General features: G+C 47.0%; 1 protein-coding gene and 1 long non-coding RNA gene across 2 annotated transcripts; one reads left to right on the top strand and one right to left on the bottom strand.

The window, feature by feature from the left end:
• Window positions 1-18,768: 18,768 nt before the first annotated feature.
• LOC125945351 (uncharacterized) lies at window positions 18,769-30,779 on the top strand. Its single transcript, XM_049667114.1, has 2 exons — window positions 18,769-20,691; window positions 30,401-30,779. The coding sequence occupies exons 1-2, from the start codon at window positions 20,294-20,296 to the stop codon at window positions 30,705-30,707; spliced, it is 705 nt and encodes a 234-aa protein (XP_049523071.1). The 5' UTR covers window positions 18,769-20,293; the 3' UTR covers window positions 30,708-30,779.
• A 31,728-nt stretch (window positions 30,780-62,507) lies between these two features.
• Window positions 62,508-69,666, bottom strand: LOC119452387 (uncharacterized). Its single transcript, XR_005191895.2, has 4 exons — window positions 69,586-69,666; window positions 67,559-67,614; window positions 64,515-64,649; window positions 62,508-62,603 (listed from the first exon to the last, which is right to left on the bottom strand). It is a non-coding gene; the product is annotated as an uncharacterized LOC119452387 (long non-coding RNA).
• Between the last annotated feature and the right edge of the window lie 2,423 nt (window positions 69,667-72,089).

The following is a 72,089-nucleotide window of genomic DNA, read 5'->3' as shown; positions in this document are numbered from 1 at the left end:
AGGTATACTCATAATGTCCATCGTTACAGAGCCCGGTGACATGTCACGTGGTTCAAGTAGTGGCTATGGTATTTCTGACCGAGTGTATGTGCCTGAACAAAAAATGAAAGGAATATTTCGTGCAATACCTCCATCCTTGTCCGGTCGATCAACTTCAAAACGAAGGTGTTCAAAAGGAACAAAAGAGACACCAGCAGGAGGCGGAGGCGGAGGAGGGGGCGGCTGGCAGTAGTCGGGATGGTAGGGAGGGTAGTAGTAGTACACGAGCCATGTTCGTGGGGACGCGGGTTGGTCGAGGAAGCCCGTTTCGTCTGCAAGAAAACCGGCGAAAAAGGAAGCGAGCGTAAGAAGTTGCAAAACAACAAGCTTCTGTAGCCAATTGTTTTTCGCCTGAAGAAAAACATTCGAGTTGCTGCAAGAAACAGTTCTACGCTAACTTAGATCATCCAAAATTAATTTCACAAATTTTGGCACACTCCTGAGGAAGGGTGGCAAGGGTGGTGGGGGCTCGTTAAGAAAAACTGCAACTTGGGACCAGCATGAAAAAAAAAATCTCCTTATGTTACATTTTCACATTTTCGCAATGTACAAATTGTAGCTCGGCATCTCGCACCTTATTGCAGCCTCTAAAGCAATATTCCAGAGATGAATATGACTGCCATTTCAACACCGGAATATATGCATTCACGTGAGTTTCCTAAAATGTTCACCGCCGTTAGAATCACCATGTACAGAGCACTGTCTTCTGAGTCAGAGATGGCAACACGCCATCATATGTTTGCTTATTGAATAGCGTTAAGCTCGGGATTTTTCTCGCTTGAACATCCCGTTAATATTTAAGGGCGAACATTCGTAATGTCGCGAAATCGTAACAACAGGCTAGAGAGGTAAAGCAATACAGTTGAAACGTATGTTCGAAGTTATAGAAACGGTAGCACAACCTTGTTCTAAGCTTCACCGCTTGGCTAATTCGTTTATGTTCTACATACCACCACGAAAAATACATCTCTCACGAAAAAAATAATATAAAAAAGGGGGCAAGCATGCCGCTTGGAAAACAACTTCATACATTTTAATTTGGCGCACAAATTTGTCGCAGAACAGCGGAGCTGTCGTCACCAACATTGTCGCATCGTGGTGGCACACAGCAAAATTAGCTGACGAGCAATAGGCCTAACTGTGATGACGTTGCACACACAAAAAAATGAAGGACAGCGTTGGGACCGGTCCTTGTGGCTGAGCTGATGTACGGCAGCCACAGCGATCGAAACGAACGAAGAGTCGGTGCACCATGACGTCACATGAGCATCCACATACTGGCAGCCTGAGCACTTGTGAATTGTACATGTAAACGAGCAATGTTAGAAGTGGTGGAACGCTGACCTGGCAAGGGCTTGTTTGGGTCATGGGGACCTAGATGGAAGAAAAAGAAGACAAAAAAAAAAGAAGTCATTCCAATTTTGCCCTCTGGCACCGCTCCTTCTGGTGCTCTTGGTAGGACGTTTGCCATATGAGTTCTTTCATCGGTAGGTCCAACAACGGCTGGGGAAAGAAGACGTAGCATGGAATGAACGAAAGCCAATACTTACCGTTAACGAAGTAATACCTGGAGAGCACGCGTTCTGACGCTCTGCCAGTATGGAACAGCCGAGCTCAGCGTGAGTGGCCAGGTTACGCTTGTATAATGAATGAATGAATGAGTTTATTTATCCTGTTTACAACAGAAAGGAAGCAGAGGCTAAACGCCGTGTGACCTGACAAAGGGTTCTGCTCCTACAACAATTCGGCAGGCAGGCCGTACGCAGCAACATGAATCATACAGACATACCGAAATCTACTGAAGTGTCGCAAGAGAGAATATTTTTTTCGTGACAACAGAAGATGTCTGCAAGAAATATGAAAATCCGACAGAATACACAAAGTAAATTTTGTTTCAGACCAACTATAGCCTGAAAACAAAACAAAGGATCAGACTGACAATTTATACTACGGTTCTAATCAAACAAACTCAATATTCACAATGAGAAAAGTTTTGTATGATTTGTTCGAACTTTCCATAATTTCCAAAAGTAGTGAAGGTGCCTTGTAACTGACTAGTTGTTTTCCGTAATTGTTTCTTATTCTGGTGTTCTCATATTATGTTGTCAAAGGCTGTAGTTCAAATTGGTGGGTACATTCAGGATATACTGATTTCTTTTGTTTAATGTATTGCATCAACTTGTAGTAATACACCTGGTTTGCCTTTAACATAGAATGTTTTATAAAAAATGGTTGGGTTCTAAAATTTTGTACAAGGCCATCGAATGCACGATCTTACGTGCATTCGAGGCCATCAAGGCCCTCGAATGCACGTAAGACTCTTTTTTGCAGTACTATGAATTTATTATACTTTTTTGCGAAGTAGTGCCCCAAATTAATATGCAGTAGGTTAATCGAGAATAAAAGAGTGCGCAGTACAATGAACTTCTCAACCATGGAGGAACCAGAGTACTCAGTATGTATAAGCAACCAAAATTTCTTAGTTCCATAGCAAGTTTGTCGATGTGCATGTTCCGGGCCAAATCTTCTTGAAACCACACTCCGAGAAATTTTCGACATTTTACCTGCTCTATCAACCTATCTTCAGAAAGAATAGCTGCACTGCAGTTACGTGGTTTATTAATGGGAGCAAATATATATTTTGTTTTGGAAGAATTCATTTGTAGCTTAATCTGTTGTAACCAGCAAGAGACTTGGTTCAGGTAATTGTTAACTTTCAATTCGAACTCTGCAATAATAGCAGCGTTAAAGAATATGCCTGTATTGTCTGCATAGATAACTAATTCAGGAGACTCGGGGATGTCACACAGATCATTAATATAATTGATAAGCAAAAGAGGTCCAAGTATTGATCCTTGTGGAACACCCGTTATGATCTCCGGGTAAGATGAATCATTATTTATACTTACTTATCGATAACAAGTGCTTAAGTAATGTCCTAAAAATTCCAGTACGATACCTCTTACACTGTACTGTTCCAATTTGCTAATTAATAAACTGTGGCATACTGAATCAAAGGCTTTCCTAAAGTATACAAATAAACGTAATGTATACATTCTATTTTCAATATTTGTTATTATTTTATCCGTCGTATTAAGACTAGCTGCTTCAGAATGTTTATTTTTGTAAGCCACACTGCATGTCACTGATTACATTATATTTACTGAAAAATGTTTGTAGTCTAAACAATCAGGGCACTCTCGAACACCTTTGATAGAACAAGTAAGAAAGATATCGGCCGGAAATTTGTCATTAAATGTTTATCAGTTCCTTTGTAAATAGGGCATAAACGTGCTATTTTTACACAATCAGGAAAGATACCACTTTCAAACATTCTGTTTATGATATGAACAGTGACAGGTGCAACTGTATCCGCAATATATTTCATTGGTACTGGTTTCACATCATCACACCCAGCAGAGACCTTTTTTTTTTTTACTTTAAACACTAGTTGCACAACTTCAGCAGGTGTAACAGGTGTAAGTGTCACTGAGTTAGTAAGACTGAGTTTGTTGACTATAGGTGTGGCCATGAGTTCCCCCTGTCGAGAGGCTGGGTACTGCAAACGAAATATTAATTCAGATCAGCTGCTGCTTCTCTGCCTGTCAACACGCCAGTGGCTGTCTATATGTTTATCTCTCACTGAGCTGATTAACTGAGTGATAAGGTTTATGGTTCCAATGAACGTGGTTGGGAATAGAACCCTGACCTATTACTCACCAGTACAAAGCCATACATGTACTAAGACACATCGGCACAGCCACTAATGCAAACACGAGCCGTAATGAGCATGTTCTTCAATATATGCCGTAATCTGCATGTCGATTCTAACAACTTCAAAAGAAGATTTTAATTGATCGCGGCACCGATTTTGATCTATTATGAATCAAGATCGCATGTGTTGGTTAACACCATTCAAGTGTTCACTTGCCCTCCTATAGCTTGCCTGATTCGGGGTGTTGTCGGAAACTATACCCCATCAAAGCAGCTAAACCACGAATGTGAGATGTTTTAGTGAAAGACGCCAAAACCAAAAAGGAAACAAAGAAAGTGCAGTTTTGTTGCAAAACTTGAGCGAGATGTTTATAAGCATGTAGTTTTCGTTTATGTGCCCTAAGGGCTCAGAACCACTGCGATACATAGGGGGCAAAAATAAAGGATATACTGATTGATTTTAATTGCGGACTTTGGTGTCCCATAATTACTCTGCGGCTATGAAAGACGCCGTTGTGAAGTGCCCCGGAATGCTTTTGATAATCAGGCGTTATTTCACGTTCGTCTAAATCAATGTACATAGAAGTTTTTTGCTTTCCGCTCCCATCAAAATACGACCGCCATGGCCGGGAGTTTAACCCGAGACATTGCGCTCAGCAGTATGGGATATATATAAACAACAATAGTATGACGTCGTAATGTGTGGTGAGAAGTATGGGGTGAATATACAGCTCAGATGTTGAAAATTACACAATACAATAGACCTATAGTAGTGGAGTAGTACAAAGTAATGATAATGCAATTAGTACTTTGCGATTATACAAGGTAATATTACAGCTACTCTACTACAATATGACACAACAAAGTGATACAATGTAGTATAAAAGCACCAAATGCAGTACCCCAAAAAAATGGTAAGACGAGCGAAGCTCAAGATTTAAAAATGCGGGGATGCAATCGAAAGGCTTTCTTGGTGAAGGTGTTATATGAGCCGATTGCAAGAAGGTTGATTCCGTAACGTTGACGATGGCTGAGTGGATAACACTAAAGGTGAGGTCAGGTACGTTGTTGCTCGAGCCGAGAGGTGGGGTAAACCTTGGGCGCGTTGGTTATACGAACGTATATGTGAGGATCTGGATGAATGAGTGTTCGTGAAAACAAACCGTCACTACGAAAAAAGGCTGCCAAAAAAGGATAAGAGAAAAACGTTCGGTTTGAAGTTGTTTGAAAAGAAATGCATGAGACTGCAGCAGACGATGGAGAACGTGCCGGAGTTTTGTGCTTGCTTCTGAAGTACTTACGCAGAGAACCCTGGTAGATCTCGCTAAAAAGAGCTGCGAAGTAAAGGCGATAATATTTCGTGATTATTAATAATATGATTATATGATAATAATACGATTATAAGTAAAGAGAACGCCACAATTTCGTTAAATGTAGAAAGAAATTTCTGTACAGATCTTTCTTTGCAACCAGACTGATTGCATTTAACGCATTCTGTGGCGTAAACTTGCCAACGACAGCGTGCTTACAGGGATTTGCATTCGCAGCTTGGGATTTGCGAGATCGAGGAAGTACATTCTAGTTATTCAAAGCGTGATGCGAACGCTCGTTCGAGGATACACGGAACGATGGGAACATGAGGCGGGATTAACAGGGCGGATCGAATAGCTTATTCACTCCGCAGATGCAAGTGACGTGGCAGAATTTCAATGGATAGCAATTATGCGGGGCATTATACGGCGGCACTATAGGCGACGTCATTCTCATCACCGGAGATTAGTGCACCGTGCGAATATGCATCTTGAGGTAGCTGGGCATCAATAACTCTTTTCTTTCTAACGCTCCCGTCAGCGTTAAAAAAAGGATGCGCATAGGCCGCCTTTTGTGGCCTTTTCTTGTGTTACATTATTTCCGAGTTTAACGTGTGTTCGCGACGTGTACCTCTAGACGCCGTCTGCCACCGATGGGAGATTGCAAAAAGCTGAGTGTTCCAGTTAAAGAAACGGTGACGCTTCTTTTTCACGTTTACGCGGTGAACACAGCGCCCCAGGTCCTTTGGTAGAAAAAAAAATCTATCGTCTGGCATCGCCGCTGAGAGCGCGTACTTCCGATTCATTCTTAACGAAACAGACGAGTACCCTATTCCAACATGGCATTATGGGGGAAAGTTTGGGTGCGAACGATTCGTTCGTACCAGGAACCGTTACTTAAGCTACAATTGGTGTGACACCATCATCATGAGCCTACTTATGTCCACTGGAGGCAAACGCCTCTACAGACGATCTTCAATTATTCCTGTCTTGCGCCAGCAAATTCCATCCTAGACCTGCTAATTTCATAAGTGCGTAAAATGCCCAGAGGCGCCTTAAGGTGAAGTTATTGCCAATCTGTGTCTATTCTATTTACTGCTGCTAGCCCTCCGCGAGTGTTAAAGAATTTGCCAGGCCAACCGAAAAAAAAAAACGCAAAATCTTCCCAAGCGATATGACGAGTACACATTGATTATGCATGATCAGGCCGCACTAAGGAAAAAAAACATAATTTCTTTCCAATTTTGCCCTTTTTTTTCGCCATTGGCCCTCCGCTATTGATCAAAAGTTCTGGGGCTGCACCCACTTCGCCTGTCTGTGTGTCACAATGCCGCGAAAGCTCGCAACGTCGACGTGGCGTGCACGCACGAAACATGCATTTTAAGGAACAAAACAAAATATGTCGGAACAGCCGGAGACTGCCCCGTTCCGGAAGTGAAACATGCCTACAAAGCGATCGCTCTGGAGCTGGATGCTCGGAGTTGCCGGGAAGAATGGATTTGTCTGGGTAACTTAAAAAACCTTGTCTGGCAGTATATTGTTTTCAAGCCCTTTCGGCACGTACACGACATCGTTCTGCCCGGAACTCTTCTTCACTGAGCATCCGTACTAGAGGTACTTTTAATGTTCCGTTGCTCGTAACCACCATTTCTGACCAGCCACCGCAAGCTAAGCAAGGGGAAGCGGACCAATCGTATATGCCGGCACCACCCTCCTCATTCGGTTATCTACTCTCACTGCTTCAGCTCGGACCCACCGAAATACAATCCACTTGTGTGCGCTCCTCACCGCTTGTCAGCGAATTAGATAAGAAATACCTATCAAGTCAGGCGATGGTCTTTGATTTCAAAGCAAACAAACTCTCATAAATGAAGAGAGCATGTGATTGGGCTGTTCAAGACGACGCTGCGGATCACTGCTTCGGTCGGCGGTTACGTAAATAAGACATCAGGAGTTTGGAATCAAGTAAGAATGGAATGGTTTTACATTGTGTGGGACCCCAGTTCTTAACAGTTCTCGACTGCGTCTGCCTTCCTTTCGCTCTCATTTTGTAACTCTAACAAACCAAAGCTCATGTATTCCACAGCGACCACAGTTTGCCTTCTGGTCCATACCGCGCTATCTTCTGGTCTCACGGCGTTATGCCTAACATTACGGGTGTCTTCTACAAAACTACAAGTGAAGTTTGCCATTGAACTATACTTTCAACTCGAAGCTAAAGACACGAGCGAACGGCGAGATTGAACTGTCAGAAAAAATGTCGGACGCACAAAGGGATGCCATTTCGTGCCCCACCGACAAATTTGGGAATCTCTGGTTGCACGCTTCGGAAAAAAAACCTCGAATCATCACTCGGAGCGCCACATATAATTAAATAGCAGTAAAATACGCTGCCTTCAGAAGGCTGAAATTGCGGAGGCTATAGCTTACCCATCTAGCCGTTCCATTTCTTGATGGTGAAGATGATGATGCTTCTGCTGATGTTTTTCTTCAAAGATGGCGCAAATCCACTGCAGGAGATAGTCCTGAAATCGAGGGATATTAAGACAAATAATGCGAGTTAAATGTAAATACAGAAGCAGCGGATGATAAGTGATTCTTCTCAATATGGTAATTGATGTAGCAAGAATTAAGAGCCCATCATAATCCTATTCGGCATTCAACTCTTGCCAAATCCGAACAGTGGGAATGCGACGTCAGTAAAGGAAGATCAAGCGGAACGAAAGAAGAAGTAGTTTAATGATTTGAAAATGTAGAGAGGTCGGCCGGAATACGGAGCATCTGGCCTGCTACTCTACGTAAGGGAAGGGGAAGAGGGGAAGAAAGAAGGTCACAATGAGGGATGATAATGGGAGGAACTAGGTGAAAGAAGCAAGCAAGCAAGCAACTAGGTGAAAGGACACATTGCATAAATGTTATCACAAGCGTGAGTCCAGGCCCGCGTCGCCTAAGAAACGTGAAATAGCATGCATTGTCTCTATCGTCTGCCAACGCTGTGGCCTTGTGCCCAGCGAGAGGTCCTCCGACAGTGGTCCATTGTATATATAGCTCAAGGTAGCTGCTAGTGTGAGTCTTGCGCGCGCATACTCAGGGCACACCACGAGCACATGGTCTATAGTCTCTATAACACCACACACTGAACAGTCCGAGGAGTCTGTCCGTCCAATGATGTACAAGTATTTGCGCGTGAAAGCGACGCCTAATCGCAGTCTGTGTATCAAGCATGTATGAGGGCGTGGAATTCCACGCAGAACAGGAAATTGCATATCGGGATCCAGCCTTTAAGGTGGACGTGACGAGCGTCTGGCTGGGCCCAGTATGTTTTCGTCGCACTCCTCATTAATTTTGACAGGAGGCATGTGATGTCCGGTCTAGAGAACGACACTACAGTTCGCAGGCCATTGCTGAGGGCGCGCTTTGCTTCAGCATCGGCCATCTCATTACCATTGAGCCCACAGTGTCCCGGGATCCATTGGAACACTATGCGGTGGTGTCTTTCTTGAGCGCATGAAAGTAGCTCGGTGATCTGTAGTGCCAGAACTTGATATGCGGTGTGGCGCAGGTAGCATCCGCAAAATTTGCAGCGCGGGTTTTGAGTCCGTGAAAATGCACCATTCTTGAGGTCTTTAATTCCCTGCAGATGTGGCGCATCGCTTCCCGAATAGCCACACGCTCTGCAGAGAGAACGAAAGAGAATCTAATTCAAATCTAAGCCTTGCAAGAGAGAGATAAATGAGATGCGAAAGGGTAAGCCTTGCAAAAGTAAATATATATATATATATATGGCATTGCATTGCCAAATCTTGACTGGGAGCTTACCAATGTCGTTGAAAAGAAACGTGTACAATCATTGCATTCTACCGGTGCTAACATATGGGGCAGAAACTTGGAGGTTAACAAAGAAGCTCGAGAACAAGTTAAGGACCGCACAAAGAGCGATGGAACGAAAAAACTTAGGAGTAACGTTAAGAGACAGGAAGACAGCGGTGTGGATCAGAGAACAAACGGGGATAGCCGATATTCTAGTTGACATTAAGTGGAAGAAATGGAGCTGGGCAGGCTATGTAATGCGTAGGATGGATAACCGGTGGACCATTAGGGTTACAGAATGGATACCAAGAGAAGGGAAGCGCGGTCGAGAACGGCAGAAAACCAGGTTGGATGATGAAGTTAGGAAATTTGCAGGCGCAAGTTGGAATACGCTAGCGCAAGACAGGGGTAATTGGAGATCGCAGGGAGAGGCCTTCGTCCTGCAGTGGACTTACATATAGGCTGATGATGACATAAATAAATAAATAAATAAATATATATATATATATATATATATATATATATATATATATTGTAACGATGTTGAGGAACACAGGTTAACAAAAAAGTTGTCGCAGTTTCACCTTAAAGGCGAAGCATCAATTGCGATAGCAAATTTGTAGAGAGCTATACGGAGTAATGATAGAAGCTTTATCAGCTGTATAAACTTGGACATGCAGCAGCACCGGCAACACGCAGAACTGTCGTCGACGCCGTCGGCGTTTTGCCCGCGTTCGCACAAAATGCGTGCGGCGTTGGTGACTGTTGCCGGAGCCTCTGATATAAATAGGCACTTGGTGCCGCAACTAAACGTCGCCTACCCCATCCCCCCCCCCCCCCCCCCGGCCTTTCGCGCGTCTGAAGAAGGCGCGTTTGCTTTACATATATGGTGATTGTAAAGGAGGAAAGAGACAGAGACGCCTACTTCTGCAGCCCTTAAGGGAGCACCGCGCAGAACGCGCGTTTGTTCTCCGCCGTGCGTTCACTCCCCGTGAAAGCGCGCGTCCCTCGCGCCCTTTCACTCGCACATACAGCGTTCGGCGGCGCGCGGCAACGATTTCATCTCCATTGACGTCATACGGAACCTCACGGCGACGGCGACGGCAGAAATCTGCTTTGGAGTGTCCATATAATTGCTATCGCAATAAAACAACGATATTTATTAAGGGCGAACCTGTGCCCACGACTAAATGTCACTGCGTTCGTGAAGAATGCCCGGCCGTCGCGTCCTAAAACTGGCGTCCAACCGTCTTCCTTCTCGAGTGCTGCTTCGTGCGCGTGGCGCATGTGAGCCGGGTCCAACCGGGTGCTCGTGCCACGAACATCGCTGCCTGTTGTTGCTGAACAACACCACGGTACGGCGTGCACAGTGTCCAATACGAAGGGTGCGCAACTTGAATGTGGCCAAGTTGTCGCGGCAATATATATTGTCACGACCTCGCAGGAGACGTGGAAGCAGGCGTACAGCACGTATACAAGCACTTTATATGAGCAGCAAACGCAACGTCGTTGTCGTCTCTGTTTTTCTACCCGCGCGCTACTTCAGCGTCGTTTCCATGGCCGGACACATACCCGCGGCGACGATATAGCATGTGGCAATATATGAAGATCTGGCGCAAGATAGACTTATTGCGGCAAAGGGAACCCATAGTATTTGGAATGCAAGTCTGAGAATTGTGACTTTGGAATTCTAATTTATTGGGAGGACCAGAAGTGTCATACCATAGTCCCTTAAGTATTGAGGGACTATGACTCTACTTTCGAGGCATGTTTCCAGGTTCCAGTTACTTTAACATGAGCGCACGAGGTGCGCTACCTGGCCGAACTAGCGCATAACACATTCAAACGTGATTGCACTAGCTCCCCCAGAGGGCGACACTTACACCACAAGGTAAAGAGAAGAAAACACGGACAGTAAAAAGAATGAGGACATCAAGAGTGCTTACTTATGTCCTCAGTCTTTTCAGTGTCGCTGATTTTTGCGTTTTACCTGCCTTAAAATGTCGCTGTACCAACTAGCTCGCATACAGACCTTTGGTTCAGTACGTACGCATACCTAGAGTTACTGCATATTTTTTCTTCTTGTTTTGATACCGCCAGGCGTGGAAGACGAAGTCGAACGCAACGAGCTCCTCAGGTGAGTTACCACCTCAATCATTTGTTCTACTTTAATTAGTATTATTATTCAAGGTTTTATTGTTTCTGCAAGGCCGACTATATACATATATAACGTGCAATTTTATTTATGATACCACGGTTTCTTTCATATTTCCTTGTTCATCTCTGTTATTATAAGACCAACCGGTTTTTTACCTTATCGGCCTAGCTATCCCCATATGTAGTGGGTTTCTGCATTGTTGAAGGTATGATCATCATCATCATAATATAGCCTCTTCTTCAGCAGCAGAGGGCCGACGCGACAACGACGCGAGCAACTGCGTTTAGGTACGTGTTGCTGTCTCTACTCCGGGTTCTTATACTTGCCCATTAGCCGTGTCACGCGCTGAACACGCCCATTCTTGTCAGACCGGCGAAATTGATCAGCGCGAATTGTTCTTGGTCGGTACTTTGGAATGTCGTGGCGTTGAGCCGGCCGGTGGCTAGGCCTAGCGGTCCGGCGTGGACACCGAAGCTTTTTTTCATACCGACAGCAGCGTCAGATAACTTTTAGCGAGCGGAATTTTCATATCTTGTAGCAAGTCGCCATGCCTTCTATATAGCCAGCTATTATCTCGAGGCAATTAAGCGTTTCCACGTTCTGTATCTATCTGTGCATGCCGTAGACGTTCAAACTCTCGAGTATGAGCGAAAATAATGGGAGAGAATATAGGAAAGAGGGTATTAATAAAATAAGGGAACTATCTGCAGTTGAGAGCAAAAGTCTAGGGACCATGGCGTCAGCAAAATAAAATGTCGCAGTTTTACCCGAAAGGCGAAGCATCAATTGCGATAGCAAATTAGAAGCGAGCTATATACGGAGTAAGGATAGTAGTTTTATCAGAAGTATAAACTTGGACATGCAGCAGCACCAGCAACGCGCAGAACTGTTGTCGACGCCGTCGGCGTTTTGCTCGCGTTCGCACCGAACGCGCGGCGTTGGTGCCAGGACGATTTTGCTCTGGCTGCTCTCTGGAAGTTCTCGGGCTAGCAGCCGACAAAAAGAGGCGATGAGCCATTCCTCCATGCCATGAGCGCTCGCCGCCATCTTTGTGGGGACTTGACTGAATGCAGCGCGGGCGCTTGAGGACTTTTACCTCGCTCAGCCAACTGGCTTGCGTCGAACGCTAGCGCGCGCCGCCCCGGCTGTTGTGGTTTTGGACTTCGACTCGCGTACTCGTAGGCGCGGTGCGTGGATCGCTGATTGCGTTGCGTCTAGCGTTATCTTACTAGGGTTCTAACGCACCGTTCCGCTTTGCGAAGCGGTACCATACGAGCGGCGGCGAACCATTTAAGCTTTCTTGTGTGTGTGTGTGTGTGTGTGTGTGTGTGTGTGTGTGTGTGTGTGTGTGTGTGTGTGTGTGTGTGTGTGTGTGTGGTGTGTGTGTGTGGGTGTGTGTGTGTGTGTGTGTGTGTGTGTGTGTGTGTGTGTGTGTGTGTGTGTGTGTGTGTGTGTGTGTGTGTGTGTGTGTGTGTGTGTGTGTGTGTGTGTGTGTGTGTGTGTGTGTGTGTGTGTGTGTGTGTGTGTGTGTGTGTGTGTGTGTGTGTGTGTGTGTGTGTGTGTGTGTGTGTGTGTGTGTGTGTGTGTGTGTGTGTGTGTGTGTGTGTGTGTGTGTGTGTGTGTGTGTGTGTGTGTGTGTGTGTGTGTGTGTGTGTGTGTGTGTGTGTGTGTGTGTGTGTGTGTGTGTGCGTGCGTGTGTGTGTGTGTGTGTGTATATATTCGAGAGAGTGACTATTAACATATAGGTCAATAGTTCTATATACACAGTTCGCTTGTCGAATGCCTTCCTCGAGAGAGTTGGTCACCCTAGAGCCCCTCAAACTTCGTAAAGTGGCGACAAGTATTTAGAATGCCGCCTCCTCCTCGCGCGCCCTGTGCGAGGCCGACGCTGCGTATTGGCCTAATGCCATCACGTGGGCCCTCGCACCGGCTTCGTTTGTTTACAGTCGCACTCCATCGCCAGTTTCGCCTTCTACTGGCGTGGAGCGCATGTTGGCGCCGTCACTCTTCCGTGCTGTTAAATGCGAAGCATTTCTTGGCAAAAATTTGCTACTTTGACAGTATCCATCTATCTAGCCGCCTACGACTTTCTGCTCTCATGGTCGTTTCGTTAACTTGGTACCGTAAAAACCGGACTATAGGTCGAACCGGAATATAGGTCGACCCCCCAACTAACCAATTCTAAAAATGAAAAAAATCTTTTTCAATGGCAAGAGTACCGAAAGACATCCTTAATTTTAAACAAGTGCGATTTTGAAACAAAATGTGAAAAGGCAGCCTGAATGCGATGGCGAAGGCGGCTGTTTACTTCATCTGCCCATTGTTGCAAGACTTCCGTAATTTTTCCGCCAATGTCTGGTATATAAGACGAGGGACGACTTTTCGCGATGGTTTTTTGAAAAAAAGTTCGACCTATATTCTGGTTTTTACGGTATGTACCAAAATTGGCATACTATGACAAGAGTACATGATGAACATAAATGATATGTCATGTAGGTCATGAAACAGCCGCGTACGTCTTAGTGCTCCCATGGTCGTTTCGTTAACTTGGTAGGTAGCAAAATTGGTATAGTATGAAAGTATATACCGAACATATAGAACTGTTGAAACAGCATTTTCTTTCGTCTTATAATAAAATATAGTGATAATTTTATAACGAGTAGTTGAGTGCTAGAGACAGAATTTAAATGAGGAGTGCCTTCGTCATCGGACAAGTATTCTTGAATTTCCCGGGGGAGTCTCTAATCGTGCCCTGCCTTTACCTCAGTTTCTCGATCATTAAGGCTCTGTTCTCGATATTATTGGCGCCTTAGAGACACTCGAGCACTAATCCATCTCTTTGGATTGTCTTAGTATTTGCCTTTATTGTCCCTTTCATCGTTTTTTAGGCCAACTGGCGTGAGTTCGCGGGGAGGCGAGGCTGCCTGTGTAAACGTGATTACGAAACTTTTAAGATCCAGCGCAATCCTTTTGACAACATTTAGGCTCGAGCGTGAAAACTCTACTTAGGAAAGCAACTCTGACTTTTGTGGTTACTTACTAGCCTTCTTTAGAACGAATAGCTTTGTTAGCCTATTTTGTTAGTGTTCGTCGTTGGCGGTCGCCCGGTGGATTTGCCATACAAAGGCACCGATGAAAAGCGTGCGTGCTCTCCCGAAACCGAGTTGCGGTGTGCGTTCGTCGCCGAACGACAGCATCATAGGTCTTTGACGCGTACGTTCTAATTCGCGTGAGCTTTAAACTGTGCGAAGTTTACGATGCGGCGGTTGGGCACTCGCAAAGAAAACGTGCGGTCGCCCGCTCGTTCACTGGCTGGTTTAGTCGTCGTTCGTTTAGTCGTTTGCTCGTTCGTTTAGTCGTTCGCTTGCTAGTTCGTTCAACTATTAGTTCGTACGGCCACTATGTCTGAGACGCGCTTGCTATAGGGCACCAAGGCTGGTGCGTCCGTGCCCTCTGCCAGCCTTTGAGCGTCATAGCTGATACGCAACGCGAATTGAAGTGGTAGGGACGGCGTGGATTATTTCGGTTACTGGGCGTTTGCTTGAGGATGTTGACATTCGATCGTAAACGTGTTATATACAACCACCAAGGTAGATATACCTGGTAGCGAAGCTTCTATAGAAGCCCATACGTTCAAAACATGGCGGTTCTTCGGCAGTCCATGGGGCTTAGCGCCATATGTGTGAGGAGGGAACACTTCCGGCGGGAAAAAAATAATGTGACGTCATATCCGTTAAAGACAGAAGTGACGTCATTTTGTTCTCAAAGGCGCGATATTTGTTTTCGGAGGCCTGCCACTACAGCTGTATATTCAAATGCCCCGCCATACGACTTGATGGGCGTTGCGAGCTTTCAGCGCGGAAAGCGATGCAGGAAAAGGTCAGCCGTACGCGTGTCGAAACCGCACCCTTGCGCAGAACATACTTAGTTTGGAGGCCGACGAACGCTTTGGGCGTAGAGTGCTCGTCCTTTCGTCAGGCGCCAAGCCCGTCGGCCAGCGCTGTCGCACGAAAACAACTAAATTAAACAATTATCCGGCCGTCGCAACTTACTGCTTTTGACTGAATAGGTTAAGAAACAAGGAGACTACCCGCGTCACCAAATTCAGACAAACGTCGGCAAGCAAAGCAACACAACATGTGAGGGGGGCGTATTATAACAGGTTAACTTTACGAGCGCGCCTTTCTGCACACTTCAAGAGCTGCATTGCATTGCAAGTGATAGCGGCTTCAACGCCCGCCGCTATCGGTGGGCGCTCTTGTGGTGGGCGCTGAAAAAAGGTATTTATTGATTATGATCAAGTAAAATAGAGTTGTTCTTTTCTCTCCATGCGTATATAAAATTGATTAGGAATTGTATTTTCGTTGAATGAATCTAACTGTGTCTCTCTTTATTTATAAAACGCTTTTTTTCTTTTCCAGTGTTTGTTCCCTCCAAACATAGTCGCGCTTCAATCGCTGCTCCCATAACCACCCTTGCTGATGTCGGTGACAATTCGTTCTGAACCGCTTTTCGCCCGAAGCTTCGCGACCTATGTGAATCGACCTTGCAACCACTCGCAACAAGATCTTGCGGCACTCGCTTGCCAAATTTAGCGCACGCGATACATTCGGAGTCGTCACGGTACGGCGTTAGCGCTCGTTTAGATACTTAAAAAAAGTTGTTATCAGAACAGGAAAAAGAAGCTGCCGTCACTGCCGTTGCGTTGCGGCGATAGGTAACCCTTGGTACACCCGGGAACGCTTTTCTCAGACGTTTCTTACTTGGTAATATTGTGTGGTATTTTTTTAGGATGTTGTTTATGTTTGGGCGGGCATTAGAATATTTGTTATAAAGGCTGGCGGTCTATCAGATTCTGGTGTATGTTGTTTTTTTAGCTAATGCCGACTGCCTCTCTAATCTTGACGCGACGTCATAAGCCCCGTCGAGACGAATTTGTGGATGGTTTCGTTCCGCTTGCGTTACTTTAAGGTCATTTAGGTGGTGAATATAATTGTTGTCTTCGCCACAGATTATTCTTATTCGTTTCGATTGTCCGACAAAAATTCCTCGCTTGCAGTGTCGCAGGTGATGACTGGTTTAGTCTAAATACTGCTGGCTATCCGTAGGCTTCCGGTAAAGTGTTGTTCTCAGTTTTCTATTTTCTATGTAAACCGTTGTGTCGAGGAAGTTGATCCGACTAGCAGAGTGGTGAGCAGTAAGCCTGATACTCGGGTGAAAGCGGTTGAAATGGCTTATTAGGTCGGTTAGCGCGTTCCTGCCGTGTTCCCATATTATGAATTTGTCGTCAATGTAAAGCAGGTAGGTGTGGTGTTTAAAAGGGTATGATTTTATCAGGTTTGCTTCAAGCTGTCGCATGAAAATGTTGGCATATGTGCGAGCGAATGATGTTCCCATGCTTGTACCGAAAGTTTGTAATGTCGTGAATAGAATCGAATTCAAAATAGTTGAGCGTGCGAACTAACTCTAGAAGTGACTGGCCAACTTTAGGAGCGTGTGCTTGAGGATTGATGGCGAGGTACTTCAAAACGGCGTCAATTCCTTCACTCTGGGTATGTAACTGTAAAGGGCAGAAACATCTAAAGTTACTAGAATAGCGCGGTCAGAGAGGATTTTGTTAGCGTTAATCGAGTCGGTAATTCTAAGGAAGTAGGGCGTATCTTGAACAAAAGATGGTAGGGTGGTTGGGATGTTTGACAGATGGTGATTTAAGAATTTAGATAGTGACTCGGTAGGTGTGTTGTTATTTGCCTGGGATTTCTGCTATAAAAATTTCTTCTACGGGAACCTTATGTATTTTAGGAAGAAGGTAGAAGCGGCCGGCTTCTTTGTTATTGGCCATCATGAAGCGACATTCAGACTGGGTGATTAGTTCCTGGTGCAGCAGCTGCGCTATCGTACTTTGGACAATGTTGCTGTAAACCGTAGTTGGGTTACTAGTCGAGTTTTGTATAATGGCCGTGATTGCTCAGTTGTTTGAAGGCCTCATTTTTGTACTTTTCCGTGGGCCAGATTACGATACTGCCGCCTTTGTCTGCTGGCTTTATTACCAGATCCTTTCTTTCCACGAGTTCTTTAAGAATTTTGTGTTCAGCAGGAGACAAATATTTCCGTTTGCGGCAATGCCGCGAGGACTCTAGAATGTCCTGTGAGATTAGTTTTATGTATGGATCAAGGTCTGGGCACTGTTCGGCTTCCGGTGCCCACGTGCTAGGTGTTCTCACAGAGTCCTTCATCATGTTTTCCTGCAGCGGGCCTATTGAAAAAGAATTCCTTGATCCGCATGCGTCTTGAAAAATCTTTTATATCTTTATGGAGTTCATACTCATTTACTGCGTTGTTCGTGGGACAAAACGTTAGACCACGTTTGAGGAGATCAACTTTATCGGGATTTAAACTGTGATACGTCTGCTACGTTGCTGCAGTGCTCTCGATGCTCTCTCGTAGCACTATCGGTGGTGCTGTAGGGGTCATAGTAGTTTTCTTAGGTGGATCTGCCGCTCTAATGCCTTTGTTTTGGTATTTATCTAGTAGGTTTTCCTCCCCAGTTCCGACGAATTGTTCAAGTTCTCTTTTCTCGGGTTCAGATAAGTTTATGCTTTCGAGCTGATTAGTAATTATCGCAAGTTGTTCCCGGCAGTGTTCTTCGAGAATATCAATTAAAGAGAGCGACGCATTTTCTAGGGCAGCATTCCACTTCAATAATAGTCTCGAGGGTATAGAGCCAAGGGCACATCTAACCGTAATTCTAAGGCCTTTTGGGAGTTATTCGCTGAACATATAGTGCTGATTTAGTGCTGAACATTCATATTACAAAGGCTGTTTGAAATTTAAGATAATAGCCGTCCGTCATCAATTTAGCTTAGCTGAATTTGACCACCGATATTATTAAATTGAATTTATTTGCAGCAAAGGCAGTGCTGCGGGTGACCAGGGAAAAAGCTATTTACGACACCTTGGGGAGACCTGACACCACAACACTGAGCAGCAGAGGGACGATTGGCTAAGAGTGCAATACAGTACGACAACATCAAAAGCAATGCCACAACCACCTTTCATCATTCAGGTTCAAGGAATTAGATACGTGCTTAAAGATAGAGAAAAAAAGAACAAAGTAAAACAACTAAAAGTCTGACAAATCGTAACAGGGCCATAAAGCAGTACAATGTGATTGAATACCGAAAAACGTTCAACGTAGAACAAACAGGATTGTATCACAGGCTATCAAGAATTCACAGCCAGTGGGCTCCTATTTATAAATGTGCTTCTCATTTCGCGTAAGGAAGTAATAGTCAATTTTTTTTCATTGTAAACAGTGTTTAGTATTGTGGGCAACAAGAACTGCAGCCTTTGATTACCATAATTTGTACGGCATTTGAAAACGTTCCACTGTTCCGGTTTCTGCACATTATATGCGGTAACATTTTCCACTAGCTATTATATGCTATCGTTCGAGCTGCAACTGGAACATTTCCCATTAATGAAACGCATCCGCGGTTACAGCAATTTCATTATACACTTTGAATGGAGCGTAATACGACACACATGCTGCGTCTCCTTAAGTTAGCACTTGTGGACCTCATACTGGACTATAACTTAGCTCAATGTTAAAGCAACATTATTCGGTGCAGTGCAAATGTGGGCTTCCATTTCCTGCATTGCTTCTTGTGATTGTGTGGCACTGACCTGTTAATGTTTCTAAATTATACATATTCTTTCTTGCAGCCATAAACCACGCTGATGCTACAAAGCAGCCATTGGAATCACAAGTATAGTCAAGAATTCCGCACACGCGTTATGACAAGCTACGGAAGCTCTGCAGATGAAGTGCCAGACTTCGACTCGACGGAACCATCGGACGGCAAAAGTTTACAGGGTCTTTCCAGAGACTATGAGATGCCTTGCACAGCAACCGACCAAATAACGTGCCACATTGTCCAGCACCTGCCTGCTTTGAACAAGTGGCTGCTTTACAACCAATCTCAGCTCCGAGAGTCAACGGGAAAGTGTGGACAGTTTTCACTAGTGATCTGGCGTTGGCCCGTCCTGAGGACTTCAACGGATGACACACTCCGCAAGCGGCGTCAAGCAGACATTCTCCTGAACGGGCTACTAAAGACACATCGGTGCATCGGAGAAATTAACTTCCTTTCATGTGAATTAGCCACCGAACACTCACCGGACATTCGTTCGGACGCTCTTGCACAAAACTCATCCGTTAAAGTGCTAAAGCTGAACACTAACCACATAAACGACCGCCTTTGGGCTGCCATTTGCTCACTAGTACAGATTGAGGAATTCAAAATCGAGCCCGGCAAGTTCTGTAGCTCTCCAGTACCCTCTGCACTAGCGGCCCTTCTGCGGACAGCGCAGTCTCTGATCTCCCTCGGTGTTCCAGACTTGTGGTTCGATGAAGCTCAAGCTAACGAATTTCTGACAGCGCTCACTGCAAACGCAACTTTGAAGGAGCTTTCGATCCGGGAGTCCATGAGATATGGCCCTTTGCTGTTAAATCGCTCCGCGTTTGCCGAGTTTCTCAAGAGTACGCTCACCCTCACCACTCTGACCATCACGATCCCATTTTCTGCGTGTTACCAGCAAGCACAAAATCACTGGCTCTGGATCCTAGAGGGTCTCGTTAAGAACCGGACAATTCAGAATGTGAGCCTCGCATACGTGATAGTGGACGAAGAAAGCTCCGCGCTAATAACCAAGATTTTCGCAGAAAATAAGGTTATTCGCACATTCAGCATGATTTCAAAGAGAGAACGTTTGGATGCTCGATTTATGTCGATGTCTGAATGCTGGCTTCGGGCGCTCGCCGAGAACAATACTCTAGAAAATATACGATTACATATTGCCATATGGACGACGAAACAGTGGAAGCACTTCTTCAGTACAATTGCGAAGCAGAAAAATATGAAAAGAGCAACCATTCAAGTGACCCTTGGTGATCGCCATCTGCTGCCGGAGTTGTGTAAGATGTTGAAAGAAACCGGTGCTGAAGACAAGGTGTCTCTAGGACAGTTCAACGTTGGAGAGGAACGTGGAATAGTCGAATGCAAGGCAATCTCAGGTCTGCATGCTTTTAAGGGCCAATACGCTAAAGCTGAACTCTGCAGCATTTTGAAAATCTTGCCTTCACTCCACCACGTGAAATTCCTTTGTTTGGAAATCGCCGTTACAGGACGTAGACACTGCACTATGTTCATTCATCGGCGAGTACATCACCGCAACTCATGCACTGGAAAAGTTAGACTTGATGCTACGCAGCGATCAAATCGAAGACAATGCTGGAGATCCTTTCTTGACAACTTTCATAGAATCGCTTCCACGCAACAAAAGCATTAAGCACCTCAAAGTCTGTGTAAGCCACATGCAACTTGAACGAATCAAGCTTTTGGCTGATGTAATTCTACTGAGCAAATCAATTCGAACCGTCTCCTTTAACGTTGAAAGGTCCTGCAATGGGGGCATGTTTTTTCGGCGCTTGTCGGTCGGCATAGTGGACAATTACCAGCTCCTCGGCGTCGCTTCAGGTTACTCGTCGGCGGGAGATAAAGCTTTTGAGGATTGGTATGGTGTTCTGGAAGTTACACGCCGAAACAGTGATCTACTTACGAGAGCCGCTGCATTCGTGAACGGGGATCGACAAGACAGGTATGTGAGCATTTCTTACAATAACTGTGCTGATGAACGTGTTTTTTTTTCAAGTCTGTATTCTGTCTGAGACAACTGAATCCCCAGAATTCATTGTTAGTTCTCTTTTTAATTCATGCTATGTCACCCTCTACCACACTAGCCCCCAAAATTATCTGCCGTTTGTTTTGCTTCCCGTAACACTAAAGTAGGTGAAGAACTGCCGTATCAACACAATGAGTGAAATATAGCTTGTTATGAAAAATTCAGGTTAAGAAACGGACAGCGCTCCGAAAAACAAGTAGGAAACTCAAATACGCCGTAGAGCTTGTTCGAAACTATAGGAAAAGCAATACGGATTGATTTTCGAAAGTATATATTTAAGAATGCGATTGTTTTGTTCAAAAATTAACTGGGCACATATAGTTCTTTTACACACTTGGGTAGGTGGCTGAGCTTGTTCAAATGAAAGAGCAAGGCCATGATAAGTGCGGATGTAGTTATAACCATATACACTACTACGTAGCGCCAGAAAGTAGATACGTCAGTGCTGTGTGAACTTTTGCGTTGCCCTTCTTTTTGGCAATAAGATGAAGTTTCATACAATTTATTATTGCGCAAGCATTATATTACCGCAGAGATTGCTCCACGTGCCAGGTACGAGCACTCTCGCGAAGTATCCTTCGAGGGGTCTTCATCGCACCGCCGTACGAAGAGCGCCAGCAACGCCTCGCGCATGGCGAGACAGCGCGTGTCTCTCGTGCACACGGCTGCGCGTGTGCTCAACCTACGGACGTGGTTGACTGTAGAACGGGACTCCGTTAACTCTGCTTGCCACTTGTGTGAATGTGCTTTAGTTTCCGGGCAGAAGTTGGCCTACAATAAACCAGTTTGTTTAGTGTGCTTCATTGAAGTTTGCTACAATATGGCCAGTGAATCGGAAAATCTGGCGGCGTGACCGTAGATGCTGAAAGAAGTCACGTGGTCACAGCCAATCAACGGGGGGCGCGCGCGGCGTGGGCCGCTGGGTTTCTTGAAGCGCCATCAGTTGGCCCGCACCACCGCACATGCGGCAGCGCTGGCGCCGGCCGTGCGTGGGAAAGAAGTAATCAAGGGCACTTCGGTATCCCTACGTGGAGGGATGCCAAAGCATTGCGACGTCTTCCCGATGACGCCTCGGCCTCGTTCGCATGTTTGTGTGGACGTTCAAATCAGCCGATCAGAGCTACTGATTGAGACGTGGAAGTCGAAGGTTCGTCCATCGGAGCGCACGACAGAACTCAGCCGAAATCACTGCACCGACTGGCAGCGCCTTGAGGCGCGACGCTATATATAGACCGGCCACACAATTGCCGCTTCCCGGCAACAGCGGCTTATTTGCCTTTACCGGGCACAAAAAAGGCCACATAATTGCCTTTACCGGAAAACGCTTGTGGCAAATGCTATGCGCGATGGCGAGCTTTCCGGTTCTCTTTTTTCTTTTCCCCACATGGCTGGTGCCGCTAAAGTCCCTAGATATTTTTTGCTTTACATCTAAGGACTTTAGGCGCCGCCGCTTCCGCGGTGATAATGATGATGATTTAAGGACATGCCCTTTGAAACGCGGCGATGAAAAATAGTAGACTAGCCTGATTGATTTACTCAAATGTAAATGTATACATCTCCTTATATTTCTCCTTCAAAATCTACCTTGTACTGCTTGCCTATGACAGTAACATGTCCGGTTGTATCAATCTCTTCCCTGCTTTTGTAGCGTGAGCTACACTGGCCGAGGTTCAGCAGTTTCGCATGGCTCCTGGAGAGTCGTGCTGCGCATGCGCGAGGAGCAGTGACGTCACACGGCGCACAGCTGGCGCGCCGGGCGTTTGCGCGGCGTTTGCGCTGGGCCCGGCGTTAGCGGGGCGTTTGATCGTTTGCGCTGGGCGTTTGCCAGTGGGGTGTAGCCATGCAGGAGGAGAGCGAAATTGCTGCTCAGCGGCGCAGAAGAGCGGAGAAGCCGAACTCATCGGATCCCGAAGTAGTTGCCTCGCAATTAGCCGTTGAGCGAAGGAATAACGAACAGGAGGAGGCTAAACGTGCTGCGGAGACACCGGAGCAAAGGGAGGAACGCCTAGCAAAGCGGCGTCGCCAGAGGGCTGAGCGACGTGGCCGACCATCTCAGCAACAGCAACAACAAGACGCCGTCGATGACGCCAAGGCTCGCCGATTGACTGACTATACGGGGAAACTTAGCGAAAGCGCCAGTGCAACTCGGACCTTCGAGACGGACTTCGTAAACAGTCCGTTTGGATATGTGTGCGACGTGTGTGTAAGACTGTGGCACATGAAAGACTTGACGCCGGTAAGTAGTGCCATGCGTGAAACGTTGAGTTCAGCGGCGCCGCCGGGGTGAAACCGTGGCGCGGGTTTGCACAACGTGCAAGAACTTTCTCGTTATGCAGAAGATTCCACTCTTTAGCGTTAACAATGGGTATCGTTACTCGCCTATGCCACCAGGTCAACCGGTTCTGAACGATGTGGCCGACTTAGCTCACGCTACGTATATCCTGGCGTAGCCGAGCTAAGCCACTGCTAATTTATTCCACCAACACTCCAAGCGTGTCTTGCTTATCTCGACTTCTGACCGCTTGATGCTTCCGTCAACTTTAAATCCGAGCGCTTCTGGAAGGTGTACGTTACCTACTGTTTTCATTGAACTCCTTCGCATTCCATTAGGATGTGCCGAGTGTTCTCCGAATTTTTGCTGCAGCATACGCATGCCTGATCTAGCCGCGATTTTGTAGCGATTCCTTCCCCGATGATATTTCTTCTCGCACTTTTCGCGCTGTGTCAGTGGTCAGAGCGACGTCCCGCCCGCGTTATCAAAGCGATCAGCCGGCCGTGAATGGTGGATAATTAGAGTGGCATATAATCGAGCTGGAGGCATCGCTACAAAATCGCGGCGCTAGTTCCGAATATTTGTGCCTGTATCCTTTTGACCTGAGGCAACCGGCTCGAGCCTTAAATAGCAAGGCACTACTCTCTTAAATGTTGTTCTGGCGTAGCAAAACTGAGTGGAAAGGAGGGACGGAAAGTTACGCTGCGCCAGAATCACATTTGGAGCATGAATTAACTAGGCCAACATCGCACTCGGCTACTACCCTTCTTGTTATTATACAGGCTTTCCCTTCTAATTTCTTTGTTCTTGTAAATCTCCATGGTCCTTTTTGTTTCCATTCCTTGCATCCCGTTCACTGTCACCGTTTCTCTCAGATTCTTTCTGATGACTTCTGGTTGTCTATTTACACTTTCGTTTACGCTATACTTGGTTGCCAACTTTCTTGATCTCTTCCTCCATTCTGTGTCCACGCTTTTCAGGTACCGATACTTGTGCAGTTTAGCCGCCCACTTATTTTCCCCATGTTCCCGAGTTTCTTCAAAACTAATTTTGCTCGGCGCTTCTCCGACTTCAAAAGAGGCCAAACCCATTTCACCCTGCACTGCCTCATTTGTGGTTTTACCGTGCGCTCCCAAAGCCAACAGGTCAACCGATCTTTAGTTATCTTCCAACCCCGAGAAGATGTGCGATTTTAAGCACAGAATGGAATTTCCGAACGTTAGCGCTGGCACCATTACTCTTTTCCGGATTCCATGCACCACCTCATGCTTGTTGTGACCCCACATTGCTCTATTTCATTATTGCTGCATTCCGCTTCCCCGTTATTTTCAGATTATCTTGGTGGGTGCTTGACTAAGTCGTTCGTTCGTTTATGTATACGCCGAGGTACTTATATCGCCTGACTACGTTTATGACTTGCTGTTGAATTGACCCCACGTAATTACTCGTCTCTTCATTAGATACCATAATCCGCAATTTCTCTGTGCTAAACTTAAGGCCTAGATTTGTCGCTGTGTTGCCATAGATATTCGGAAGTGCCCGCAAATATCTTGTATTGTCCGCTAGTAGTACTATGTCGTCCGCGTACATCAGTCTAGGGACCTTCTGTTGCACCATTTGCCCTTTCCACATGCAGGATAAATAAAACCCTAGTTCGCTGTTTTACAGTCGTATTTCTATGCCCTTAACATAAAGCGTGGACAACAATGTAGACAGAGGACATCCTTGCTTCAATTCTAGGTGAATTCCCACCACCTCATTACTTTTTCGAACTTTCCATACCTCTTGTACTCGGTTGTTTCTATATGTATATCTCGCTCAGCATTTCCAGGAAAGGATTATCTATGCCTTCGTGCTTAAGAATATCCCATAACATTTTTTCTGTCTTGGTTGCTCTTTAATATCTAGAAATGCTCTCGATAAAGGCCTGAGCTACTTAAATGTCTATGCACTGAGTTAGTACAAACATCCTATCCTTTAATCGTCTGCCTGGCCTGAACCTAATCTGTAGTTCCCCCAGTGTCTCATTTTTAAAGCCTTAGGGGTCTATGTTAGCGGTTCCCTTGGCGGTGACATTCCAGTGACCTTGGCGAAACTGTGCCGTTACGAAAAATGGCCGACGCCGTAAAGAGTACAGAAACACGTCTAAAAATGCTCGTATTGACATCATTTCTCACTGAGGTTCGCGTAAACAAAGTAATTCAGTGTCTTTGAAAAGAAAATTCGGTAAATTTTGGTCTGGGCGGGAATCGAACCCGGGCCTCCGCGGTGCGAGATGAGCACACCTCCCTGAAGCCGCGGCTGCTCCACGGTTGTGACTTACTAAAGGTGTCCGTAGTGCGTGCCTGATTGCACACCTCACGTGGTCACAGAGTCGCACTTGTTCCACTGCTTGTACGTTCGTCGACGTCGTCTTCCACAGCTGGCTGCGATTGCGCTGAGCATATCAGCGTTCCCATACTGCCCCTTGCGCTCGTCCCAATGCTCGCGCGTTCGTCGTCTTGTTCCACAGCTGGCAGGATTTAGCCTTAACACTTGCTTACTTTTTTTCAACCCGACTTCGACAGCTCGAATTTTATGGCTTGCATTGCCATTCCATATATCACCGACGTTACTGTAACTGGCCTGTACGAGTTTGTCTTATCCTTATCGCCTTTGCATTTGTAGATGAGGTTCATCTTGCTTTCACGCCATCCAACCGGAATTGTCTTCGTTTTATTCACTTGTTCTATGGAATTAGTCAGCAGTCTCTTGCTCTTACGACGAAAGTTTTTGATTGGCTGTATTGGGATTTGATCGGGTCCAGCTTCCGTGTTTAATATTAGAGACATTTTGTTCGGCTTTTTTTCCAGTAAAAGCTTTCACAGCTACATTTCGATCTATCAGGCTTCTCTGTTGTTGGTGGATCAGTTTGAGTCTGAACTACCCTTTCTATCGTGCCGAAGTTATCTCTAATAACGTCTGTGATGTACCGCAGCGCATCGTCTCCTTCGTAGATGTCACTGTCTTCATCCCTTATAGTTTTTTGGGAATATTTAGTTGTAGCTCCGTGTGCTCTTATATGGTTCCAGAATTTTTTTGGGGTGCCCGTGTCTCCTTTATTTAATTTTCTCTTGCATGCACGAGCTCACTCGCCACACATTTATTGGTATTTTTTCCATCTAAGCAGCACCTTTTCTTCGTGTAATTCCAACTTTTTGGCTTCTAGATTATCCCTAGACGCCTGTTTACGCTCTTGTATATATTGCTTTATTTCTTGTTCAACAACTTACGTGGTTTCCTGTTTGCAATCCAACAATGTTTTTGCCGTGTCTGTCTTATTTCCTGCTGCATAACGTCTACCAGTTCCTTATATTTCTAGACTGCTGCAGGGAAATGCCTCCATTTTCTTCTCTATGTCTTTTGCGATATATGGTAATTGCTTTTCATTCATTTTTAAAAATGCTGATGCTATTGGTTCCTGTTTTGCATTAGTATTTCTCCCAAACGTTAATGTTAAACGTCTATGATCGCTGCCTTGGCTATTTTTTTCTTTTTCGTATGTTACCATTTGGTCTAGCTGTTTGTAGACTATTTCTGAGACAAAGGCAATTAGTCGATACATGACTGCCTGTTGCCGCATTTCCGCGTTACCTGTACATGACACTAATTCTCCCTGTTAACTACTATAAGGTTCTGTTCATCACACAGATCCAGCACTAGAGAACCGTTGTAATCAGTATATTTGTCTAAATCCTCCATGAGCGCATTTATATCTCCTACTAATACCACCTGGCCTGATTCCTTGAAATCATTAATATCGCTTCTAATGCAATCAATCAATCCTTTATTTTTTTATCTGTGCTGTCACTACTTGTCCACAGGTAAGCTACTCCAAGCCACGCCTTTTTGCCTCCCCATGTGCCGCTAATATATAGGTGCTCTTCATATGTCTCTTTAACCCTTTACCATTTCATACCTCACCTAATTAGCATGCCTTCACCTTTCCTTGACCCACTCATTCTGCTGCAGACTTCCCATATGAAATTGTCAGTAACAGGCGGCTGCTACAAATCTCGTAGATTCGTTTCGGTCAAGGCGTACACGCAAATAGCTTCGTTATTTAGCTGCGTTTGAATTTTCAGCCACTTTCCTTGCTTGCGACCACCCTGCATATTTATGTAACAAATTTTTACCGTCTCTATACCTAATCTCTGCGCTCCTTGTCTTTATTCGTTTTGGCCTAATTCTTCTCCTTGCTGGTGTGCCGCCACATCCAATACTTAATCTTCCTTCCGTGATTTCATGAGGCCCGCCTAAAGAAGCTACTGCCCGGGCCGCGAATTGGCGTCCAATCGGTGCTGATACACTCTCGCTAAAATGTATCCCGTCACGCACAAAAGCGCGCACGCGGCCTTCTCGGTGCACTTCTCGGTTGATCTAAATGACCGTAAAATTGATTGCCTTAGCTAGCGTCAAAATTTCTCTGTTTACTCCAAGCACTGCCCTTTCAATTGCATACCCCTGCCATTCAACCTCTGGCACCGTGGAGACTGCCGATTTGTACTTCGTTTGAAACATTCCGGAGGTCGTTGACCCTGGCACTCGTCGCGATCCCTGCCCCTCGTAGTGATCCCTGCCCCTCGTCGCGATCCCTGCCCCTCGTCGTTGCAGTACGTCAGAAACTCCGCATATTATCACGACTAGGTGCCTCTCCTCCATTGTGTGTTTGAATCGCCAACAAAAACAATTCGACGCTTTTCCTCCTCCTCGTCGCCAACAGCTGCACTTGAGGCCGCGATGCCCTCCCCCCTGTCTTATTCCCACCTTCCGCTTTGTTGTCTTACGCGGCCGGCGCATCAGTGGTAGCCCCTTCGTGACCATCACTCCGCCGCTGCTTTTCGGCGGGGTGGTTCCGGCTTCCTTATATGTACTCGCTTCGCTGTCAGCGCCGTTAGCGGTGCTCGCATCAAGACATTCACCATTGCTTTGCGAAATGGTGTCCCTCAGCTTCATTTCAGCTTAACTTCTACCGCCTTCGTTACCTTCTGCTCACTTTTGAGTTCCTTTTCTAGCTTTCCAGCCCGCTTGGCTACCTTATCCTCCTCCCCGCTTCTCCTTTTTATCCGCTCACCTTCGCGGATGCGCTGAGGTGAGCGCCACCTGGGGGTGCGTCAAAGAACCCAGTGGCCCCCGCGGTGTGCGCCTCCCTGTTGACCGGCTGTGAGCCACGTGACTTTTTGTACAAACGCAGGCTAGAGTGTACTAGAATGGGGGAGTGGGTTCAGCGGACGCGTTAGCAAGCGCCGAGGGTGAAGCAAAAAACGCGGAAAATGTGGCGGCGCTGCCATCGCCTTTTTCTGTATCTCCGGCCAATAAACGTTCGCTCCGGCTATTTCGGCAGCGCTCATTGGCTGAGGCGAGCTCGCGGGCTGAGCGGCTGTCGTCTGCTCGACGCACCGTCGTTGTTGCGTCGTTTGCGTTCTTTCCGCCGCTCTTTTTCTATTTTATTTACAATAGGTCGGTGGGGAATAATCTCAGTGTTACCGCCACCTAGTATCCGCCTGTCAAAGCTCCATGCAGCTGCGGTAGGGTCTCCGACGTGACAAGCGTCCGGCCGGCGAGCGGGGCCGCTCATTCGGAAGAAAGTGATGGTGGCGCCACCTGGATTTTCAATAAAAAATGCCTCGGCGCAGAGCCTTCCTTGCTCCCACTCCCCCAATCTAGTACACTCTACTCCGGAGACGTCGCCGGATGTTCCTTCATGGGCCATTTAATGCTTTCGCATTAAGAAAGAACCAGAAAGCTCGCCTTCGCGCATAGCGTTCGCCGCAAGCGTTTCCCGGTAAAAATTACGGTGCATAGGCGCCAGTTGCCGGGAAGCGGTAATCTTGTGGCCAGTCTATATATAGCGCCGCGCATCGCAGCGCTGCCAGCCGGTGCGGTGATTTCGGGGAGTTCCGTCGTGCGCTCCGATGGACGAACCATCGACTTCTATTCAGTAGCTGCGTGTGGACGTCCACATAAACATGCAAACGAGGCCGAGGCGTCATCGGATAGACGTCGCAATGCTTTCGCATTCATCCACGTATGGATACTGAAGTGCCTGTGAATATTTTAGTAGAAGCCAGGTAGGGGAATCAATTCGCATGATCAAACACGTCGTCTCGCTTTTAAGCATGAAATGCTTTTAGCTCCCGTTGTCGGCGACCTTCAAGTGACCTTGAGCCAAAAGACAGAGCCGTCATCCGTGCACTAAAACGAACTCAAACGAGAAAATCCTGGCATCGTTGCCAGAACAAAATGAGATCATCCCTTCAAGTAGTCAAAACTTAAGGAAAGGGGGTATCTGGGCGCCAACCCTTTGTACCGGAACATATTACATACGCTAGTTACTGTCAAAACAAGTTCCAAAATATTGCTTCCTATTTCTTCCTAATGTTTGTTCACAATATTCCTCAAGCTGTAACTTCTAGTACGCGGAAGTGCTATTTGCCATTTCCAATAGCGACGCTGAAAATGCAGATATAGGGCAGCATACACTTGACTGTCATCTTTTGGCACTTAGACAAGGCTGTCTGTGCTCATTTCAACGTCACCGGTCCGTGAGTTGGCCGCACATTTGCAGCCGACCACTTCGACGCGACAAGAAGAAAAAGTAGTGACAGACGCATAGCGCGCTGCAATGTTGGAAGAAGACCCGACGCGGTGGCTCAGTTCGCTAAGGCGTTGCGCTGCTGAGCACGAGGTCGCGGGATCGAATCCCGGCCGCGGCGGCCGCATTTCGATGGAGGCGAAATGCAAGAACGCCCGTGTGCTGGCGTTGTAGTGCACGTTAAAGAACACCAGGTGGTCAAAATTAGTCCGGAGCCCTCCACTGCGGCGTGCCTCATTATCAGAACTGGTTTTGGCACGTGAAAACCCCCAAAAGTAGAAAGAATGTTGGAAGAACAAGAGTGGTTGAAGGCGGCGGCACCATAAGCAGCAAAAGACGCCATATGGCAGCCATTTCATGCTTTACATCTACTCTCGATTATGCGAGAGCCGTCTTTTATTGGTTTAAAGTAGGAATGCGATCGCAGATCAATCATTAATGTCGAATAATTTTACTAGGAAGGCAACGGCAAGTACAAGGCCCTTATTTAAATATAATCAGATCGACAGACGCCACGCTCAAGGCGCACTACCATTTCGTGTGTCTGCCGTCATTTCTCGTATCAAAAATCCCCGCGTCATGTGTCTCGTTTACTTCATTCAAAGCTGTCGCGCTAAACACACTAGCTTCACGCATGAGACGTGGACGTGCACATGTGGTAAGCTATAGCGTACTTCCGTCTAGCCAGAGGTCTCACAATTTCATGACTATCTTTTCAGATGCGCTGCCTGCGCACTTGATCGAGTCGTTCGTCACACTGCGCTGCCGGAGGAGGTTGCCAAGCAAGCTTCAGTGAGCGAGGCAGATGCATCTGCGATGGTTCGCAGGGCATTCGGGCGTCTGCAGGACTTGGACGAATTCATGCGACTCTCGGGAGTCGTGCGAGAGAGAGTTGTGTGCCACCCGCGCGACGACGGACGCGTCCAGTTGGACGGCCTCAACCACTATTGCTGGGCTGCAGTGAGGCGATACCTGTTCATTGGTGACATCAAGGACTCCACATTTACGCGACCAAGCTCTTATTAAACAAAGTGAACACTTTCGTTCATCCTGAAAAAAGGCAGTCCTTGTATCATGCTTACCCCTTTAAATATTTTTACATCTAAAAGCCCTCGGAGCCAGTGACTACGTGCGTGCTCGTTTTTTGTGGTTACACCACCTAGGTTTGATGGCTCACCCACCAACTTCATTGACCAGGCTCCTCAATCTATTAAAGGGGAAAACCTCAACTGTCTCACGAATCCGTCGACCTTGAGCGAAAACGCGTCGGCTACCCGAAAGGTACAAAAAGACTACGAACCATGGACCTTTGGTGGGAGTCGAACCGACGACCATAGGTGGGATGCGAAACCACGACCGTCGGTGTTAATAAAGGCGAAGTTAATTAAGGCAGTTGTTACGATATAGGTAAATATGGCACTCAAACCCACGACCACGGGTGGGAGTCGAACTTTCGACCTTTGTAATTGAGTGGGATGACTAAGCGAAGTACACAAAGCGAATTAAGGGGATGTCTAAGCGAATTAAGAGAATGAGTAAGCGAAACTATAGGGATGACTAAGCAAAGTAGACTAAGTGAATTAAGGGGATGTCTACGCCATGCGTCCGTCTTTAATTCATCACCACTTGGGTTTTCGCCTTCAAGTTGTCTTAAGGATAACTTAAGGTTGTCTTAGGTGTTTTCGCGGCTTAGTTTGCGTTGAATCGAGCGGCAACCCAAAGGTCATTCGCTCATTGCTTCTGCCGCGCTTACTGACTGCAGCGTTTTGACAGCGAGTTTCCGCGGTCATCCCGTGAGATTCGTTCATCTTTGCTTGTGTACGCGTGTCACCATGCTTATTAGTTAGTTAGTATGCCTATGTGAACATGTTTACACGGCCGATAAAACTGCTATGATTACTTCGTATAGCTGTCCACTCATTTTCTATCGCAATCGATGCTTCGCCTACCAGACAAAACTGCGACTTTTTTCACCTGAACCACATAAAGGACGTCTGCCCGCAACGTAAGCAAATTTAAATCGAATGTTTTGAACCAGCACCTTATTTTTTTTCTTATTTCATGTAGATTAGCAATTTCAAGCACTATTTACTGGGGAGTGAGACACGACGAGTTTCATCTCCTCGCTCAAATAAATAAACGTAAATCAAACAACCGCCCACAGAAAGATACAGAAACGTATACTGCATGCATTGAGTGTGCAGCGTAGTTTTGCAGCTTTCTAGATTGAATCACTCTAGTTATCCTCTCACTGCAACTTTGAAGGAAGGAAATAACCTAGGAGGGAGCATTGCATCAGGCAGGCAGCCTCGAGAAGCCTCGCCGACAATGTAACGGAAATGGTGGCATCACAACCGCGAGGATATACCTATAGTGGCCCAAGCTATTAGACCATTTGAGCCACTGGGTCGGCTAGAAGGCTTGATGATGACGGCATGAGGACAGTCAAATGAGGAAGCAAGCTTGAACACGACGGAACGACCCCGATGACTTCACGGCCACGAGAAAATACCCAAGGTGGTACGCTACTTGAGTGGCTGTGTCGGTGTAAGACGCTAGATAGATAGATAGGCTCAAGAGGACTGAAGTAACCAAAGAATGCTAATCGCAAAAAGAGGAAACAGGATAAAAATTTTATTAAGCTAGCCGCTGTTGGCAAGAGGCGCTATCGGTGTGGGGGATTGGCAGGCTCCTCTTTGGCCGATGCGTGTGCCTTTGTAGTTGTTCCCCTGAGGCCCGTACTTCACTATCTGTCCTATATATCACACAATGTAGTAGTGGAAACTGCTACTACATGAGAATCTCTGATCTCGTATAGATTACGAAGAAGTAGTTTAATGATTTGAAAATGTAGACATGTCGGCCGGAAAATGGAACATCTGGCCGGCTACTCTATGTAAGGGAAGGGGAAGAGGGGAAGAAAGAGGGTCACAATGGGGGATGATAATGGGAGGAATAATATAGATTACAATTTCTTGGCTAGTACTGTATCTTCTACGTCAATGTTGTCAGTGGTACGGGCGTGATGGAAAACTATAAGTGGCCGTGATTCTATTTTGACAGGTTTACGACAAGCCAAAATTATCTCGCCGATAATTATAAAATTAATACGCAGTTACGTGTGCCCAAATGAGCGCATTTAGATACGTCAAAGGGCTTCTAGAAGCCCAAATTACAACAGATTGGTTGGATAATGTTCCTCCGCAGTGTTGAAGGGCCCGCCCGCAAGGAACAAACACAATAAAGTAATGAAGCAAGTTGTAGCATTTGATTAATGTCATGTAAACATTTGGAAAACATGACACAATATGGTGACATGAAACAAATTTCCAGCATCCAGAGAACACATTTGAGAAGGCTGTGCCTCATTACCACAAAAACTTTGTGGCCGAAGCGTTGATCACCACTGGAGTCCAACGTAAAGCACGTTGGCGGGTCCAATCGTCAGTACGCAAGAGACACAAACAGGACTCTGGGACTACATTTTGAGAGCACCGAGTAACACCACCTCCCTCTCTGAGAAGGCTGAGGTCTCCATATAGCACATAAGCCTGCAGATAGCCTCAATATATGAACAGTTGATGATAATGATAATAATTACGATGACTTCCTTATTAGCGAACGTACCTACCATGGGGGATTGGCCAAGAAGCGGGGCGTACATTTAAAGTAAAATATAATTATAGGAAGAAATAAAGGGCAATACAAGTGTTAATAAACAAAAAGAAGAAATGAGTCGTGCGGGATTGATGAAAGATCAAATAGCTTGATCGATGACTCCTCCTCGTTTGCGAAGGAGAAGAAGCAGAAGAAGACAACTCGCGCGCTTCAGCACGAGATCCTTTCCCGATCACTGCGGACAATTTTCGGCTCGCACTCATCCAAACCGCGCCGTGAAAAAGGATAGAAGCATGCCCCGACGACATTCTTCCGAGGGCATCGCCGCCAAACGCACTTCGCCGACAGCGTCAATGACCAGCAGCGGCTCTTTCCAGACCGACCCGGTGCGGCACCGCCAGGCAGCAGAGGCCGTTCCACCACCAGCCACGTCACCGGTAAGCGCAAGCGGCAACTCTCGTAGCCCACAGCCTCATCGCCCGTCCTGTTCCAAGACAACCAAGTCACTGGCGCCATCCGATGTGGCACCCTTGGCAGCAACAGCAGTTACCAGGAGCAGAAGAAGCGCTAGCGCTCTTGCTTCTCCGAATACACTACGTCCTCAGACAGCGGAGCGCGGTACGGCCGCCTCTCCAACGGGCAGGAAAAGCGGTCCTCGTATCATCCTTCCGTACCATCTACGTCGCGGGCTGGGCGGCGCCAAGACTACTACGTCGCCGAAGAAGCCGTCAGCGATTACCAACCCTGCCTCCACTCGGAGTCCCCGAGAGCACCACTCGTCCGTGTTGTTCGACGAGAGCGAGGAGGGAAAGAGACAGGGAGGACCGACCAAGCCCACTGTCGATGCCCGGCGTCGGTCGCGCCGACAAGGACCTCGAGGCAGCATTCCCAGTCTTGCCAAGAGCAGTCCGTCCACCTCCAGCTTCAACGGGGCACACCGCAGGGCTTCGTCGGGACAGACCGTGCTGAGCGAGGCGGTCATGGAACGGCTCCACTCCCTCGTAAGTGTCCTGATGCGGGCGTGCTGTGTTTTGTCTCAGAGTGAAGCCGGTACCCAGATTTATTTACCCCGCTTCAAATCCGTGCACGCAACGTACCTAACTCCATCTTTCCACGGGGGTTGAGCGAGCAGATTAAACTCGTCATCAGTCATCACCTCATTAATGTGCTTGGAAATACTAACCTACGAGAAGAAAAAAACGAGTGGTGTTGATTTAAAATGCTGTTTATTTCGTTTAACTTGTTGTGCTTGCAGGCGTCCTAAATGACTACAGGACGGGAATTTTCTGACCTCTCATTTCTTTCTTTAAATGAGTATCCTCCAATACATAACCCTAGGAAAAATTCGGCAGAACCGATCTCACGATGACCGTCGACTGTAGGGGGTCTAGCATTGAATCAATACAGCGAATGTATTGCCACTGTCGCAACGAGGTAAGTATGAGGCGAGTACTGCGCTTCCCTAAGAGCCCTCGACGCCATCTATCGGCGAAGCCTGCACGTGGCCTACGAAATGTATGACGGATCTGTGCTACGAACATTATAAACGCGTCATGCTGCAGCTGGGATCCTCAATTTTTTCCTGGATACGTTGCTCGCCGCTTTCGTGATAAGCGTGACGCGTCGGTGCGCATGCGAACGCTGAGAATTATTCCCTCGCTTCATTGAAGAGCGGCGCGTACCTAGTGCATTCGGGGCGCAGCTCGCTAAAGTGTTGGCGTGAAAGAAGGTAATTGAAAAACGGAACGTACCCAGTGCATTTGTGGTGGAGCTTGCTAAAGCGTCGGGGTTGCTGTCCTTGAGAAAACCTTGCGATGTGGGTTCAATTCCGTCCAGTATCGGAGAAACTTATAGGATGCTATATTTGTCATTGTAGAGCAGCAGAATCCCCAGTGGCACGTACCTAGTTACCCATGTTGCTGTCGAGGACGTTGATTAAAATTCCGAGCCCTTCCACTACTGTGGCGATGGAAGCCCGCGAAGCTGGGCCTATGGTGGGTCTGCTGTAGTGAATCTTGCTATAGTGAATTTATATATTGTCAGTATTGATTGTACTGAGCGTCTTCGGCATGTTCGTCAAGGAGCAAGGACACCGGCGTCTTGTTTTCGCCAGGCGCGATAGGCAAGTAGTGCGTTTGCTTCGCCAAGTCCACCCCATCGTCATAGACTAGCGTATGAGCCACAGCATTCATAACCGCGGTACACTGCACGGTACCTTCAGTATCCTGTGAGATCTCTCCCGCTGCTGTTCTCGGCGGCTCATACCCACATATCCAACGCGGGTATGAGCCACACGTGATTTCATTCTTACCTTCCTTCTTCCTTTCCTTCTGCCCTCACAATTCGGGCCATTCACGTCTGCTCACCCAACCATCCCCACGCAAAATAAGCGTCAGCCTACACCGACGTCATGCTCCTGCACTGCTGATCGGTCCAGCAGATTTAAAAACGCCAGTGGCGGAGCTAAAGAATTGGTCAGAGAGCAACTCGATGAAATTGGTCGTTATTATACCAAAGCTACCATTTGCGACCATCAATTTTCGACCAGCTTGGTCGCGTGACCTCTGTGACTCACTGGTGTGACTGCCGCCTTGTACTGGGCAACATTCTCTTGGAATCGAAGCCAATCGGGATGAAATTTCTCGAGCCAGTCTCTATCGAGAAATTAGATACCGATCGTTTTAGTTTGTGATCAGAGGTGCCCGGGTGACACGGCTAATAAACGCCACGCATCATTTGCTATGGTTGGGCGATAAGTTGTGAAAATTTATCCCGAAAGACGAGTAATCGAGAATACTGTCTCTTGTTGTCGCCCTGACAGGGCCCAATCGCGGATGGCGTTATTAAGCAACATAAAGTTTGCGAATACGGACCCAGCTTACAAGGAATAAGCAACCGGTCGCCGGGAAATTCCTTCTAACAATGGTATCGACAGGATTGTCCGGTACACGCAGGCGGTTGAGGGCGCCAACCGAAAGGAGAAGAAAGCCCTGTGTCGCGACGCCCCCTGGAGGACGTTCGCGACATGCGCCTTCGCTGCCGTCGTCGTTATCGTCGTTATGGCCGCGTACATCGCGACCCACTTGTCGTCGAGCGCCCAGAGGCTCGGACAGGACTCGTCTTGTAACAGCGCCGGTTGCCAGCTGCTGGCGAGTGAGGTGATCAACCGCGTCAACTCGAGCGTCGACCCTTGCGACGACATCGAGGCGCACGTATGCGGTCCGGTCAGGTGGGAGAGCGACCTGGTCACCGACACGGCCACCGAGATGATGCGCGTGTGGATGCAGCGGGGCGCCGTGTACCTGGAGTCCAAGAAGAGGCCGGAAGGTAAGCGTCAGTGGTCGCGAAGAAAAGAATCCGTCTGAGGTGTGCGAAGAGTTCGCGGAATTTGTATAACGAAGGCCGCGACGCGGTAAAACGTATGCCTGATACCCTTCGGTTGACCTATTGTGGCCCGGGTTGCTGCTGCGGGACTATTTTGTCTATATCAAACGCTTCACTATCAGGCCCTCATGTTAGCTAACCGGTGACATTTTAGTTGTACTAATTAAAACTCAGAAAGCAACGGATGACTTGGCCACCTATGACAAAGTCAGCTCTACCGACTGAAACGCCAGCCAGCCTGTCTGTGATATCTTACCGCTGTAATCTGTCTTTTATACAAAGAGAATTGCTTGCATGTAATTTAAACTTCACAAGCACGCGTCGAACTTAGTCGGACATTAAATTGAGCTGTCGAACTCCGCATCGTCGGATTGCGGAGAAATAGAATGCCTTGTGGTGTATCCCGCACTTTCTGCTTGCTAAGTGTGAACCTTTTGCGTGTGCGAAGTGGCGTGCGGTGGACTTTGGGGAACACGTGATCAGTGCGCCTCGAACCGTTTTGTGCAGCGGCGTTCTCCCTCTACTACGCGTGCATGGCTCCGGCCGAGGAGAGCGTGTCCCAGCTGAAGGCGTTCATGCGGGACAGAGGTCTGATGTGGCCCACGTATGGCGGCGCGAAGAACGACGCGCTCTACGTACTGCTCGACCTCCTCATCAACTGGGGCGTGCCGTTCTGGTTCGAGCTGAGCCTGCGTCGGCTGCCCAACCACACCCGGTACTCCCGTTGTGAAAACTATCGCAAGCATACTAGCGTATAGGCATATACAACGTGTTTAAGAAGATGCGTTTGAAACTTTTAGGGGTGCGGGAGAAGGCAAAAATTAGGCACCTTCGTAATGACTGCTTTTATCACATATACTCGTTAACTTGATTTGAGGTGATAATTAGGGAAGTAATTAACAAGACTAGACAAATCTTTTAGGGAGTTCCGCTCACGGTGAATAGCCTTGAGACCTCCTGTGTGTACGCGTAGCTTTGTTGATGTGCCCGTGTGCTTGCGTCGTAGTGCACTTTAAAGATGGTCAAAATTAATTCGGAACCCTCCACTACGGCGTGCCTCATGATCAGAACTGGTTTTGGCACGTAAAACCCCAGAAAGAAGAAGAAGAAGAATGATGTTGCACATCCCTGGAATAAATATAGAATTCGTAAAAAGTATAGAAACTTGTTTGATGCTAAATGGCGAAGTTTTTTTCAAATCTATGTAACACCCATCATTCTCATTTCTTGCTCTACAAAACATGTAGCCCCCGTAAAAGCTAGAGCGAAATTTTCATCTGGAAATTTTTTGTATGAAGCTCTACGCCACAGCATATACTATGCTCATTCTTCTTATCACGACGCGTGAGTGCATCGCCCTCTACCGGCAGTTTCGAAAATGCGACATTGCGCGCGGCGAGGGTTTTCGGTTTACGACAGATATTGGTTTGGTGAGCGCAGCTGACCGGGTTGGCGCCGATCGCAGCATTTTACGAGCAGCTCGCTGTAAAACAGCTGTCGTCGTGGTTTTATCATCTTGATCAACGCACTATCGAAGAAGCGATACCACGTGCAACCCATGCAGCAGGAGTAGGTGCGGAATTTTAGCATAGCGAGGAGCTCCCCCTTGGCGCCACGGAGAGATAGACATAATAAACATGTCACCAGGCCACATTGCAAATGTTATGCATACGTTGGAAGTTGTAACATACTCCTATATACGGAGCGTTCTACCGCAAAAATGTTTCAAAGTGGTTCAATAATAGCCGAGATGGAAATATTTTAGTGCCGCGAACCCATATTATAAGGAGGCGAGCGCCACCGCCAACATAAAACTCTCTCCACTTGACCCCTACTAGCCTCCGCACGCGAAATTCCGTACCTGCGTTCTCCCATACCGGAGCTGGAGGATCGCGTGACGCATGCGTCACGGGCCCCGCCTGCTTCTTTTACAGCTAAGCTGTATACGGCTACCCCGGCAGATTTTCTGCGTCCGTGCTTGTACACCGTCGCGTCGAAAAAGAAAAATGTTTGCATCCAGAGATAGTGGAACTTTTAGTTTCCACGTAACAGAATTGTTTTCTCCTATATTCAAATTGCAATCCTATGCTATCAAGGGTGTTAGGTTCAGTGTTCGGGAAGGAAACGTAAGGTACAAATTAGAGGAACTTGTTGAAGGTGAGCGCACGGGCCACGTAGCACGCATGAGCCTCGTGGAGACCTGAGCGCGGAGTGACCACACGCCGCAGGAGGTGAGTTACTGAGTGGCGGGTCGTGACAGGGTGGTGGAGGGCATGCACATTCTTGGCTGCATGCAAAGAGAAGCCAAGAACTTTTCATTGGGGGACGAAGGAATGGGAGAGCCAGAAAGCTGGAGGGAGATGAGGGCGTTGTGGGAGCGCTGGTATGCGGAGTGGTTGAGAAGAAGAAGCATCGGATTGCTTCGGAGCATGCGACAGGCCAGCAGTGGTGAGAAAGGAGCCGATGCGATCTAACCCGCGTTGAAACCGCCCTTGTAGGCCTCTACAAGGCAGCTCTCGTCCTCCCTATTACTACCTCTACCGCTAAGCTCTTTGCCACAGGCTTCTTCCATCCTCTCCGTTCTCGTCTCTCTCTCCACCGTGACTCCCAGCTTGCTCGGCTTCCCCTCACCCGTCAGGGACAGTGGTTACAGGCCCAGACGGCTGTATCTCTGATTCCCGTTTCCACATTTACCTCTCCTATACCCACGCCTGTTCCCAACCTTCGTATCCTCCCCCTCCCGTCCAATATGTACCCCGTCTTGCATGTCAGCCGTCGTCACGCGGCAGCGCAGCACCATATAGCACCAGAAACACTCCGTCAGTGGCTATCAGGATTACGAATCCCGAAGGCGGTGCAAATTAAAAATGTGGTTCTATCGCCAAGAGAATGAAGTCTAAAAATGCAGCCTGGCCAGGAAAGGGACTGAGCATGTATCCCTAGGGCCAATCTATAAGTGCCACTCAGTATGTGTCACTCTTAAATGAACCTCTTGTATGCCAACTAGGATCACTAGGTATCCTCATCAACAACAAGAACAAACGACATGTCCTGCACTCCGCATCAGTTCACAGTACGTCGCCACAGTATTAACCATGCGCCGCAGAACATTTATATGGTTCAAAGGATCATTCTTTGCAAAGCCATGAATGCTTCGCATTACGTGGATGCCAACTGGAGTTGAGTCTCCTGAACATTTTTTTTATATCCTCTGCACGCCGGTGACTACTGGGGGCCTAAACTAGATCTGTGTTTCCTGGTAATAAACGCGTTCTCTCACGACATTTCACGCCACCCGGCGGCGCAGGTACAGCATGTACATCAACCACGTCAGGATGAACAAGTGGCGCCGCCAGCAACAGGTGTCTGACGACCTTGGCCGCCTGAAGGAGTACGCCAACCTGTTCTACGACGTGTACGGGGCCAGCGAGGAGGACCGCTCTCACATCGGCAGGATGCTGCAGCTAGAGAAGGACATGCACCACATCATCGAGCCACCAGGTGTCGAGTACGCCACACCACCCTGCTACATTTACGTACATTTGTCCTAAAGGCTCTCGTGGACATTGCATAGGGAGAGGCAGAGGAGTACAGATCAGGAGTGCAAAAGTACTGAGGTAAAGGAATTAACAAGTATAAGACAAGGGGCAACGAGCGAGTTTGTAAGTAGTATACGGGCGTAGATATTACAAGCAAGAAATCTCATATATACAACAGAATGCGCACGTCACGTACAGATTTGTGCAGCATCGTGTGCAATAAAATGTCTGAGCTGTGTACACATTTGTAGACTGAACTTGTGTACACATTTGTATATAATTCGACGTTGTTCATCTCTTCAATAAACTGATTAATGTAAGTAATGTAGGAATTTCCGCGTGTGAGGCAGTTGTACTAGTTAAAAGCTAGTCATTACGTAGACATTATTTGCTGCATCCGTGTGATTTATTAAAAAAATACGTTCAGGGCCACATGACAACAAAGGGGAGAGTAGTTACAAATAAATATGATTAATAACTAACACGTACAGCGATTTGTGGTAATAGCATAAAGACCCTCCTCAATATGTAATATTATGTCATGTTTCATGAAAAATGTCGCAGTTTCGCTCGAACAGCTTAGCACTGATAGAGATAGCAAAATATTTTACTACAGAAACCTCAGAAACTACAGGCTTAAATTGCAGTAAAGAATCACTTGCAAAATAAATAACGGGAATCCAGTCACGCGCACACTGGCAAGCTTGATCAGATCTCACCCAATGACGGCGAACACTCGCTACGTGAATTCGCTGGCGTGATTAAGATCGCTAACAGAGTGGAGGGAATGGTTCAAGCTGCCGCTACCTTAAACGTGTGTTAGAAGCGTGTGATTACGTTGCCTACAAGCACAAGGAACGCGGAGGGAGAGCCCACATGAAGCGTGCAACTATAATAGCTGAGCAAATCTTTGAGCTAGCCGCATATTACTTCTGAGACACGGCATGGGGGCCGCCGATACGCTCAGCAGCGTGGACAGACATGCGTAGCCAGGGATGGGATAACGGAGAGAAGACACGCGCTCAGCGGCACCCCCCCCCCCTCCCAGAGTGTGTATCACCACATTGACGCACTCTGAATTCCCCCCACTCCCATCTTGTGCGCTCTTGATCACGTGACCTCTAACAAGGGTGATGCAGCAGGACAGAGCGCATCAAGGCAACTCCCTTCTCGGCTCATCCTCACGCTTTCTTCTTCGCACCCACAGCATACGATGCGAGGTGCGCGATCTTATCATACTTTATGTGAAACGTCACGGCTACGCTGACGACGACGGCTTCAATTCGCTTGGAGTGTTCTTATAGTTGTCATCGCAATAACAATGTCCCTTTTCAGTAATGCTATTTTTATTTGGCACAGTCACAAGATCAAACGGAGGACACTGACGGAGCTCCAGGTGTCAATAAGTGAGGCGGCTCTATTTACCAAACACATCCCGAGCGAAATCTGGCTACAATACCTGAACGAGCTTCTGCAGCCTCACCAGTTCGTGCTTGAAGACTACTTCCTAGTCGACGACATTGGTCTCTCCCAAACCATGAACACACTCTTCAGTAAATTCAGGTTGGTAACAATATACCTGCTTTGGCAGTAGGGCAATGAGTGCAGCTTTTTAAGCACGTGTTAACCCTGCAATTGCTAGCGTCTAATGGCTAGCGTCATGTATAACCCTATATATGACGCAGTCTGTATTGTGTCGTCTACGATACGCCGAAGAGAGGTTTTAGTGGTCAATATTTTAACAAACCACTGACTGTAAAAATATTGCACTGACTATGTTATGAACATTTTAGTGCTTCATGTACAAATGTACTCTACGCTGACGGAAATAAGCGTGAGGAAGTTCTTCTAATTTTCTTTTATATGCAAGTGGTTAAGCTTTGGAGGGCTCCAGGAGGTCTGAGAAATCATTTTTGGAAATTGTAAAAGCTCTACCACACGCACTTCTCGGACGTAAAAGAATGACAGCAAATGTAGAGGTTTGGAGGCGCATGTGTGTTCATTTTCGTTGATACTCAAGCTGGTCTGGAAATGGCAGACATTGCGACATCGACGTTACCGTGACGTCACGAGACAGGACTAAAATATTTGCTGACGTGTAGCAATAAGGATAGGTGTTGGGCATTGCCTACACACAAATATGAGTGGAAGTCAAAAAGTCCCCGGAATGGTGGTTCAGCGTGCTCATTTTACGACCTGTGGCAATGCTTACATAATAACCTTCCATGTAGAACCCTTGCGCGCGCACACACTTGCTCCGTCGCCCCTGCCATTGTTGGAAGCAGCGGCGGAAGGCTCCTCTCGAAATCTGTCTGAGCTTAGCCATCGCATTCGCTTTGATGACCTCGACGGTTGCAAAACGTGTACCCTTGAGGCCCATTTTAGGTATAGGAAACAGACAAAAGTAATTTTCCCAATTTGCGCACGAACTTGATGTTCGCACGTCGTTCGGGCTGCAGAATTGCTCCGACTGCCCCTCCCTCACGTTCACGTCACACGGCGTAGTGACACCACTGCGCGCTGGAACCACTCCTTCTAACAATGTCAGGAGCGACGGAGGTAGTGCGTGTGCGCGCAAGGGTCATATTTTGAAGGTTAAGGTTAAGGAAGGTTAAGCATTTCCATAGGTCGTTACATTAGCACGCTGAACCACCATTCCGGGAAATGTTCGACTGCCCCGTGTAGATTGGCGACTGGTAGTATTGGCGCTGACTGGTTCTTCGTCATCACTACAACGTCCTAATAGTACAGTGTGGCCGATAAAAACAATTAAACAATAGAACTGCACCGATTTCCTCTGGTAGTTCTTCCGTGCGCGGCACTCATGGTGACAGCAACAACGAGAATAGACACTTTATTGTGACCTCATGGCGGATCTGCTTCCTAAACAGTGAGATTGAGGTCGCGAAAACAAGCACTATATGAAATCCTTTCGGACTACCAGACACTCCTCCGTACTTTTAACACCTAATGTTTATGTGGTTTGGAACTCTATAACGCATAAAAGCGTCAAGAAAAAGATCTTGTGTCAGAACTGCTTTAAAGCTACATGGAACGATGAGCAAAATACAGCGTGTATTCGCTGCCTCCCCCCCCCCCCCCTTTCCTTTCCACGCGTACTAGAATCGTTATATTCTTTAATAAAACACAACAAAAATGGTCGTGGCGGTTGCATTTTGGTGTGGGCGAAATGTAGCAGCGCTCGCGCCGCCTAATTTAATGGCTGAGCCGAAGGGGCTCGAAATTCACATTACCTCAATTGGGTGACCCTCATAAACCACTGCGCACTTTCGGAACGTTAAGCGCGTGATTTATGATTTATGTTTTTGAATAATGTTCGCCTTCGATGTCATGTCGTGGAAGTCAAGAAGATCATCATCAGTCTATTTTTTTTACAGTCCAGGATATGAAGGCCTCTCCCAGCGATCTCCAAGTACCACCGTATTGCACTAGTTGAATCCCCAATTTGCGCCGCAAATTTCCTAATTTCATCATGCCACCTAATTTTCTGCAGTCCTCGACTGCGCTTCCCTTCCCCTGGTATACCCATCCTGTAACTCTAATGGTACACCGGTTATCTGTCCTACGTAATCAGTACAAGTTCTCCCCGAGCTTATCAACGGTGCATCCGTGGTACAACACTGCATTCTTAAGCTGTAGCCGATTTGTAAAGAATTGTCCGAGATTTCTGTTTGAGTGGCTGAATGGACTAAATAAGGTGATCGGGTACATTTTTGGTGGGAACGATCAATAACTTGGTCCAGTCAGCAGGCTGCTGCTCTAACTTCAGGAAGAGAATGCGATGCTCTAGAGTCTGGAATCACCCAAGCTTCATAGGCTCTAGTGCCGCAAACGTGATTCTACATTTGTTCTGGTTTGGTGAAAGGAATAATTACTTCATAACGTAAAGAGAAAGTATTTTCTTCTTGTACCTACTTTGCGGGCCCTGGGCACTGCTGGTGTCCTGAACGGTAAGGGCAAGCCCCCTAACTCCTACCCACTACTACACTAGTCAATAGGCGATGCTACGCCTTGATTCTGCGTGACATTACGCTGTAGAAATAGCTTAAAAATGCCGTCGCGGCTGGGCTGCCTCAGTGCGCGAAAAGCAGCCTTGTCGCTCTTTAGCGTTCTTTTTCACTGCGAAGCGGCAAACATAATGATGCGTGTGCCACACTGACGCGGGTAAACCACTGAACATAAACAACTGCTGCTTCACCATTACGGCATCTGTATCGATCGGTCGTTATGGTCTTGTTTGAACGGAACCTCAAGCGGTGCTTAACGGGAGCAAAGTGCGCGGTTCTCCATAGTATACCTAGGCCAACGCGAATTTCATGGAAGACTTCCCAGCAAGAACTCTCCAAATTTCGGAAGAGTCTCCAACAAAAGATCCCGGATGTCTCTCTCGCAACTCACGCATGCGCAGGACACTCGGGCAAATAGTAGAAAGAAGCTCTCGCGACGATTCTGTAGTGCTGCGCCCGCTAGAGCTGGTCTCTTTTTTTTTTCAGCAAAGCTTCTATCCCTATACTAAACCTAAGCGCCTGCAACTACACTGGCACAAACAAACATGTTGCCGAAAAAAAATGTATACTAGAGACAAGCCCGCATAAGAGATTGCTCTCATTTACTCTAATATGCTTCTTTGCATATTTACATACTGAAGCCGTACCCGCCGTGGTTGCTCAGTTGCTATGGTTTTAGGCTGCTGAGCACGAGGTCGCGGGATGGAATCCGGGCCGCGGCGGCCGCATTGCGATGGGGCGAAATGCGAAAATACCCGTCTACTTATATTTAGGTGCACGCTGAAGAACCCCCGGTGGTCCAAATTTCCGGAGTTCCCCACTACGGCGTGCCTCATAATCAGATCGCAGTTTTGGCACGTAAAACCCCGTAATTTATTAAACTTTTTAAATACTGAAGCCGTATATACGCTAGTGGAGCATAAAACCAGCACGAAGTTTGAAAAGTGCAACAGAATCACAAATATTGCCGTCATTTCCAGCTATAGCTTGTAGACTATTCGAGACAGGGACTTCTGTGCAATCATTTTCTTCTTTTCATCATTTCATCTTTTCTTGATGACTTGGGCTTGAAGGTGGTCGCAGTATTTCAGCCCGTTATTGCCGACTACGTGCACCCGAAATTGCAATCTCGTGTTCAAAATCAAATGACACTGATCGAACCCTGATCGATCCAATAACTGCAAGTCTGCGACTTCAGGATGCGATATACAGTCGACGATATTTCCAATACACGTTGAAACATGGCCACATTAATATTATGACTGTCAGTGGCCATGCGTAGAACGAGGAAACCGATCGATTTACTCTCTTTTAGCAGGCGGCGCCTGACCACATGATGGTCTCCACCAATGCAGTTCTGTGTAAAAAGTAAGTTAACTAATATACATATCACAGACTAAGAATTCGTTTAGTGTACAGCTCAACAACGGATTTGCTAGGACCTGATCGCCTGTACTTTTTCAAGGAACAACATACCAGCAGTAAACTTCACAGATAAAACGTCTTCTTGCTTTAGGTATAGCACCGCTGCTTTATACTCATTTTATTTTTTATTCCAAACGGCTGCATTGACCAGGCAAGCTAGTTTTGACAAATGTTGGTAGACGTCCAGAGGTGAAGAAGCTACATTTGCACCTTTTCCTCATAACAGCCATGGCTCGTAGACGGTTTCATGTAAACCTTAAAGAGGGCGCTGTCAGCACGGAATTGGGTTGCGAGGAGGCCAGGCGAGGAGGTTGAATGGAACCATGGGAATGCATGCGGCAGCAGTGCAAGTTTATAAGAGTGTATAGTTGAACGTACGGTTTTCCAATGAATAAACCACCAACTTCATCGTTTGATCTACTTTGAAATTGTCTCTAAACAGGAACAGCGTCCTTCGCAAACACCAACAAAAACGTCGTTTATGCCGATTCGCGTAATGCGCGTAATTCCCAAAATGAAAAAAAGAAAGAAAACAAGTTATGATATCTTATTTCGTTATGCAGTGTTTGGTGTCATCCATCCAAGATAGCCTCTTAATTAGTTGTTGTAATCAGGGGAAGCGCAGTAAACACACACAAGCGGCGCGCAGCTAGGAATGCGCGCTATACACGCGGAGCAGGTGCTTCGTTCAAATGCTCTCGGTGATGCTTTTCTGGACAGCATGGTCGCCTCCAATGGCTGCAGATTATTGAATTTAATGAATTAATGAAATCACTTTGCAGTGGCACGCAGAAACTACCGAGGACGTGTTGTGCACACTAAGTTTTGGTTTGGCTACTATTTCTGGATGATGTCCTCCTAGGAAGTGCAACGTCCTATCGCAGAGCAGCGAATGAATGGATGAGCCTCTTTTTTCTTTCTTTTTCGGGCATGTAATGTCGACACGAGCGGCACATACAGAGCCGGTGCTACGTTTAAAGCCGAGAGGTGATCGAATCCCTGCATATAGCTGCATCGTTTCTTATAGCAGTGAATGGATGGATAAATGAATGAATGACCTTGTCGCGGCATGCATAAACGAGGCAAGTATTCTCATTGCGGCGACACGCAGTAACGAGGACATGCTGTACACACTGGGCTGGTGGTTCGCGCAACAGTTCTCGGTGGTTGCCTCGCTGGACGGAGGTGTCGCTTCGTACGGCAGCGCGGCGATGGCGGCGGCCAACCGACCCAACGATTGCTACGCCCTCGCCGAGAGCCGCTTCCGGCGGCAGCTCTTCCTCGAGAGGGCGCATGCATCGCTGGGCACGGCGGGCATGCGGCAGGTTGAGGGCCTTCTGAGTAACATCCGCAACACCACGATGGCATTGCTGAGGTACGCATTGAATTTACATGGATGCAAACAAGTGGAGTTAACACTAAACGTTAACACAGCAATTCGGTGTTGTGTAGACCTTAGGACGCGTCCTTCAAGCGCATAAACGCTGCTATATCTGCATTTCCTACGACAATTCATCATCATCATTTCATCGTTAACTCTTTGTAAGACCGACTGAAGTTTTCGATCGTACTCAGCTTCAATGTGGATTGAAGCTGCAAGGACAAGTATGCACTAAGCTGTAAAGAGGCAGGGACTAGCTGTTGCACTGGTCATGGCGGAGCAAGTAAGCAAATATAGTCAAATTTTCGCCACGAGACGTTCGTCGTCTCTTACATTTTTATTATGCACGTATCACGCCGTTTGGTCTTGTTGCCCCTTCTAGCTTCTGATGTCTGGTGTGCAGAGATGTTCTCATATACAAGCAATGGAAGTGACGTGTATAACCCCAAAGGCTATCATGTCAGTCGCTTAACGTACTGGTGTCAAAATTAAGCGACGCACCCGATTAAGGCTAGTCAGCTGGAATGTATTTGTTTCTGCACTTCTGCTCTCGAACGTGAATTACATCCACAGTACCTAAGAATTGGAAAATGGGCATGGTGTCTCCATCTGTGTATTCTTTCCCAAAGGCCGTCCGTGCCATTAAGCTGGAATTTTACTTTCCTGCCGCATTTGTCCTCGGTCCTTGAAAGTCGTAGCTCGCTTTAACTAGCCATCAGATTTTAAACAAGTTTATAGCTCTTAATATTAACATCATTTCATTGTTTGAGCTCGCTAGTTTTACGGCAATAGACCGGCCGTCCTTTACTACTCTCAATGGCGGGTGGATGCTGTTACATGCTAAGAAAATGCGCTAACTCTTTCTTTACTGTTAACACACGCTACGCTTCAATAATACTCATCTTCAAGCTCAATGCCACAAAACCAAGTTCACAGGTACCCTTACCTGGGTTCAAGCAGATGTGAGTTTTTTAATTATCATAGACATGATTCTCCTTTAATTGCACTTCTTGTTCTTGACATATAGTTCAATAGTACCCTTACCCGAGTTCAAGCAGATGTGATTTTTTTTTCTTTTAAGTTATCAAAGAAATGATTCTGCTTTACTTCTTGTTGTTGACATATAGTTCACTATAGCTACGTTCCTCGTCCCTCAACACCCTTCCTCCTCCCTCAACACCCTGGCTTCATGCAGCGCCCTCTCCTGGATGGACGAGCTGGCTCGCAAGGAAGCCGTCGCCATTGTTGCGGCCACAGAGTTTGAGGCATGGAAGCCCCACCTCGCAGATTACCGCGATGATGAAGACAGCCAGGAAAAGCTGCTGGCAGTGTAAGTTCCAAATCAGTGGATCTTAGTGTCTCTGACATCAGGTGGTGTCAGTCACAGGCGTCATAATTACGTATTACTGGCTTTGAGCTAGTACCCGGTGTGCTGTTAGCACGGAGAAAGTTAAAAAAATCATGAGCCATTCCACTCTGTGAAGGCGGATGACCAATAAAGCTGCTTAACACCCAGGCGCGTTGCTTCTCGGAGTCCGGACTATACGCGGCCTCCCCATTACGACGACAGAATTCAAATTAAAAATGGCGAACGGGAACTTGTCTTTCTGGTTTTTTATATACATTCGCGTGGACGACGGGACCGCCGCCCCGAGGAGCCGGAAGAAACTAGACACGCATGACCTTTCGACGGCACCGCCACCACTGAAGAGCGGAAAGAAACGAAACTAGATGCGCAAGAGCTTGGAACGTCGACAACGAGAGGGCGGTGCGAACGTACACACAGCCGACGCGGGTCTCACAGCGGCAAATCATTCAGAAACCTTCACTATCACCTAGGAGTGTACTGATCTTAAAAATGGTGCCTATTGGTAACTGATCTATTCAAAATGTATATCTGAGGAATGCCAACGAGCCAGCTATATAAGAAGACGACGAATGCACGAGCAGTGGCACGAGTGCGTTCACGCGGGACCTAAGTACTTGTTGACGCCGAAGAAAAATGCACGGAACCCTAGCCATCAACAGCTTCGCTGTAAAAACGGACTGAAGGCACGCATGGACAGCATTTCATCATTTTGGATTGTGCAACAAGGTAGAAGGCAATGCGTGCCAGCATTCGGAATGCATGCCAGCATTTGCGTTTGGGCCGCGTTGCCGCGGCCCAAACGCGAAATGCCATCCCTGTATTCAGTAATAAAGGTACAGCAGACCACTGTTTTCCGTCACCGTACGTGTAACCGCTGAGACTATGACGGCATTATATGCGCAGACATGGTGCGAACGTTGGTGCACATGCGAAATAAGGAGTTTTAGAAAGAGTTTCCCTAAGCTGGTTTGCAGACCCAAAACCATATTAGCTCTGTACGTTTTTTTCCGGTTATATTTTGCTCTATTTGCGTTCTTTTCCATGCCCGGTGGGTCGCTTCCCATAATTTTGTGCGCGCAAAGTTTTAAATTTCCAGATGTCAAACGCGTACTAGTACCATGGCATGAAATGCGCTCTGCTGTAAAATTATCAGTTAACGACAACATGGAAAAAAGAGGCATGATCTCCTCCTCGCAACAAATTTTGGTATATGGTCATCATCATCATCGCCGGCCTTTATTTATGTCCACTGCAGGACGAAGGCCTCTCCCTGCGATCTCTAATTACGCCTGTCTTGCGCTTGCTGATTCCAACTTGGGCCTGCAAATTTCCCAACTTCATCACCCCACCTGGTTTTCCGCCGTCCTCGGCTCCGCTTCCCGTCTCTTTCAGACCTCCTTGCTCATGGCACTGAGGTCCAAAAGGCGTCAAAGGTAGCACGTTAACAGTTCACTTAGCTACCCTTATCCTGGTCACGTTAGGAGTCGCATCCATTGGGAACTACGTCGAGGTGCGCTCGCGACGAGGCGTCGCAGTCAATGGTACTGCGGGTTTTGGTGGTGTTTGCCTGCTACAAACGACAGACGCAGGCTTTTCCCGAAAAGCCAATAGGCCATTGGACGCTTTCGCATCGATAATTTAGACACGCCAGAGTGCTTTATACACAACGCAATGGCTTAGTTCGGAGCACAAGCGCCAGGTGCAGCGCAATGCAGGGCCTGAATAGGCCTGAAGCCATAATTCGTATGCTGTGTCGACGAACTGCAGCTATAGCAACCTCAATCGCATCGCTTGGTCGCGTCGGTTGGCTTTTCGTTGAAGTGGCCCACTGCGACGCGAATTCGGCCTGAGAAACTCTGCACGGCCGCGTCCTGTGGCTTTCTGGCCAATCACACATCGCTAGTGAGTCACATCGCAAGAGAAATCACACAGGCAGCTCTGTAGCAAAACACTTTTAGAATTAATCGATTATATCTCGAAACTTGGCTAGGCTTCTGTATTTTGTAACATTAGGCCACGTAAGACCCTAGCATTGGCATCGGGTGGCGTCTGATTATGGGAAAGCAATTATGCTTTTTAATGGAAGATGGAGAGGAAGAAATTTCTGCTGATCGCACCCGCCACGGCTGACATCTATACAACGGCCAGCGAGGGGGCAGAAAATCTCAGTGTGGAAAGTTCTAAAGTGGATAGACAGCTTGGCTGCATCTCGAATAATCTCCTTTGCGAACACGCCGATAACTGGCGCGTGCAGATCGAGGAGCCAGGGCGCGTCACCGATCGCGAGACGCACATGAGAGGCGCGGGAGAGGAGAGAATGAAAAACTTCACTTTATGTATGTGGTTGGCTCGGCAGGGTCTTTTTGTGCCGTTGTAATTATGTGACACATTTCTGAAGAGTAAACGCGTAAACCTAATTCCTGCACTTAGTGTGATAAGTGCACAATTTGTATGCGCACGATGCTGTTTGGCGCCACGGCTGGGGAGCGGGAGGGGGGGGGGAGGGGGGGGGGGGCTTATGGGCCCCTGGCTCCCCCTTGCGGATGTCTATGACCCTAGCCCTTTTTTCTAACTGCGAAGAACACAAGAGTCGCGCGAAAGGTAACTAGTCAAAAGGGATGTTTTGAAGTGTGCAACACAAACGTTCCACTGACTTTTAGCCATAAAGGTTAAATAATCAAAAGAAAAAAATGTCGCTCTCCTGGCTGTAGCAGGAAGCTGCAGACACAATACAGGTTTCTTGGAATAAAAATGTTATCCTGGTTCTGGGATCAAACATGGGAGCAACGGCTTTGAAAGGTGGTTGCTCTGCTCATCCGAGCTAACCGTGCCCCTAGCAGATCGCATTGCCAGTACGAAACAATCGACAACTCGAAACACAGGCATACGGAACATTGCAAATAAGAACCATCTTGAAATGCAGCGCAACGGCACGGCACAACAGAGAGGAAGACGAACACTCTGTTGTGCCGTCCCGTCGCGTTGCATTTCAAGATGGTTTTTATGTAAAAACACCAACTAGCCCAACATTCAGCTCTTTTAAAATTGCAAATAAGTTCCGCTGAAGCAAGCACGGTGGAGGAAGATTCAGGAAAGTAAATAATTCCCGTTCGAGAATTGCCTTTCAATTACTTTTTTCCTTCATGAACCTTTCTTCACCTTGCGCCCTTCCGGAGATGTTATTAACCAAAGGAGATTGTTATGTTTCCTAATTATTTAGTACTTACGGGTGGCTTTTCAGGTGTCTTCTAACAACATACATGCTGTTTCGTCTTTCGTGAATACTTCACATTCTCTTTAAGAAAAAACTTGGTCCCTCTAAAGAAGGCATATCCGGGATGCTATTTATGGCGCTCTACAAATGCTCCATATTGTCAAGTCCGTCGTCCTGTAATCTTTTATTGACTCACGAGACTACCGCGACCTATCTAACTGGATCAAAATACTAAAATGGCGGAATTCACCAACGTCCCGAATAGGCGGTATCCAAAATAATGGCCGAGCGGCGGCTCCACTTGGATAACAGAAACCAATCTCGGAGGACATACATTTGTCATTTGTATGCGTCGGAAGCAATTCTAGGAGAAGGGAATAGTTATGGGTGCCATAGCAGCCCTGCACGTGCTTAGCCATAGCGATTTTGGGTGCAAAAATATGGGTCTTCTACGACTGCAGGGGCTCAAGCGGCGGAGGACGCAGCAGCTGGAATGAATCGCAGGCCAGCACCAAAGACACTAACGAAACCGCGCCCTTCGGGGACCGCATATCTGACATGCGTCTGCCATCACCCGTGGTGCCGTGGCCACGAATCGGTGAGCGAGAGCAGACGCGCGCGTCCTCGCACCCGACTGTCGTTCAGCGCTGGATCGACTCGGCGATCAGATATAAGCGCCAGTTTCCTAAGTGGCCTCTGGAAGACACCCTGCTGCACCGGCACCTGTCGTACACCACGCTGGTGCACTACGACTACTGGTGGAACTCCGCCTTCCTCCAGATGGGAGCGCTCGCGGAACCATTCTTCTTCCTGGACGGCCCGTCATCGGCCAACTATGGAGGTCTCGGTGTCATGGTCGCCAGGCACCTCTTCAAGGCGTTCGACTACATGGTGAGTCCGAGGAAGACACCTGAGCTTCTCTCCAGTATTTCATAACCTGGCTGCCTTGTAGTTCTCCCATCCACAGGTCCATATGTTTTTAGAGCGCAGCTTTTAGACGTCCGTTCCTGCGTTGAGCGTCGGCGTAACTGGCAGAACGAATGAGTCTACTGAAGCATGGAAAAAAAGCGGACAAGTTCGCACTCGGTCGTGCAAAGCTTAGGCACAGCGAAAATGTCCATCCTGAAGTCATACTGGCGGCTACTGCTAGATATTAACTTGGTTGCTGCTAGGCCTTAGCTTGTTTTAACTGAACTACGCATGTAGAGAAGATATTCTCTAGCGATGATCTTTGGAGGTACCTCCCCTTTTGCGACATTTCACGTGCCTAGCACTGGACGCTTCGGCACCTACGAGCGACAGCATTACTGGCATGCCACATACGCAGGCAGGCAGGAAGGAGCCGTGTCGTGTCGGGCGAAGCGAGCGCGCACCTGCGCCGGTGGTTACTAGGCAACGCGATGTGACGTCATCGCTACTGCTTCGGCGCAAGCGCGGCTATAGGCAACGCTGCGGCGTCGGTGGCAGCTCTGCGCGTTGCCTCGTTGGCGCTGCTACTATTTGTTTCTCTATCTAGCTCTCATTTTCTCTTTCCATCCCGCGACCATTGCGTGCGCGGCGCGCATGCCCTCCATTTAACGTTCCATAACGTTCCTCTCCTTAACGTTCCATGTCAATGCAGCCTGTGAGCGGCACGGAGAGGAGGCGAGGCAGACACTGCTCCGCGAGGTGGTTGCTAGGCAACACAGTGACGTCATAGGTCGGCGAGGTTTTGCGACAGCGGGCACCACTTTTTACGGTTAGCTAGAACAGCTTCGTTGTTAAAAGTAAGCAAACACGGAGCGCAGCGGAGGATGAAATACGGCGATATTGAAGAAAACGCGAGTAGGAAAGCGGAGTAGGAGGGTACATCGGAAGCATGAGGAGGAAAGCAGGGGAGGAGAGTATGGCGAAAGGTTGAGGAGAAAAGCGGAGTGCCGCATGAGACGTGCTCCACCGCTGCGGCCGGCGACGAGTAAGCGTAATAGTAGCGTATGCCCTCACCCGGTGACCAATGTCGTCATTACTAAAGCAGGCGTCGCGCGCGTCGACGGGTACCATACACAGAAACAAAGCGCTGGCGTGGGCTTCTGACCCACTGCGCATGTGCTACTTCACTTGCGCCGCCGCTGCTAGAGAATGCGCTCCGCGCGAGCCTTGTGTTCCCTTGTTCATGCTCTTTCTGAGCAATGAGCGACGCAACTGGTGGAAGTGCTTCGTCTGCCGATGTTGCAAAAGTCGCCGTTTCGCCCGAAAGGCCAAGTATCGATTGTGTTAGCACAATAATGGACAGCTATACAAAGTACAGTAGTTTTATCTACCGTAAAAACTTGCAAACAATCGCATGCTATCTAAATTAAAGCGGTGTCAGCGCGCATAGGCAAACATGAACGTATCACACTCGACGAGCGCGGACTCGCTGTAAGAACGCTGCCGTGAAGTAGCCTGGCAGCAGCAGCGAGTGAAGTCTGTCTTCGAGCTGTATATTGCTTCAACAGAAACTTAGCGGCTAGAACGCAGCATGCACAAAGGTATGAATCGTAGGCGTACCTAGACTCTGCCGCGCAGCAGCAAGTCTAGGTACGCCTACGCCAATCTCTATCAAGATATGGCGAGCACGCAGGCCCGGAATGCGCAGTGCGGAGTACAACGCTGCCTCCCCTCCCTTGCCTCCCCCCGGAATCTAGGGCGCGACGAAAGACTGCGCACGCGAGATCGAGCCGCCATTGTCGGCTCCCCTCTTATGCTTTCACTCGCACGTACAGCATACGGCGCGTGGCGAAGGTGTTATCGATCTTCGACTTTATGCGGAACGTTACGGCGACGGCGATGCCGAAGCCGACGGCGAAAATGCGCCTGGAGAGTCTATATAATTGCTATCGCAATAAAACGAGACTCAGCGCCGCCAACGCCAGATTCCAGAGGTGTGCGTAGCCGAAGTAGAAGTTGAGCGCCGCCGCCGAGTGAGCGACGCAAAAGCAGAAGCTTATCGTCGCCGCAGAGAATATCCAGGAGTCAGCCGTGTACATCGCAAAATCAAGACAGCTAATGAGCTGCAACGAAATTGCGCGATAAACCAAGCGAACGAGCACAGAACAATATGAAAGCGAACGCGGAGTGCAGTGGTAGATGAAAGGGGCGAGAAGGAAAGCGGAGAGGAGGATGCAGTGATACCATGAGGCGGAAAGCGATGAGGAGGGTATGGCGAAAGGGTGAAAAGAAAAGCGTAGTGCGGCGACGATGCCTATGAGATGGCGCCAGAGTAGCACGCGTCGTCTTGGAAGTCTGTCGGCGGCGGCTGCTGTGAATCGCGCCCATGCGTCACTCACGCGCTGGCTGTCGCGATGTCCAGATTGGGCCACACTTCACTCCGTTTTCAACGTGCCGCGCGAGACAGATTCTCCGCGCCGTCCAATATATCGCGAATCGAAACCACGTAAGGAACTGCTCTCAAATTTCGCATTAGGGAGTATCGTAATCGTCAGTGATTTTTTTTCAAAAAATGTCGCAGTTTCCCCGAAAGGCGAAGCATCAATTCAGATAGCAAATTAGCAGAGAACTATACGGAGTAAGGATAGTAGTTTTGTCAGCTGTATAAACTTGGACTGTAGCAGCACCAGCAACGCTCAGAACTGTTGTCGATGCCGTCAGCGTTTTGCCCGCACTCGCACCGAACACGTGCGGCGTTGGTGACTGTTGCCGGTGCCTCTGGCGGCGGCTCGGAGGTTTTCGACGAGATCAGAACGGGACACTCGTCGAGCAGCGTCAGAAGTCTTTACCACCTTCTCGCCTCGCAACGTTTTTATATAAATACGCATTTCGTGCCGCAGCTAAATGTCGCCTCCCTCAGTCCCCCCACGGCCTTTCGCGCGGCGGAAGAAGTCGCGTTTGCTCTCCGCCGTGCGTTCGCTCCCCGTGAAAGCGCGGGTCCCTCGCGCGCTTTCACTCAGTGTCACATACAGCATAAAGTCCAACGGCGATTTCATCGCTGTTGGACTTTATATGGAACCTCACGGCGACGAAGACGGCAGAAATCCGCTTGGAGTGTCCATATAATTGCTATCGCAATAAATTACTCATAAGGACTGTTATACCCCAACCTACACATGCAGTAGATGCTGTTGAAGGCAATTTCAGTAAAACCGAGTGTCTAGATAGGCGGTACAGTGTGCAGGCTCAAGGTTGGTTTGCCACTGACGTCATGCATAAAAAATCCGCTTACCCGTTCGATTAAGTTGAACTTCCAAAGCCGTCACCTATAAGCGGCTCCGTATCCTCGTCGGAGCAAGAGGTCTGGAGTGACTACTAGACGCAAACTGTGTTCCTGACGACATGAAAAACTCCGCCAGGGTCGACGAAGATGTCAATACATTGCAGGCATGACACCCTGGCAGGTGCTACATGAGCCTGTGCACTCTAAAAAAATTATGGATGGGACACTGCCGAGGAGTCCCAAAAATCAGTGGTACTCTCACATGATGCAGCTGTTAGCGCTCTAAATTCTTTTGTGCGTTTTTTTAATGCGAATGCATTTCTTAGTCGGAGCATGTCAGGCGTCTGTCGGTGTCCGCGCGCCGGCAGGTGTTATCTCTCCGCTCTCACTCCCATCTGTTGCTATGCGCGCCCGCATAGCAACAGCTGCGGGCGCGCGCGCTTATCCTCTCCCCTAGCAACCGGAGCACGTGGTGCGGGCGGAGTAGCGGAGAGTGAGTGGAGAGGAGGAGCGCGCTCTGGCTTGTGAGGGCGCTCGCATCGCAGGAACCGGGCGGAGCTCCCGCGTGTGTGGAGAGAGTGTAGGAGAGGGTAGGTGCAGTGCTTCGCCGCTCCTTCTCTCGCCATTAGCTCTCTCTCCTCCCTGCGCCCCACTCTCCCGTTCACTCCCTCGCACGTATATATAAATGGATTGAAGCGCGCGCCTCACTCTCGACCGTTCGCTGGCTGGGCGCCTCTCAAGGCGATGGCAGAAGTCGGTGAAGGCGAATGTCTGACGGCAACGGTACCCCTAGCAAGAAGTGTAATACAATCCAACCCGAGCATTACACCTCTCGCTGGAGGTGACGTCACTGCAGTAGCTTCAACGCCATCATCAACCGGAGGAGAAGAAGCGGAAGACAAGGCTGCGAAGCGAAGAGCGCGTGATGCCGAACGCAAGCGAGCGAAGCGAGCTGCCGATACCGAACTCCGTGCTCGGGAAGCCGCTGCGAAACGCCAACGCCGAGCCGAAGATCCGGAAATGTGTGCTCGATACGCCGCTGTGAGACGTCAACGGCGAGCCGAGAACGCTGAAGTTCGTGTTCGAGACGCGGCGGAGAAACGTCAACAGGTGCTGATGAATGTGTAAATAAATGGTTACGGTACAAATCCTCGTCTCGTCATTAATTTACGCCATTAAAATTACTACGCCGTGTACTCTCGGCGCAAGAAATGCATTCGCATTTCCTCACGATTCCCTTCGGGGAGGTGGGGGCAATTTTTTTATTATGAGGGCACTGAAAAAATTATTTTAGGAGTGTAGGTGGAGATCCAAATTGTGGAGGATAGCGCCCAGGCTTACAAAGCGCCAATAGTCAAAAATAACGCTTTGAAACATGTCGGCGGAGTAAATGTAATATATTAACTTAATGTTTGCGGGTATCTATAAAAGCGCTATTTATTGTTTGCGAATCACTCCCGCTGTGACGAATTTCTGATAAGACGAATAAATTTTGTGGTCCCTTCAAGCTTTAACTGTTGTTTAATATCGAAAGCGAAGGAGAAATCGCGTCTGCATGTGTTCGTGTCGCAGCAAGAAACCACTTCGCAGATCCTAGTCTTTGAGCAATTAGCTGTCAGTGGCTGGCTTGAAGACTGACGGCTGCGAGGGGTGTTAAAAAGGAACAGTTGTGAAAGCTCGTTCTTGAGGATACGAAACAGCATCCAGCTTCCAGAGTGATATGCGGAGAATAGGAATGCATATATTCGGACGAGGCGCATTTACAGGAGGTTTGTATCTAAACTCTTCACGTTTTGAAAGAGAGAGACGTCTGTGCGTGAGATTATTAGGCCATTGCAGTTTTGCAGTGCATCAAGTATTATGAATTAATTCACCGGCAATTACGATACGAGGCAATTTTGAGCGCAGCTGTTCACGTGTTTTGAATTTGTGCTATATTGCGGCAAAGAATTTGATTCTCTACGCGGTGCTGAGCCTCTGCTTGGGCAGGACGTTCAGCAGCAGCGGCAAACGAAGCTTTTGAACCAGTGCCGTCGCTCATTGTTGCGTAAGCGAGCGTGAACACGGCAACACGTGGCTCGCACGCAGCATTGCCCACAATGTACGCAAGCTGAGAGTTTTTAATAAATGGGCCCGGAGATGCTTTACAGAGAATTCATGTCTATGGAAGACACTCGACTGTGTGCAAAATATCTGCTGCGCACAAACTATCAGCTGCGCACAAAAAACGAAATTTTAAATAATCCCGCAATGAAGCCCAAGAACTGCCGTGTGCGAAAACGAGCGTTCTGTGGTGACAGAGTGAGAGTAATCCCGCTACTTGCAAGGCGCCGCACGACTGGATGCATTTGGTTGATACTTCACCTCCGACATCTCCAGCATGGTGTCGCTTAACAGAGGAAATCTCGGAATGCAACGCCTAGCTGGTTTAATGTTAGTCACCTAGTGCTTGGTAGATGTCACAACTATGACATATGCGAGATAGTCAACGAGGATGGCGTTCAAGCAGCAGTTAGCCACAATTTTGGGTACACTGTGGAAGACAGGCGACAAAGTGTTTTATCTTTGCAGTTAATATGGGCAATTTGTTGTAAGCACGTGTTGGCACCTATAGGAACATTACTCCTCATTCACACGAATAATTTCTGAACATCGGATATGTTCAAAAGAGATGCCGCCTAACTCTGCAAAGCACCAAGTTTAATGTCATAAACGAAGCGACATGCTTAGCGGCGGTCCACAAAGAACAGTTAGCTTGTTGCCTTGCAAATGCGTATCAACTAAATGTCGGCTGTACTTTCTTCGATGACTGTCATATGTTATTCTCGCAAAGAGAAGCCCAATACGGCATTTTTGTAGCCTCATATTGGACTGTAGAAATAAGACAGACAGCCAATGCAGCCCAACAGAAAAAGCTTGTCGCGTATGAACTTACTGCCATGTTGAACGTTTTCGGTCCTTATGCTCTATCTGTTTTGCAAGTCCCTGTTTGCATTTGGTCGTCAACCTTGAGCGAATGCCTGTAAGCTTCGGTGAATAATCAATGGCCAAATCAATAAAAATCCAAGAAGTCGTTGAATATAATGCGCTGTTTCATTAGGAGATCGGTGTGCTTTAGAGATAGCCATTATGTGTTCAAGCTTTATGTAGCAATTCATTTTTATTACGCAAAACAGATGTGGCCTTCGTTACTCGTACTACTTTGGTGGTCGGTATACAGGGCTTGCTTATATAAGCCCATTTTCTTGTACCTGCAGTTGGATCATCGTATATGCATCGATAAATAAGTCCGGCGACGAAGCGACGGAAACGGCAAACCCAGGAAGATAAAAAAAAAGCTTCACTTTAAAAATTCTCACTCAAGCTTTTTTGAAAAATATCAAAGCCTATCAGTAACTTCGGATATCGTAGGCAGTGTCCGACATCTAATATTTTTGAATTCGCACTCCTAATTGTTCGATTCAAAACCATGCATGCCGCTTAAGTCATGTAGTCGGACTTAGGTGACAGCCTGAAGAGGTTCGGCAAAGATGCCGAAATTCATGCTACCGCAACGTGTGGACATTCCCAAAATTTCCGAAAAGTCGGAAGGCTGCCGCACAAATTCTATGAACTGCAGCCGAATACGTGATGATTACGCTGCTTTGCGCCAGCCTGGCAAGGAATTCTTCTTGTGCTCGTGGGTGCACGGGGCGCAATTTTTTTGGGAAGAGATTTCGATCGTGACGCGCTGAGAAAGAAAACCTAATTGACGTTCTCCTTTCGTGTTCACCAGCACGGCACGCGGCTCGACGCCAAGCGCAACATACGCCTCTGGATGTCCCGCGCCAGTCGCCAGTCGTACGAGCGGAAGCTCGCCTGTGTGAACGACAACAGCTGGACGATGGCGCATGTTGCCGCGATCGAGATCGCGCACGCCGCCGCCTTCGGAGCGGGTAGCGAGCGAAGCGACGAGGCCGCGGCGACTGAGCCGAAGAGGAACTGGCTTCCGGGTCAGCGAGAGGACGTCTCACCGGAAATGGTATTCTTCTTGGTGTACTGCCGCTCCACCTGCCAGTCCAGGTACCGTCGCCGGCCCAGTCAAGCGAGCTGGCAAAGACCACGCTGCGGCGAAGTCCTGAAGCGTGTGGCCGGCTTCGGCCGGGCATTCAAGTGCCCCGCGGACTCTCCAATGACGTCGTCGGTGCCTAAGTGCTCGTTTTTTGGCAAGTGAAGAATGACAAAACTTTGCACCGGAGAGACTTTAGGTGGCTGTGCTGTGTGAAAGTTGCGATATATTTGCGAGTTATTGTTTCGATTTTCTTAATGTGCGTTTCCTAATGTTTGAACGAGTCGATTGTCATTTGGTGTCTTTCGTTCGCGATGTTCTTTTCCCTTTTTTTCTTGAGAAATACTAGGATGCGCTCTGCTTTGCGCATTTCAGCGGTCATGCTTTGAAATGCTGCTGCATATAATTATTTTTTCGTGCTTGAGTCTTCTTTTAAATTGTAGGAAGGCTAATCATGAGTCAATGATTCCGGATGGAATATTTCGAATAGAAGTTCTCTATTATATTGTCTGTGAAACAAGTATTTGTTACCCGAATCTGTTTGCCTTATTTGCTCAACTCACTTGTTTGCACGTCTTGTGCAGTGGGTTGGGCAGTTCTAAACTCTCTACATCGATCAAGGCGTACCTATAGGTAGAGCTTGGCTAAGTCTGGTTCACGCATGACACAATGAGGCTGTCATAAGGTAGTGTAAATTACTATTTGAGTGAAAAGATGTTTTGATGTTTACAGTTTTAGCTGGCGAGACCATCGTACGAGAAATTCTTCACTACGATAAATTGTCTCGGTGACTAGCTACGCTACTGCAAGCGGCCGAAACTCACATGGTTCCTCCGTATCTCAAAAACTTGCACGTTTCTTCACGTAGTCCATGCAATTTGGAATTCGCCAGCATAATTGTGAACGAGAAAGAGATGAGTTTTTGTTTTGCCCAGCCATGTTATTCGGTTTGCACAAAGTGTAGAGCATGTGCTTTTTTTGGAGAAAGTGTCTAATTCTGTTGCCTATTCTTTGACGCTCTAAAATCGGCTCAAGTGCCATAAAGAAAAGACGTAATTAATATCAGTGGCTATTAGTGAAACTCGCCAGACAGTGCCCAGCTGTATCTGAATGTATGTGGAAAATGCCATCTTGTTCATCAAAATTCTGAAATATCTGTATATGACTTCACACAAATTAATGTTCGTCTTGGCTTACGAAATGCCGTAGCCTAAAATATCGTCGAGGTGGCGCAACTGCAGCTTCGTTGGCACTAAATATACTTGACAAGCTTTGTTTCTCTCGCAGTACACCTTGCAATGATTGCTCACATGCAACACAGCAAGAATATATGAATGAAACCATGATGTCATAGAAACACAAGAACGATGAGTTAGTTTGTTCTTGTTTGGATTAAAAATGAAGCTCACTGCCGGCTAGCAATTTGCACAATTTTTGTAAACTGTACTCCCTAGCCTGAGCGCTTTTGATTTTTAGCGACTTGTATATTATTGAATAAAAAATACAGTTGGAGACTGTTTTAACAGAGGCCAAACAATTGCGACAGACAAAAAATGGGTAGGCAAGGGAGCCGCCAAGTTGTTCTGGCTCTCCGAGAAAGATGACAATCGGAAGCCACCCCTTTAAAAGCATTTGCACGTAAGACCAGTGTGAATAGTCATTACCTTCCCATCCTCCCCCGTCCTTTCAGGCGAATGAATGAATTAATGAATGAAAAACTTCATTGTAGACATGGGGGAAAATTTCTACACATTATCGATTATACGGTTCTTCTCGGAATCAGTAAGAATAATATACGGGATGTCCCAACCTCACGGACTAAGATTTAAATATATGCTATAGCAGAAACGTAGCTAGCAGAAACAAGGTACTGTTGTTTGCCGTCGCTTCTGTGATATTCTATTTAGAAGAAAAATGTCAGTGAGAAAATATGAGAGCAACATGAAAAACTGCAGATACAGCTTTCTGTTGCTAAATACGTGCTACATAAGCGTTTTTTCGAGCCTGCAAAAAGTCCGCGAATGCACGCAAAATTGCCGCGCACTGCAACTTGCACTGCACTGCAAAATTGTCCACTGCAGGGCGAAGGCCTCGCCCTGCGACCTCCAATGCGACCTCCACCTTTCGAGTGCCACTTGCTTTTGTGGGCATAGAATCGACAAACAAAAAGTTAGTTTCGCGATTCACAGTTTTGCTACTGTGTTCTTCACGGTCACTACAAACGGGACAATACGATTTTCAGGGTGCCCCAAAAACGCACGCCGTTACGTGTCCAAGCTTAGATGATAGCAGACAGCTGTCTGCTATCATCTGTCCGTGTTCTGTTCATCGCTGTCTGCTATCATAGTCCGTGTTCTGTTCTAATTAATTATGGGGTTTTACGTGCCAAAACCACGATCTGATTATGAGGCACGCCGTAGTGGGGGAGTCCGGAAATTTGGACCATCTGGGGTTCTTTAACGTGCACCTAAATCTAAGTACACGGGTGTTTTCGCATTTTGCCCCCATCGAAATGCGGGTGCAGTGGCCGGGATTCGATCCCGCGACCTCGTGCTCAGCAGCCCAACACCATAGCCACGTGTTCTGTTCTTACTTAACAGATGACAAAAGAAGCCACAATGAAGTGCTAGATTTCGCTTTATTGCGTGAAATCGCTGTGCTTTAGACCACACTAATGAGAAACGGTAAAGTGGCGTCGTGGTTCACGTCGTATGCTGTCAACATCTGCAAGGAATCAGAACAACAGACCCACAGCGGTTACTGAGATTGCAGAAACACTTCAGATAATACATACAAAACGAATTAGCAAAGTTTTAACTAATAGAAAAGTTCTTGGCGTCTGAAAATGACAGTGGTTACAATTTCTAGATTACTTCACATTTATCACCGGCGCAAGGAAAGCTGCTTTAGTTTGTCACACATTTAAACACAGAAATAAAAACCGGGGTGAATCTTTTTTTTTTTTGGGGGGGGGGGGGAAGTTTTTCACATGGCAATAATCTTCGCAAAGTATTTAAAGCAGGAACTTCAAGCAGACGACATCGACCAAGCCTGCCCAAGAAGCGTTCTCATGCAACGACCTTAGGCCTATCGACTTCGCTCAAGGCCTGTTTAAGTTTGCGAATGAATATTACGAGAACTGTAAGAAGCCGACATCAATTCTACTATGATGTGACGCGCATCGGAACACCATTGATAAGCATTCGGGTGACCATAATTTGCAGAGTAGTTCAGTTTCCTAGGCGCTGTATTGACTAAGGCCAATTATGCAAGTAGCGCGTCGGGAGTTTGACCCTACCAGTGTTGGCACATGAGAGAGTTGTTTCGTCGCGTGCTGGCAAATAATTATTCGTGTTTTGTTTTTATTTTGTGACTTAATGGAAAACAATTTTCGAATCCAGGCAAGGTTGTCTTGACGCATATTTATGTAAACGCTGCTTGTCAGCTGCCATGATACAGTGGCTGGCTACCACGAACTGATTCTATCACCGTTGACTTTTGCACTGGGAAATCTTTGTCGTGGGTACGAATGGTTGCTCAAGTTGTCACTCCACTTCGGAAACTCAAAGTATTTCTCCATGAAAAAAGTTTACTGTGCTAGTGCCTAGTCAAAGTGAAAATGACGCGTGGTAACGCAAACACTGTTCGCGTTACAGCATGGCCATTGGAGGCTCTGCGTTCTGGAATACATGTTTCCGAAAACGCGTACACAGCCCTAAGTGGCCTTTATTTTTTAATGGGAAAATTGAATTTAACGAACGTGAGTGTTTTTTCTGGGGAGACAAACCTTGCTGCGGTGCATCCTCGTAACAAACTCGTCGAGGCAGTAAACGCACCATTTTGTTAAAAGTAGAGAGTCTCCGAGTGAATCATAGTAATGGGAAATATGTGACATGCTCCTCCGCGGATGGCTGCAAAGTATATCATACAACAAAGCCACGTTTCATGGGCGAGACATCGCTTTCTCCGAGAAATTCTCCGCGGCCATGTCCAGACTATTGCCCGTGAGTACTTTCACCTGTTGTGGCTTATCTCAACGTGATGCAAATCGTGCCAAGAAGCAGCCGTCACGAGGTGGAGTCAATTGTGCAGCTATACGTTGGCACCTCCAGGTACATTCGAAGAAACGCAGAGGATCACCCTAATGGTCACCGAAAAATCACATGCGGATTCGCTGCCTCGTACTAAACAGCGTCGGGCGCCACGGCCTTTCGAATAATGCGGTCTTATTCACAGCAGACGAGACCACAATTAATTCGGTATACAGCGATATCTCAAATAAAACAATTTTATTGTAACGCGAAACTGCTGGTACTCAACAGTCTTACCAATTCTGTAAGCGTTTATCATAACTGAACTATGTTTACAGTCGTTATGAGTCGCAGACATTAATTTACCGCTGCCCCATCGAGCGAATCGCGTGATACCTTGTTTAAGAGTAGTTTACTCTAAGCTGAATTACTGAGGTGCGTTTTTTGAACGCATAAAGGTGCTGAGTGGGTGACTGAGAGGCGAGCCCAGGGAGGGGCTTCACATTTAATAGAAAGACGACTGTCTTAAAATCGTTTCTCAGGAAAACAATAAAGTTTGGGTTGCCTTTCTCGCCACACCTTCAGAGCTAAATCGCGTCCTTACCTTGCCAGAGACACTGAAGTTGAGCGGGCGTCCGTTGATGTCAATGGCTGTTGGATGCCGGTTAATACCGTAGATCTGAATGCTGGAAAGCTTCGTGGCGACCGCGCATGGGGTGCAGTGACCCGTCAGCATACCCTGAAAACGGCAAGACCGTTGAGCCAAGTAGAAAGATTAAAACGTCTTGCCGTATTCACTTGGGCAGCACCGACCATGCCTCAACCGGAGAATTATATAAGACGAAGTTCAACTAATATTAGATTGAGCTAACGCTGTCTGTTGCTTTCTTCATGAGGTGGGACGTTCTCATCCTACGCGATAGGAAATCGGAAGAGATCATACCTGCTAGTTTTTTTTATCGTTGTTAAGCCCAAGTTATCGGTACTGCCCGCGCTTAAAGCTGCTATACTCGGTACATGCAGGAAACAAGCGCGCACTAAACTAGGATGGTTTTTTTCTCTTTCACGACATCTAGCTGATCTGGCGTTGCTATCAACATTTGCAGAAATCACGGTGGCTCAATTAGGACGGCGTTATGCTGCGAAGTATTATTGTGCATTGATGGCATCAGCTGGTGAAGAGTTTGTCAGCATTTTGTAGGCGTCTTATACCTGTCTGGCCTATGTTCAGTGTCATGTGCCATTATCACTTTTCCGCCGTATTTTTAATAACAACAGATACGTTGCTAACATAAAAAATCGATGTTATGCAAACAAGTGTGCCTACCAAGTAAACGAAACGACCATGAGAGCGCCAAGACGTAGGCAGTTGTTTCATGACCTACATGGCACGCATGTCATGACATTCATGTCACGAGTCCTCAGTCGTGCCTTTAGGTACGCTTAAGAGACCTTAAGGCCTTAGTCATGCTCATGACTATGACTTCGATCATCAACCTTTAATGTTTCCGTCGCTTAGAATGTCACGAGTCCTCAGGCGTCCCTTTAGCAACGCCTAAGAGACCTTAAGGCCTTAGTCATGCTCATGACTATGACTTCGACCATCAACCTTTAGTGTTTCATTCGGTTAGAACCCACGTCCGAGCCAATTTCAGTGGTTTTTAGTGGTATAATCTCTTTTCGCTGAGTCATTGTCATTCTGGCTGAGTCATGCTCATGACTATGACTTCTACCATCATCCTTTAGTGTTTCCTCGATTTAGTGCCCAGGTCCGAACTCATTCCAGTAGTTTTTGAGTGTTAATCTTTTTCGCTGAGTCATTGTCATTTTTGCTGAGTCATGTTCGTGACTATGGGTTCTATCATCATTTTTTAGTGTTTCCTTCGATTAGTATCCACGTCAGAACCCATTTCAGTGGTTTTGAGTCTTGAATCTTTTTCCGCTGAGTCATTGTCAATAATGCTGAGTCATGCTTATGACTTCTACCATCATCCTTTAGTGTTTCCTTCACTTAGTACCCATGTCCGAACCCATTTCAGATGTTTTTGAGTGTTAGTGTCTTTTCGCTGGGTTATTGCCATTTTAGGCGGCTGTTTCATGACCTACATGACACGCATGTTGTGACCTATCATTTATGTTCGTCATGCACTCTTGTCATACTATGGCAATTTTGGCACCTACCGAGTTAACGAAACGGCCGTCAGAGCACCAAGACGTCGGCGGCCGTTTTATGACCTACATTTCATGACCTATCATTTATGTTCGTCATACACTCTTCTCATACTATGCCAATTTTGATACAGACCAAGTTAACGATACGACCATGAGAGCACCAAGACGTAAGCGGCTAGATAGATAGATAGATAGATAGATAGATAGATAGATAGATAGATAGATAGATAGATAGATAGATAGATAGATAGACAGATGGATAGATACTGTCAAAGTGGCAAATGTTCGCCAAGAATACTTCGCATTTAAAAAAAACATTGCTTCAGGTACAATGGTTACATCATAAAAAATGTCAGTTTCGCCCTAAGGGCGAAGCAATGAATGCGATAGCAACACAGCAATGTCATACGAAGTAAGGTGAGCGGCTTTGGTAGCAATATGAATTGTAGTAACCATATGAGCTGATTAAGTAAGCAGGTGTGCTGCGGCGTAAGTAGACCGACATGAAGAGAGACTCGATGACCACGAGAAGGCGCGTGTGAAACGGTGGTGTTGATGAGAAGCGCTTCCCGTGGGCAGCGCGTGCGAAGGGACACACCTGTAGCGCTGCACTGCCGATCCGGGCAGCATTGCATGTGTAGCGTGCGTTGGAAAATGTGGCCCGACGATTACTAACTGAATGAACAAGCGTGGTGTGAGCGCTCACAAACAAACACGAATAGATCACACTGAATGACTGCAGACAACGACTGTCAAAACGCTGGCAGCAAGCATACGCCACAGCGGGCGAAGGTACGTGCGGTCTATCGCTTCAACGGAAACTGAGCGGCGAATGCACGGCGCATAAAGGTCAGAGCTGTGTGGAGATAAGAGACGGTGCGGACGAGCGACGAGCGCGGTTGTTGGCAGAGTAGAAGAGTGGCCGCGCCTCTTGCTCTTGCATTGCAAGCGGGAACGTTCGATTATATGAATTTTGAAGTCAACGCCTGTTACACTGCCCCGTGGCATGCATTCTCAACCGCAGTGCGCTGTTAAATTTGCGCTCTTTCATCACACGTTGCACATATGACACCACATCCATTGCACTGTCACGTCGTTTCTTCACACTCCACGAGCTAATTAGTTATCACGCAGAAAAAAGTATTCCATAATATAAGGACCTCAAATACTAGACGGATCCTTGAATGGCGTGCATTTTTTGTTTCATTTTATGTTTTCCCCCAGATTTAGGATTGGCGAAATATTTCAGCAATCTTCGCTAAATATGGAACTAAACAAAATTCAATGTATAAATAGTACATCTGAATATTCATAAATTTTGTGTAAATTTATCTACGACAACTTGTATCGCACTAGATAATCTATTGCTGTCAATTGCTGAGAAGAGTGTTGCATGTCGAAAACGTGAACATTATCAATAGCAGTGCAATGAAACATGAGAGCACTGCCGCTATTGCTTGTGCATTAGGATCTTACCTTAACGTAGAAGAAGTGGAAGAGAGAATAATTCCCGGTAGCCAAGTTTTTCAATTCTGTAAGGAAAACGACTGAAGATAAGCAACTCCCATATTAGCCTGTATTTGGTTGGTCTCTGTTTCTGGCAACAGCCATGCAGCGTTGTGCGAACGCAATAATGTTTCACCTGCAATGGAAGCATTAGGGTGAGCGCCGCGAAACATTCTAACAATTACACTGTAAAGAAAGTTTGGATCCTTTGGGCTTATTTTATCCCAATATACTGTTAGCGAAATCTTCAACCTTGGGAGCTTATATTGTCCTCAAACAACAATCGTCATGACGTCAAATGACGTCATGACGTCAAACAACAAACGAGCCATGATCGCTCCCTTGTGATTTTGCAAGAATAATTTATGCATATGTGGTTAACACGGCGAGAGTAGAGTTCTGATTGCCGATTGTCCGGGATCAAGAATAGATTTGAAGACAGAGGTCCTCAAATTCACGTCCGGAATTTGCCATAACATGGCGCCGCTCCTATTTCTTGCAAGTCGTAGTCTCGAGCATGAAAACCAATTGTGGATGAATGCCACCGCGCTCACTTACAGTAAGCGTTATATAATTTTTGCACACATGACGTGCTTCATATTTTATAGCACCCTTGCTTGCCCTTTAAAGAGCATGAACAGCGGCTTCAACAATAATAATATTCCTAATTATGAGATTAATACTACTAATAATAACAATAATGTTAATGAACACACGTTAATAGCAAAGTTTCTAGCGAACAGCGAAGAATTTTTATCATTAATATAACAGATGCACTTGATCGTGAGCATTTAATTAAAAAATCAATTTCGACAATCGGCCTTTTCCCAACGGGGCAGTTTATTCCCTAGAACCAATCTGTATCAAATAAATAAATAAAAGTAAGTAAACAAGCAATGAGCAATCGCCGCGACATGTAGGCAGGCTGCTTGCTCAACTCCGCGCTACCAGTCTCTTTCAAGCGACGGAAACTACTCAGCACCATTTGACACCTCTCTATATAGTGTGTGACAATACGACGTGAAGTGCCTTCTCAAACAGCCGAGATCTGAAAATACAATGTGACGGCTCGCACCTTCTGCGACTGTTGACTTTCACATACGGCAAATTGAACAAATGGGCCCAGACTACCTATGCTGCCACCTTTCGCAAAGCGGTGGCAACTCCAGAGCAGTCGCGAAACGGTTGGAGCATTGGCGAAGCGGCGCCGTTTGGCCACCTTTCCTATTCTACCACCGTGTACCTCGCCATCCGCCAGTTTCTGATGCTGGCTTTAGGGAGCAAGCGGAAACCCAAATCTGACATAAGTTTAAGAGCCGTGGCCATGTCGCTTAGCCGAAACTGGGAACGGGCATTCATAGGTTGGACACATTGTGGGGTCCTAATATTGCGGGCCTTTCTATGAGGGCCCTTGGCAGAAGTAGGCAAGCAGGCAACCACTTCTTGGAGGTGAGGCTGCCCCCCGAGATCGCAAGCGCGGCTTAAACCAGACAGCTTCCTACAAAAATACTGGAGAAAAGCGTTGAGCGGCGATTGTTCACATAATATAGAAATGGTAGTTGAAACGCAGATTTGTCTAACACTCGTAATTGTGACTTTAAAGCTTGCTGTGATGCTGATTGTGTTGCTTTATATTTTTCTTGCAAATTTCTCAGCCCTCATAGCCTTTTAAACATAGCGAGGTAATTAGTCTCCACGCGCATAAGTAATGGTGAATTGGCGCATTTACAACGCAGTTCTCGGGGAAGTTGCGTATGATAGTAATAGGGCTGTGTAGAGGCGAGGTCAGGTGAGCATGATGTTCTTTACGCACATTGCAACACGATGTACAAAATTATAGATATCGGATGCATTTCTAAAAGAGTTGGGGATATTCCACACGATCTTCCGTTGTATTCCACAGTTATATCAGGATCTTCTGCCTGCTGCCGCAGTGTATGAGTATAAGGAATACGAGAAAATGTTTTTGTTGGTCTAACTTGTTCTGTACAACATACCCTGTGGTATGTTTGGCAGCTGGAACAAGTCGCCAGAAGCCCGTTCGTAGGTATCCAAAAATACCAGGAGCCGGATTCCCCTGTAACGAGAGTTGAATCGTTAAATCATGATTGTTTCATAAAAGTGGCTTTTACGACCCACACAGCTATCATAGTAATGGTAATCATTAGACGTCGGATCTTTAAGCATTAAAAAAGTGCGTTTTAGGCGCCAAAAAGGCAGGCAAAACAACGTTTTAGGCCTCCAACGTCGTAAATATAGGCACAATAAATTTTTACATAAATGCATATAATTTCAAACGAAGACGTCCGCGACCTGTATCTACGACAGGAAAGCAAGAAATACAATCAAACAATGATATTGTTTATGATGCCACAAATCCGCCAACAGTTGAACATAGCCGTGCAATTGTCTCATAAAGCTGCTAGACCAATCACGATCAATTGGCTTAGTGCAACAAGCACACTGCTCATATTCACGTTCAATGGCCACGGTACTCGAGCGTCTCATATAGTGAAACAGGCAGGAAAAAGAATACTTGAAAGCTGGGAGAACTGGTTAAAAAAAGCGCAACTTTATGTCTGCCTTAAGCAATTAAATTAAGATACACCAAAAACAGACAAATAAGGAATGCAAGAGAGACTGCGATTTATTACGAAATTAACATGCTCTTACACTAGGATATTTAGGTACAACTCTGGCAATTTTCTCATATACAATGACATTATCCGAATTGTACAGGCAACACATCTCAACACTGCCAAATACACTTGCGCCCTTGAAGTGTGCATGTTTGAAGAAATGTGTTTGGAGAGCACACGGAACGTAGTCTAAAAATCACTATGAAAATTGTGGAAACGACAGCAAACTACCACCATCTCCAGATTTTTGGATACAAAATTGTGCCTCTTGTCACTTGGCATCTTGTACGGTGAGAAGGAACACTCGATGGCGGTGAACACCTTACAAAGTAAATTACAAACAAAACAAAAGCCGCGTGCACATCAGATTTTTCTTTCTTCGTTTGCTCTTCACTCTCCTTTCCCCTGACGGCCCTCCGCGGTTTCGCATTCGCCAACCGCTCGCGCCATGTCAGCGCGGCGGCGTATACTGGCCGGCGCGTCCCATTTCACTGCTGCTAACGGTTGTTTTCTGGGAGTTGGTTGAACTAGAGCACTAGGTTGAACCCCATAGAGTTCCGAACAATATTGCCCGGTAACATGAATAACGATCTCTAACTGCACTCGAAGGCGAAACTTGAGGCTAAATCGTGTTCATATAGGCGCCAATATTTAAAATAGGCATTTATAGGCGTTTATAGGCATTTAGGCACAAACGCCAAAATAGGCATTTATAGGCACTATAAAAACACTATAAAGGCCCTCCTTAACCTCTAATTCATGCTCATATATCAAAGTGGGGTGATAGGAGTGCAAGGAACAAAAAAAGGCATTTGCCTAAAATCCGGTCTCTAGTAATCATCGCCAACCGCTGACACATTAGGTATCGGTTACTACACTAGGCCTCACACTACCATGTTATATGTGTGAGCGCAATATGGGACTGTTACTTTCTTTTTCCTCAATCTTTAGACATCATCATCGCACGCAAATATTTCTCAACTGTGCATATCATCACCAGGGTGCGTCTCGTCTTTTTCGTCGTTATAGCCCCGAGCTCGGTGAGGATAAAGTGGTTTCTCATAAGTGGTGGAGGTTGCTCCTTGTTTCCCTAAATCCTCTCGTAATTTGTCCCAGGAACTCCGCTCCGATCACCGCATAAAACCACTTGCCATGTCCATTCAAGACAATCTTGTCATGTGCGACACCACCGTTCCTGCGCATCTCCGCCTTAAAACGCTGCCATTAGCAGCCATCAGCGTGACCCACGACTGCTCGCTGGTCCTACGCGATAAGGACAACGATGGCTGGCCCGAAAACTACGATCTCGTCTGCGACTTCAACAAGCGGGACAGTTCTCAGAAGCTGCAAAAAAATCACCTTCTACCGTACCGATGTCGCGAAGAATTGATTTTGGAACCATGAGCCAGATCTTACTAGCTGGGCAACGTTCAAAAACCAGCTTCACCACATTTTCGGCACTCCCACTATTGGAGCTGAGGTCGTGATAAAGAAGCTCACTGAGCATACACAATTCGTTGAGAATGGTACGCCACATGCATTGAGGACGTTCTTGCACTCTGCAAGTGAGCGAACTCCACAATGTCCCAAAGTGATCTGATACGATATATTATGAAAGGCATAAACAGAATCGCCGTTAACGCCCGTGCGATACCGAACCCCGCAACCATGCAGGACGCCATTCCCATTCGCAAACGACTTGCGGAGCTACAGCCCCTTCGCTTGTGAGCCGATGCTTCTAATGTTCGTTTACCAGCGGCCACAGACTAGCGAACCCTAACAGTGAAATCATTCGTATAGGCTGCTCAGGTATAGGTGCCGAAATCCGTCCACCCGTGGGCTACCATGGGACGTCCTACCAC

The sequence above is a fragment of the Dermacentor silvarum genome, chromosome 5 (assembly GCF_013339745.2).
Source record: "Dermacentor silvarum isolate Dsil-2018 chromosome 5, BIME_Dsil_1.4, whole genome shotgun sequence".
Lineage (NCBI taxonomy): Eukaryota > Metazoa > Arthropoda > Arachnida > Ixodida > Ixodidae > Dermacentor > Dermacentor silvarum.
Note: the sequence above shows the minus strand (reverse complement) of the source record. Positions and strands in the feature narration are given on the sequence as shown.

Bases quoted from the DNA above. Each gene is read 5' to 3' on its own strand.
- LOC125945351 (XM_049667114.1), top strand. From the start codon at position 20,294: ATGCTACGCAGCGATCAAATCGAAGACAATGCTGGAGATCCTTTCTTG. The intron at 20,692-30,400 runs GTATGTGAGCAT...CTATCTTTTCAG, and splicing joins AACGGGGATCGACAAGACAG to ATGCGCTGCCTGCGCACTTG.